The sequence below is a fragment of the Phalangium opilio genome, unplaced genomic scaffold (genome assembly GCF_054372755.1).
Source record: "Phalangium opilio isolate 3A_F unplaced genomic scaffold, DU_Popi_V2 ptg000106l_1, whole genome shotgun sequence".
Taxonomy (NCBI): Eukaryota; Metazoa; Arthropoda; class Arachnida; order Opiliones; family Phalangiidae; genus Phalangium; species Phalangium opilio.
Window position 1 is genome coordinate 800,005 of NW_028324208.1, and position 72,089 is coordinate 872,093.

The following is a 72,089-nucleotide window of genomic DNA, read 5'->3' on the forward strand; positions in this document are numbered from 1 at the left end:
GATGGAACCATATAGGCTTTGACACTAATTCAAAATCTAATAACTTATACACAAATGTCCCCAGATATAAGGTAGAAAGACGGTTTAGATCCCCACTTGTAAACCTGAAATTAGCTCAAAACTTAAGTGTTAAGCTAGAAATAGGACTGATTACTTAAATTTCATTCTGATAATCAATATTTAAACTATAAAATTAAAATATACATGAAATTAGAAAATGTGTGTTTAAAAGACCCCACTTGTCTGTTGAAATGACTGTGAAGGTCCCCACTTGTAAATTTATCGAGTGTGAAAAATGAAATTGAAATACCTGATGGAAATATATAGGCTTTGACACTAATTTAAAACCTAATAATTTATACACAAATGTCCCCAGATATAAGGTTGGAAGACGGTTTAGGTCCCCACTTGTAAACCTGAAATCAGCTCAAAACTTAAGTGTTAAGCCTTTCAAAGGTCCGATTACCTAAATTTCATTATAATAATCAATATTTAAACTATAAAATTAAAATATACATGAAATTAGAAAATGTGTGTTTAAAAGACCCCACTTGTCTGTTGAAATGACTGTGAAGGTCCCCACTTGTAAATTTATTGAGTGTGAAAAATGAAATTGAAATACCTGATGGAAATATATAGGCTTTGACACTAATTTAAAACCTAATAATTTATACACAAATGTCCCCAGATATAAGGTTGGAAGACGGTTTAGGTCCCCACTTGTAAACCTGAAATCAGCTCAAAACTTAAGTGTTAAGCCTTTAAAAGGTCCGATTACCTAAATTTCATTATAATAATCAATATTTAAATTATAAAATTAAAATAAACATGAAATTAGAAAATGTGTGTTTAAAAGACCCCACTTGTCTGTTGAAATGACGGTGAAGGTCCCCACTTGTAAATTTATCGAGTGTGAAAAATGAAATTGAAATACTTGATGGAACCATATATGCTTTGACACTAATTCAAAATCTAATAACTTATACACAAATGTCCCCAGATATAAGGTAGGAAGACGGTTTAGATCCCCACTTGTAAACCTGAAATTAGCTCAAAACTTAAGTGTTAAGCTAGAAATAGGACTGATTACTTAAATTTCATTCTGACAATCAATATTTAAACTATAAAATTAAAATATACATGAAATTAGAAAATGTGTGTTTAAAAGACCCCACTTGTCTGTTGAAATGACTGTGAAGGTCCCCACTTGTAAATTTATCGAGTGTGAAAAATGAAATTGAAATACCTGATGGAAATATATAGGCTTTGACACTAATTTAAAACCTAATAATTTATACACAAATGTCCCCAGATATAAGGTTGGAAGACGGTTTAGGTCCCCACTTGTAAACCTGACATCAGCTCAAAACTTAAGTGTTAAGCCTTTCAAAGGTCCGATTACCTAAATTTCATTATAATAATCAATATTTAAACTATAAAATTAAAATATACATGAAATTAGAAAATGTGTGTTTAAAAGACCCCACTTGTCTGTTGAAATGACGGTGAAGGTCCCCACTTGTAAATTTATCGAGTGTGAAAAATGAAATTGAAATACTTGATTGAACCATATAGGCTTTGACACTAATTTAAAACATAATAATTTATACACAAATGTCCCCAGATATAAGGTTGGAAGACTGTTTAGGTCCCCACTTGTAAACCTGAAATCAGCTGAAAACTTAAGTGTTAAGCCTTTAAAAGGTCTTATTACCTAAATTTCATTATAATAATCAATATTAAAACTATAAAATTAAAATATACCTGAAATTAGAAAATGTGTGTTTAAAAGACCCCACTTGTCTGTTGAAATGACGGTGAAGGTCCCCACTTGTAAATTTATCGAGTGTGAAAAATGAAATTGAAATACCTGATGGAACCATATAGGCTTCGACACTAGTACAAAATCTAATAATTTATACACAAATGTCCCCAGATATAAGGTTGGAAGACTGTTTAGGTCCCCACTTGTAAACCTGAAATTAGCTCAAAACTTAAGTGTTAAGCTAGAAATAGGACTGATTACCTAAATTTCATTCTGATAATCAATATTTAAACTATAAAATTAAAATATACATGAAATTAGAAAATGTGTGTTTAAAAGACCCCACTTGTCTGTTGAAATGACTGTGAAGGTCCCCACTTGTAAATTTATCGAGTGTGAAAAATGAAATTGAAATACTTGATTGAACCATATAGGCTTTGACACTAATATAAAACATAATAATTTATACACAAATGTCCCCAGATATAAGGTTGGAAGACTGTTTAGGTCCCCACTTGTAAACCTGAAATCAGCTCAAAAATTAAGTGTTAAGCCTTTAAAAGGTCCGATTACCTAAATTTCATTATAATAATCAATATTAAAACTATAAAATTAAAATATACCTGAAATTAAAAAATGTGTGTTTAAAAGACCCCACTTGTCTGTTGAAATGACGGTGAAGGTCCCCACTTGTAAATTTATCGAGTGTGAAAAATGAAATTGAAATACTTGATGGAACCATATAGGCTTTGACACTAATTCAAAATCTAATAACTTATACACAAATGTCCCCAGATATAAGGTAGGAAGACGGTTTAGGTCCCCACTTGTAAACCTGAAATTAGCTCAAAACTTAAGTGTTAAGCTAGAAATAGGACTGATTACTTAAATTTCATTCTGATAATCAATATTTAAACTATGAAATTAAAATATACATGAAATTAGAAAATGTGTGTTTAAAAGACCCCACTTGTCTGTTGAAATGACTGTGAAGGTCCCCACTTGTAAATTTATCGAGTGTGAAAAATGAAATTGAAATACTTGATTGAACCATATAGGCTTTGACACTAATATAAAACATAATAATTTATACACAAATGTCCCCAGATATAAGGTTGGAAGACTGTTTAGGTCCCCACTTGTAAACCTGAAATCAGCTCAAAACTTAATTGGTAAGCTAGAAATAGGACTGATTACTTAAATTTCATTCTGATAATCAGTATTTTAACTATAACAGAAAAAGTTTCTTGTATTAGAGTGAGTTATTAAAGTCTTTGTGAGAGGAGGATTTATTTTGTTGTTTTTTTTCCTGTGGATTTATAGACTTATATACTTTTTTCCAGTATTGGTTATCAGCAGTGGCTTTCAGCACAAGCAAAACTAGGTCTCTATGTAACGACGAACAAATATTTTGTTTCATTATACAGAATATCGCGTTTTAAAATCCTAAATATCAGTATTGCTTTCTTCTGTTGGCAGTACGCAAAAACCTACCTCCCATAGAGACCTAGCATTGCTCGAACTGACCACCGAAGCTGGAACAGTGTATATATCGCGTCAGCTGCCGTCGGAGGTAAGGAGTAGAGCGAGGGGTTGGATATTTTGGATAAAATGTAGGGGATTTCGAAATCCAATTTGATTTCTTCGTGTATCGTTTGATTTCGTCGGATTTTGATTCATTTCAAGATTCGATAAATTCCCACGGATTTCGTCGGATTATATTTCCACGGATTTTGAGGTATTTCCTGTGATTTCCTCGTATTTTCAGATTTTTCTGTTGATTTCGTTGGATTCTGAGATTTTTTCTTGGATTTTGTGATTGTTTTAATGAATTTCGCGATGTCTTTACTGATTTTGTGATTTTTTAATGATTTTTTTATTTTGTGTTTTCTTTACTGATTTTCTGATTTCGTTATTTCGTTACTGATTTCGGATTTTTGTAAAATTTCGAAATCAGCGAAATAAGTTTGATTTCATTCCGGATTTCTGATTTTGTTATTGATTTCTTATTTCTTAAGTTGGATTTCGTGAATGACCGACCCCTCGGAGTCGCCTATCCTATAGCGAGAAAAAAATTTCCTCACGCGTTTATGATTTCACAACAAAACGAGAGGAGAGGAGAATCTCGTCTGGTTGCCATCCATTATGACAGTGCAGAGAATGTAGGGGAGAATTATACACCTTCTGTTTTGTTCTGCCATTTACTGTTGGTTCTTTACATGTACATGAAAGAAACAGATGAAAATCGGGTTCGGGGTAGGAGTGTTGTTCAAAGACTGGTAAAAAGGAGACAGAAGTAGATTACCGTGGCGCGAAAAGTTTATTTTTGAATTTTGCCTCTGATTTCCAGAAATCTTATGGTTGAAATGTATTTATTATTATCTGGGAGGGTTTCTAATTGTGTTTGATAAGGCTAAATATGTTTAAAATTATATTAACGGCTTGTTGAAAATAAAATTTAACATAGAATCGTAGCTTTAAGTTCATTTACTTCTGACAAGAAAATCTACGTGACGAATTGTAGGCGGATTTATATATAATGATAATGCATGAAAGGGATAAAATAGATCGGATAACAGAGACAGATAGCATCACTTGACGTGGGGCCTTTGGGACTTGGGCTAAATATATTTTTAAAAGTGGACAAGAAAATTTCACTCTTCGTTTCTCTTTGGGTACATTATGGGTTACTATACCGAAGGTTTACGAATAACTAAAAACGTGGACGTGGTCATGTGGTACACTGCAGGCTTGTGTTATGTGACTTAAAGGGATACTTTCTTTTAATTTCATTGCAATAAATCCCTATAAGGTTAATTTATTTCGATAGATAGACAAATAAGGATTCTGAAAATATATATGTTTTTATATTTTTGTTTAATTAATGATTTTTAAATTACGATTAAAAGATCCAAAATGCTATTGTTTTGCGATCATGAGGGCACCTGGTGATACAGAGTCGAACCACCGAAAAACGTTACTAGTTCGACCATGGTTCGACTCTACCACTTTCGACGTCATAAGTCTCTTAGGCTCCGTAGTGTTTTTTCCTACTGGTAGGGGGATTCATTCTGTGACCGCAGTATTATACATATTGACGGGAGTTCTGTCACTTCAGTGTTTATGTTTTTGTATTTGGCTTCAAAACCTTACTCGTCAATCTTCTTCGGTCGTGATAAAGATAATTAATGATTAAACTACGTTGTTAGCATGGTATATTTTCTTTCTTAGTCGGAATTAGTCTAAGTATCAAGCTAAACAAAAATGGATAGTGCTAAGCCTTTGCCTCCGATTGGTGGTAAAGTAGTAAAAGTAAAACGAAAGTGCGTAGTACCAGAATGTTTAGGTAATGATCAAGATAGTTCGCTGTCATTTCACAACTTTCCAAGTGATCCTGATGTGAAAGAAGAATGGATTAAGTTCATTAAAACCCTTAAGCCAAACTTTATGTTTAAAAAATACATGACTGTGTGTTCGAGACATTTTACCAGCGAATGTTTTGAAAGAGTACCAGAAGCCATAGAGAAAATAAAAGAGTCTTGTGCCTCAATTTCACTACTGAGACCAAATTTATTAGTAAAAGGGTCAATACCCTCAATTTTAACCCCATTATTAAGTGAAAAATCTGGTGCGTGTTTATCACAAGAGAATCCACTTACAAATATATCGCTCGGAGAATCCAGTGAATATTCAAATGTAAACCCCGCAAAGAAACGTCGAATTACAGTACGGATATTGTTTATTCATGTCTTATTTGAAAATAAATTATTATAATTTTAACAGAGTACTGCTGTTGTTCGTAGCCAGTTCATACAAACGCTACCACCTAAAATAATGGGTTTCGTCAAAGATTCTCAAACACAAACTTTTCTTGAAAAATTTGTTACTGATAAAGGTAATTGGTTTTCTAATTTGCTTCTAATGTAAAAAAAATTAATTTCCTCAAATTAAAGAAGAAATACCAGCTTTAAGGGATGTAGCTTGCCAGACAAACATAATATCAACTGAAACTGAGGATTTTGAAGTGAGTGCTAGCCAAGAGGCAAAACGTTTCTTGGATAGTGAATTAGACGAAGGAGAGACTCTTAATCCACTTGACATCAGTTATACACCCTCAGAATTACCCAAAGATGACATAGAAAAGTAAGTTCAGTTTTTGAACATTGCATATAGCTTTAACTTGAAATTTTTTTTAGTATTCGTCAATTCAATTTGGACTCAAAAACTGCTATGAAGGAGAAAAAATACATTGTTTTGAGAGTGCCCTTCTACAACTTTTTAACTTTTGTTTCTGCTGTTTATTGCCATGCACTATAAAAACCAGTACCTTAGGCTCTATGGTCACTGTGGAAGCGATTTGTGAAAAGGGACATAACCTTTTATGGAAAAGTCAACCATTAGTTGGTAGAAAGCCGATTGGCAATATCTTGATTGCGGCTTCAATTTTATTTTCTGGCTTAAATCCTACGCAAGCCTTAAGAATGTTTGACTTTTCTCGTATTGAATCGATTAGTCGTTCAACTTTCTTTCGTATCCAACGAAGTTATTTACTTCAGGCTACTCAAGAAGTAAGTGTTGCTAGTTAGAAAATTTTTCTAGTGACAATATTTTATAATATTTGATAAACTAGGTTTGGCAAGAGGAACAAAAACGATTATTGGCTTCGTTGAAAAAAAAAGAAGCTAAAGCTAGGTGGGGATGCTAGGTCTGATTCCCCTGGTTTTTGTGCGAAATATGGATCATATGTCTTTTATGAAAGCCAAATTAAAAAGGTTATTCATTTAGTTCTTGTTCAAGTATGTAAAGCTTTGTAATATTGCGTAAGTGATTATAATCATAATTCCTTTATAAGCAAATTATTTAAATTATTCTAGTGTACTGAAGTTAAAAATAGCGTGGCGATGGAGCTCGAAGGCTTGACACGTGGATTAAAATTTTTAACTGATTGCCGCCTCAAAATAGCTTCATTAGTAACTGGCAGACACGTTCAAGTTCGTAGTTTTTTGAAAAAGGTTTATCCAAGTATCAAACACTGATTTGATTGTTGGCACATGGTCAAATGTAAGTTCTTTGATATTTGTAAATTATAAGCGCATCTGGACTATATTATATTTATAGTATATTTTTCACTCAGCTTTAAAGAAAAAGATTAACGCTGCCGCAGCAATTAAGAACTGTAATGTTTTGAATGATTGGAATAAAAGTATTCAAAATCATCTTTACTGGTCTGCCACGTCCAGTAATGGAAAGAGTAACATAATTGTAGCGAAATTCATGTCAGTTCTTCGCCATGTTGCTAACATACATAAAGGGCATGGAAAACCATACACAAAATGCAAGCACGGAGATCTGACTTTAGATGAAAAAAAACGAGACTGGCTCGAACCAGGTATAAATATAAATAAATGCTTTCCCTCAATTTTATATAATTTTAGTTTCAAAACTTGACTCAATTGCCAAGCCTAACTCTCATTTCATTTGACAAAACAATGTATATCGCAGGAACTCCACCCTTTGAAAAGTTGAGTAAAATCATTAAAGGGTTTGAAAAAGATGTTAAACAAATATCGCCAGAAACCCAAACCTCAAGCGTGGAAGGGTACAATTCTGTGCTTATACATTTTGCACCAAAAAATACGCACTATTCCTATCATGGAATGGAAGCCAGGTTTGACAACATTGAATAAAATATAGCTAAACAAAAGTGATCAATAAATAATAAATATATACACTCTAAGAAATGGAAGTGTTAAAAAGGTGTTAAAACGGTGTAAACCTTATTACCTTGAGTTTTTAGAGGCCAATTTAAAGTGTAAATTCGGTGTAAAATAACACTATTAAAGCACCGTTCGAAATTAAACATGAAAAATTATAATACTGCTGGTTTCTTAAATAAGGTCTTTCATTTATTTTCCATTAATGTTTTAATATTAAAGTCAATACAAACAGTAAAAAATTATTGATAAACGTACTTGTTAAACCTTTTTTTTAAGATGATATTCATGAAAGAAAACAGTTTTATCCTTTAAATAAAATTAACAAAGAAATTGGTAATCTGGCGGTGTTGTACATACCTTCATAAAACTATGCTAAACGTGTTAGGCGACACTCTTACAGGTGTTAAGCGATACTCTTAAAAAACGAGACTAGGTTAGATACTGGCCTCGCAGTAGGGACAGCTTGAGAATCCAAAGTGGGGCACTTGCTTTTGTGACATGTTTTATCATTATTTTGAGAAAAATTAGAGTACTAAATGGATTATTTTTGTAAAATCTGTAGTGCAAATTAGATCAAACACGTTTCTGGTGCTCGAAAAACTCTAAGTGAAAAGACATTATTAAATTTAACAAGAACGTCTATATCTACTGCTTGAATATTATAGCCTCCAAAACTAATTTAATACCCTATGCATTTGTACGAATTGAAAACTTTCTGCCCTTTTCAGAAGTTTATCAACCCGTAAAAATGACTTTATACGCAACAACCCTCGCTTAAAGAGGTATAGTTCTGCATGTGAGAACTTTCCTCCCTATAGGTGATGAAGTTCTCTCAAGATGGAACCCTGCTATGAATATAGCATTGATTGCTAATAATACTGCGGAATGGCGGATAATCAAAGTTTAATTAAACAGGAAAACCATACTCTATATTTGAGTTATACCTCATGAGTGGTCAAAATGAAGCTACTATAGTGTTTTTTACGTCATCGGTTTTTGCTTTTAAATCTAGGAAAAGTACTAGAATTTCTACTACTATCCTACCAAATAATCTCCCACTCTTAAAGGTGTTACGCGACACTCCTAAAGGTGTGAAGCTACACTCTTAAAGGTGTGAAGCTACCCTCTTAAAGGTGTGAAGCGACACTCTTAAAGGTGTGAAGCGACACTCTGAAAGGTGCTATGCCGCACCCTTTAAGGAGTTGCACAACACTAATATGAGAGTAAAAATTCACTTTTAGTGCGATATAAGAGTTAAAAAGGTGTAAAACTGCACCTCTGTTGCACAATTTTATACTTATCTTTGCCACCAATTGCTCAAAGAAGTGTTATTAAACCCTTTCAGGGGTGTAAATGAACACCTGTAACGGTGTCAAATTTGGACCCATATAAACTACTTATAAAGGTGTTAAATCACACTCCAATTTCTTAGAGAAAACTCCGAAAAAATACAGGCGAAAACTAAGGATGGAAAACCAAGATGGAATTTTTTTTTCCCTAAAGCCAAAAATGGGGAGTACTCCGTTAAACCAATTATGCAAGCTTCGACTTTTGGTAAATAAATTAATGTAAAAAGTATGTCTGTTTAATTTGGAAACTTTTTCTAGGATATGTTGACATATTATTAGACAAGGTACTTTTAAAATCAGAACAAACCTATGAGGAAGCATGAAGCGGTAGTGAAAGAAGCAGGTCAGCCACCCCTAGACCTATGTCTGCCCAATTTGACCATCCAGAAAAAGACGAAGCAGTAGAACTGTACCTCACAAAGAGAAGATTCACACACTAGTGATAATGTGATACTTTTAAAATTTAAATTGCAATAAATATAAAAGGATGTTATCCTTCCATTTTGAAATCAATTGTTTGCATTTTTAAATAATTTTATGGTTTACACTAGAGACGAGTCGGGTCGACTTTCTTTTCGACCCGACCCGGCCCGAGTCCAACTTTAAAATTATAAACTTAACCCGACCCGAAAAAAAAATTTAAATAAAAACCCGACCCGACCCTATTAAATTTGTAAATGAACACGACCCGACCCGACCCTATTAAATTTGTAAATGAGCCCGACCCAACCCGACCCTATTAAATTTGAAAATGAATTCGACCAGGGTTGCCAAGCTGTACATTTTTTTGTCAACTGTTACTGTTTTTCTACCCTCTTTTATGGAACGGAGTATTCCCTTATTTTGAGCTTAGCATCTAGCGCGTTGCGCCCTCCTCCCACTTTCTCGCCCAAAACTTGTGAGACTTGAGTTGTACTTTTTCCAACCTTAAATTGTCGGGTTGGACCGCTGATCTATAAAAAGCCCGACCAGGGTCCGACCCAATAGAAAGTGAACCCGACCCGATCCGGCCCGATTTTAATTTTAGGACACGAAAACCCTACCCGACCCGACACGGAAAAATTTTGAAATTAATTTTGCCCGACCCGAACCCGTTTCGGGTCGGGTCGAAAAAGCCCGATTAAATCGGGAGCCCGACTCGTCTCTAGTTTAAACCTCCATTAACATAAAGACTGAATTTAAGAAAGTAAAATTTATTTCAAGACTAAGTATATTTCAAACAAAACATTTTTTTTTAAATTTACATCTCAGTGGCCATTTACCTGGGCCCTGGTTCCAGGTAACCCGTATAATTGTCAGATGGAAATTCCCTCCTTATTTTACTGACCACACAGCTGGGGATTGGCCTCCTTCTTCTCCTTCCCAACACTCTGTGTATCCATCGCGTGTATAACCGATAAACTAAGTATAAGTACACACTATAATATTTGATCACATTAATATTATAATTTACAATTAATATTTTAAACGTGTAAATACATACGGGTTCATTTCATCTGCTGCTGGCATAAAATTGTCCTCCCTAAATTCATCAAAAAGAATATCTAATATATTTCGCCGCATGATGTCGTTGAACGTTTCCGTTTCTATCACACAATTAAATTGTCCAATCTTCTCAATTAATGAATTATTGGCGAGTTCAGTGTCTCTGCAGCAGAAGCTTTCTTCAATCGTCGGCATAACAAAACAACAGCCACAATTGCACCTGTAGAAATAAGTGAAACTTATTTTCCCTAATTTTCTCTACGTTGAAATAGAGTAATGTCCATAGAGCTTAATACAGTCAAAGGCAGGGAATTTATGTTACTCCATTATACTAGAAACTTACCAATCAGTATTATTCAACCGATGATGAACTTGGTGGATTGGCTGTGCAGCGGCAGCCCCTTGTTCAGCCTCTGGTAACAGAGGCTCGAATTGGTATGGCTGCACACCAAATTCTTCTACTTCAGAAGAACTACCCTCGGATTCGTTAATTATAAACTGTTCAGAATTTTCTGAATCCAAAGAATCAGAGTTTTAAGAGTTAGAACTTTCATCCTCAGATTCAGGACCGGAATGATCAGAAATACTTTCTTCGTCTGACATTCTTAAGCATATCAGCAGACGACGATTCACCAGGCAAGCTGACCTAGATTCTCGTTCCTACTACCTTTTACTCCTAAAACGACAGTTTTCATTCCAACTACTAGCATCCAATCAGAGGCCGAACTTTACCTACGTAGGTAATGGGTTGAAAATGGTGGCCGATTTTAAATCTGGCGTTCAAAATTTTAATTTTTATTCACGTTTATTTTAATTAATAAATTTTTCTCGCGATTTCTACTGACCCCCATGTTTTTAGGGGTGGTTAATTTATAGAAAACCGATGTTAGTTTGACCAACTCAGATAAATCCGATTCTATCCCTTTAAGAGTCGCGTACAAGTGTCTTCATCGTTATCGGCGTTAATCTCTGTTGAAAAGGAGAATTAATTGTTGCAACTAATTGGAAGAATAGGAACTTGGCAATTCGGGCTTAACTCCGCCCCCAGCGCCATTATGGTATGTTTTTTAACAGAATGAAAGCTATATAAGCCCCTCCTCCTGGTAGGTTTTTTAGCACTACTGAAGGTAGACTGACGTTGCATGATGTAGTACTGCCAAGTCCCTATTATGGGTTTGATATAGCTTCTGGAAGGCTTCTGGTTTGTTCGCATTTATTTTGCAATTCCTTCACAACATGTTAATTTTGGACTAATTACACAAATTTAAAATAATCCTAATTAAAGTGTCGTTTAAATGGAAACTGGTTCCAAGCGTAATTTGAATTACCGCAGACATTTGTGAGATATCAAGGTTAGATTAATTACTTTTAGATGAAAACAGTGGGGAAGTTATTTTGTCTCGGTTATGACAGCTAATCCACCTTAATCCCAATCGTCTTAAGTTGGGGCTATCTCGGGATTCTTGGAGGGGATTAACTGGAAGAAAATTAAGAAATTTGTCTGTGGTATGTTACAGTAGCAGCCGACAGACGAATTTCTTCCCGTGCCTCTCCTCCAAGGCGGGCGTATTCGGTGTTGGGATTTTACGGTTTACCGTTCTAGCTACCTCTCTCGTCTAGCTCTTTCCATTGACGTCATACGTGGGCGCCAAAGAAAACGCGAGCTGTCTTATATGAGATATAAAGTTTGTATGTCCGGAAAATGGTGAACGACATTAAAGACCGCTATATACGTGTAAACACGAAGGTTTTTTTCCATTCAAAATTGCTAATGTTCACCGTTATTTAGGATAATTATAATGTACCCATAGTAGACCTATATTTAAAATGAAAAGACCAAGTATTTTGTAACAAATTTTATTTCAAGTAGTAACTTTTTTCATTTTAATTTTATCATCGTCAGCTTTGGTTTGTTTTGAAAGGTGATGGCAATAATTCATTCTTATAATAGTTCGTAGATTTGTAAAACCTTACATTAAATTAAAAGTTCATGAAGTAAATAATATTTACCTTTCAGAAAGAATTAGTCTGAAAGCAACTAAAGGCGAAGCGCAACGCGCCGTTACCAGAGAGAATTTAGAAGGGGAGTGGAAGGGGTGGTTTGGAATGTAGCGCAACGTCGTATGCTAAACGATATCTAGGCAGGTCAATTTCCGGTATGATGCGTTTGTAACAGAGATATTTTAGAACACGTGACCGGAAACTCGCCTACCCCAAAAAGCTCAACGCGACATCTTGTTTGGGCGTCATCACGTTTAATAGAGTCAAGGGGGGGCCTTCCACTCCCCTTCTAAATTCTCTCTGCCGTTACCGCCTAAGATTTGAATTTATAACGGATAATCGGCCTCGCCCTAAACCATTGAAAGTTAGGTAGGGGTGAAGAAGAAAGGGGGTATACAATTTTCGAAGTAGAGAGACGTTTTCTCTCTCTGTCTCTGGACGCAGCTAACGCGGATACTTGTTTCTCGCCCACGTAAGACGTCATAGTAAGGGAAAAAATTACTAGAGCCCCCCTACTACAAAAAGGAGAATCTCCCGCTTACCACCCCTGAAGGATGCTCCGACCTAATAATGCGAAGCGTAGACCTTGTACAGACCTTGCCTCTCCTCCACGAATCACAAGATAAGCCTATTTTCTGGCGATAGGGAATAAGGTGGATCATAAGTTAATAAGTTATTTTCCGTAAGTATGAAACTTATGCTAGAGACTTACTGAGAGCTATCGAGATGGACGCTAGAATTGAGTACACTCGGTTTTCCAGTCCATCTTTCTATTTAGTCTGTGTTAAGCCTTTGTCAACGTCACTTCAACACAAGCTCTCAGTAACCAGTGACAAACTTATGGAACATATCTTATGACCTTATGGTGGATTGAAAATATTAATTAGTAATAATTAGTAATAAATTAGGAAAATTGAAGCGTTTAAATAGTTTTTAAAGCCATAATTAATTACTTGAGACTCAATCGCAATCAGTGCCTACAGATGGAAAGTTCAAACAGAGAGCTTCGAACGGTATGAGTCGTAGGATTTAAAAGTATTGTAATAAATGCCGGCGCGATTTATCTATTATGAATAATTGAGGATCCTACCTTTATTTTCTACTATATTTTCACTCTGGAAAATCTAGATGTATGAATAGACAAAAAGGGTAGAAACACTTTGTTTCAATCGTATTTAGAAACTGTGGGTTAAATATTTAATAGGCTTCTTTTTACGTAATTGTTCAAATTACAAGGGAGGTAAATTAAAAGAACTAAGGCAATTTTAAAGCAAAATATTTAGTGGTTACAAATAATTTTCTTTTCAAGCCATTTTTTATTTTGAAATGTCGATAAATTTGGGAATGAAAACACCGTTATAAAGAAATTTGTTATAAATAAGTAAAACAACGTTAATAAAATACAATGCCAAACCAATTCTTCTCGAAATTTTTTGCAATATTATTCGCATTTAGCTTCTTTAAAATCTCTAGTCTTAAATTGATATGTTCTAGCATCACAGAATTAATTAAGGTTTCTCTTATTAGCCTGTAATAATGAAAAGCTTCAATAGTAGGAAGATTTTTAGGGTAATCGCGCTAGTTAAAATTGTTTGTATCTTTCAAAATCTCAAAAAAACATGAATACCTTTAATATGTTAATTTCTTGCTGAGCTGTGCTAATTAACTGGCAACTAAATAATTATAAATAGCAATTAGAAAAATGGTTTTGAACTAATTAATTAGCCAATTAGCAATAAGACATAAAATAGTTAAATTCAATGATAAATTAGTCATCTATTTTTCAAGTAATAAATTACAATTTCAAATTTCTAATTATTTACCTGTATAATTAAGGTCAAAAAACTGCAAGTAACAAATAACGCCTTAAAAGTGCCCATAGACTTCCTATTCCGCCTTTGGTAATGCATTTACCTTATTTTTAACAGTTTAAAGAACATAATAATTACATTCATAATCTTTATCCTTTAATTATAGCATATACTTAAGACTTTGCTCTCTCCGTTGCTTTAAATGAAGATTGAAAACTATAGCATTTCCAGTTCAAATATTCTTCATATTTAATTTAAATTTCCTCAAATTTGACGAACTAGACCCTTATTTTACTTACCAAAATGTTTTAAAGGTTCAAATAAGTATTCTTTTATGTTCAACATACCAAATAATGCTTATATTCAAGTAGTTATATTTGTCTGTTTAAATGAATCAAACAATTTTATTTCTACCTAAAGAAAACCAATACCTTAACATCAGATTGCACTTTATTACCACCGATGAATTATTAATTTTATATATATTTAACTGTGATAACTATAACCAACTGTATTTTTTATATATATATATATGCATTTATTACTCTTATATACAATTACTGTGAAAATTATAACCATTTGTAGTACAAGGCGGTAAACTCTGACTTTATGTAGCAAACAACAAATAAATAAAACATATGAATAATTCTTGGTGGCGTCAATGAATAACTTTAACGGTTGCATATGTCAAGCTTAAAATTCAATGCTAATATCTGCAGGCAGTCTTGGATTTGCATGTTTTGCCAAGATTGTTTTTTTCCAAGAGCTTTCCATATTACATAAACTGATTATCTTCAGGAATCTGAAAGATTTCAACGATATTTTCGAAGCCTTCTCGTAGATTATTTTTTACATCGATAACTGACAAGCGTAATCAATCTTGTTCCTACTAAATTAAGGAAAATTGTAATCATTTTAGTGGTTTAAAAAGCCAAATTTTGTAGCTTACTTCCTAAGCCTCGTTCCTTAACTTTAAGCGGACGTCCAGAATGCCAGAACACAGCCCACCCGATAACTTCTCTTCCTCGACCTGAGCAGGCTAGGAAATAAGACAAGTTTACTGGTCAAAAACCACTTTATTAATAGCTCAGACCATCTTTAATTCCTACTTTTATTAAAAAAATAATGTATGGGAACCACTATAATTATTTTCATATTAACACAAATTTCGACTCCAGGAGTCCAGTTGTACATTTTTGTAAACAGTGCTAGGCTGAGAGAATAGAGAGAGGTTTGGAATGGAGACCAGCCCACCAGATCACGCTTCTACCCCGTCTGCACTTCATGGTGTCCAGGGGCAAGAGTGGGAAATATGGCTGTTGCACAAGTTAAAAAATTGCCTGGTCCAGTTTAAAGATTAAATTGGAGTGGGATCAGTGATCCACGGTTCCACTAAGAAAATTCCTGGGTAACCAGAATGCACACATTAACTCAATTTTATTAATCCACTTCTATATCTTAGCAGACGACGTGCTCTTTTCAATGGTCGATAAATTTACAAGTGGGGACCTTCACCGTCATTTCAACAGACAAGTGGGGTCTTTTAAACACACATTTTCTAATTTCATGTATATTTTAATTTTATAGTTTAAATATTGATTATCAGAATGAAATTTAAGTAATCAGTCCTATTTCTAGCTTAACACTTAAGTTTTGAGCTAATTTCAGGTTTACAAGTGGGGACCTAAACAGTCTTCGAACCTTATATCTGGGGACATTTGTGTATAAATTATTAGGTTTTAAATTAGTGTCAAAGCCTATATGGTTCCATCAAGTATTTCAATTTCATTTTTCACACTCGATAAATTTACAAGTGGGGACCTTCACAGTCATTTCAACAGACAAGTGGGGTCTTTTAAACACACATTTTCTAATTTCATGTATATTTTAATTTTATAGTTTAAATATTGATTATCAGAATGAAATTTAAGTAATCAGTCCTATTTCTAGCTTAACACTTAAGTTTTGAGCTAATTTCAGGTTTACAAGTGGGATCTAAACCGTCTTCCTACCTTATATCTGGGGACATTTGTGTATAAGTTATTAGATTTTGAATTAGTGTCAAAGCCTATATGGTTCCATCAAGTATTTCAATTTCATTTTTCACACTCGATAAATTTACAAGTGGGGACCTTCACCGTCATTTCAACAGACAAGTGGGGTCTTTTAAACACACATTTTCTAATTTCATGTTTATTTTAATTTTATAATTTAAATATTGATTATTATAATGAAATTTAGGTAATCGGACCTTTTAAAGGCTTAACACTTAAGTTTTGAGCTGATTTCAGGTTTACAAGTGGGGACCTAAACCGTCTTCCAACCTTATATCTGGGGACATTTGTGTATAAATTATTATGTTTTAAATTAGTGTCAAAGCCTATATAATTCCATCAGATATTTCAATTTCATTTTTCACACTCGATAAATTTACAAGTGGGGACCTTCACAGTCATTTCAACAGACAAGTGGGGTCTTTTAAACACACATTTTCTAATTTCATGTATATTTTAATATTATAGTTTTAATATTGATTATTATAATGAAATTTAGGTAATCGGACCTTTTAAAGGCTTAACACTTAAGTTTTGAGCTGATTTCAGGTTTACAAGTGGGGACCTAAACAGTCTTCCAACCTTATATCTGGGGACATTTGTGTATAAATTATTATGTTTTAAATTAGTGTCAAAGCCTATATGGTTCAATCAAGTATTTCAATTTCATTTTTCACACTCGATAAATTTACAAGTGGGGACCTTCACAGTCATTTCAACAGACAAGTGGGGTCTTTTAAACACACATTTTCTAATTTCATGTATATTTTAATTTTATAGTTTTAATATTGATTATTATAATGAAATTTAGGTAATCGGACCTTTTAAAGGCTTAACACTTAAGTTTTGAGCTGATTTCAGGTTTACAAGTGGGGACCTAAACAGTCTTCCAACCTTATATCTGGGGACATTTGTGTATAAATTATTATGTTTTAAATTAGTGTCAAAGCCTATATGGTTCAATCAAGTATTTCAATTTCATTTTTCACACTCGATAAATTTACAAGTGGGGACCTTAACCGTCATTTCAACAGACAAGTGGGGTCTTTTAAACACACATTTTCTAATTTCATGTATATTTTAATTTTATAGTTTTAATTTTGATTATTATAATGAAATTTAGGTAATCGGACCTTTTAAAGGCTTAACACTTAAGTTTTGAGCTGATTTCAGGTTTACAAGTGGGGACCTAAACCGTCTTCCAACCTTATATCTGGGGACATTTGTGTATAAATTATTAGGTTTTAAATTAGTGTCAAAGCCTATATATTTCCATCAGGTATTTCAATTTTATTTTTCACACTCGATAAATTTACAAGTGGGGACCTTCACAGTCATTCCAACAGACAAGTGGGGTCTTTTAAACACACATTTTCTAATTTCATGTATATTTTAATTTTATAGTTTATATATTGATTATCAGAATGAAATTTAAGTAATCAGTCCTATTTCTAGCTTAACACTTAAGTTTTGAGCTAATTTCAGGTTTACAAGTGGGGACCTAAACAGTCTTCCAACCTTATATCTGGGGACATTTGTGTATAAATTATTAGGTTTTAAATTAGTGTCAAAGCCTATATATTTCCATCAGGTATTTCAATTTTATTTTTCACACTCGATAAATTTACAAGTGGGGACCTTCACAGTCATTTCAACAGACAAGTGGGGTCTTTTAAACACACATTTTCTAATTTCATGTATATTTTAATTTTATAGTTTAAATATTGATTATCAGAATGAAATTTAAGTAATCAGTCCTATTTCTAGCTTAACACTTAAGTTTTGAGCTAATTTCAGGTTTACAAGTGGGGACCTAAACAGTCTTCCAACCTTATATCTGGGGACATTTGTGTATAAATTATTAGATTTTGTACTAGTGTCGAAGCCTATATGGTTCAATCAAGTATTTCAATTTCATTTTTCACACTCGATAAATTTACAAGTGGGGACCTTCACCGTCATTTCAACAGACAAGTGGGGTCTTTTAAACACACATTTTCTAATTTCATGTATATTTTAATTTTATAGTTTAAATATTGATTATTATAATGAAATTTAGGTAATCGGACCTTTTAAAGGCTTAACACTTAAGTTTTGAGCTGATTTCAGGTTTACAAGTGGGGACCTAAACCGTCTTCCAACCTTATATCTGGGGACATTTGTGTATAAGTTATTAGATTTTGAATTAGTGTCAAAGCCTATATGGTTCCATCAAGTATTTCAATTTCATTTTTCACACTCGATAAATTTACAAGTGGGGACCTTCACCGTCATTTCAACAGACAAGTGGGGTCTTTTAAACACACATTTTCTAATTTCATGTTTATTTTAATTTTATAATTTAAATATTGATTATTATAATGAAATTTAGGTAATCGGACCTTTTAAAGGCTTAACACTTAAGTTTTGAGCTGATTTCAGGTTTACAAGTGGGGACCTAAACCGTCTTCCAACCTTATATCTGGGGACATTTGTGTATAAATTATTATGTTTTAAATTAGTGTCAAAGCCTATATAATTCCATCAGATATTTCAATTTCATTTTTCACACTCGATAAATTTACAAGTGGGGACCTTCACAGTCATTTCAACAGACAAGTGGGGTCTTTTAAACACACATTTTCTAATTTCATGTATATTTTAATTTTATAGTTTTAATATTGATTATTATAATGAAATTTAGGTAATCGGACCTTTTAAAGGCTTAACACTTAAGTTTTGAGCTGATTTCAGGTTTACAAGTGGGGACCTAAACAGTCTTCCAACCTTATATCTGGGGACATTTGTGTATAAATTATTATGTTTTAAATTAGTGTCAAAGCCTATATGGTTCAATCAAGTATTTAAATTTCATTTTTCACACTCGATAAATTTACAAGTGGGGACCTTAACCGTCATTTCAACAGACAAGTGGGGTCTTTTAAACACACATTTTCTAATTTCATGTATATTTTAATTTTATAGTTTTAATTTTGATTATTATAATGAAATTTAGGTAATCGGACCTTTTAAAGGCTTAACACTTAAGTTTTGAGCTGATTTCAGGTTTACAAGTGGGGACCTAAACAGTCTTCCAACCTTATATCTGGGGACATTTGTGTATAAATTATTAGGTTTTAAATTAGTGTCAAAGCCTATATATTTCCATCAGGTATTTCAATTTTATTTTTCACACTCGATAAATTTACAAGTGGGGACCTTCACAGTCATTTCAACAGACAAGTGGGGTCTTTTAAACACACATTTTCTAATTTCATGTATATTTTAATTTTATAGTTTAAATATTGATTATCAGAATGAAATTTAAGTAATCAGTCCTATTTCTAGCTTAACACTTAAGTTTTTAGCTAATTTCAGGTTTACAAGTGGGGACCTAAACAGTCTTCCAACCTTATATCTGGGGACATTTGTGTATAAATTATTAGGTTTTAAATTAGTGTCAAAGCCTATATATTTCCATCAGGTATTTCAATTTTATTTTTCACACTCGATAAATTTACAAGTGGGGACCTTCACAGTCATTTCAACAGACAAGTGGGGTCTTTTAAACACACATTTTCTAATTTCATGTATATTTTAATTTTATAGTTTAAATATTGATTATCAGAATGAAATTTAAGTAATCAGTCCTATTTCTAGCTTAACACTTAAGTTTTGAGCTGATTTCAGGTTTACAAGTGGGGACCTAAACCGTCTTCCAACCTTATATCTGGGGACATTTGTGTATAAATTATTATGTTTTAAATTAGTGTCAAAGCCTATATAATTCCATCAGATATTTCAATTTCATTTTTCACACTCGATAAATTTACAAGTGGGGACCTTCACAGTCATTTCAACAGACAAGTGGGGTCTTTTAAACACACATTTTCTAATTTCATGTATATTTTAATTTTATAGTTTTAATATTGATTATTATAATGAAATTTAGGTAATCGGACCTTTTAAAGGCTTAACACTTAAGTTTTGAGCTGATTTCAAGTTTACAAGTGGGGACCTAAACAGTCTTCCAACCTTATATCTGGGGGCATTTGTGTATAAATTATTATGTTTTAAATTAGTGTCAAAGCCTATATGGTTCAATCAAGTATTTCAATTTCATTTTTCACACTCGATAAATTTACAAGTGGGGACCTTCACCGTCATTTCAACAGACAAGTGGGGTCTTTTAAACACACATTTTCTAATTTCATGTATATTTTAATTTTATAGTTTAAATATTGATTATTATAATGAAATTTAGGTAATCGGACCTTTGAAAGGCTTAACACTTAAGTTTTGAGCTGATTTCAGGTTTACAAGTGGGGACCTAAACCGTCTTCCAACCTTATATCTGGGGACATTTGTGTATAAATTATTAGGTTTTAAATTAGTGTCAAAGCCTATATATTTCCATCAGGTATTTCAATTTCATTTTTCACACTCGATAAATTTACAAGTGGGGACCTTCACAGTCATTTCAACAGACAAGAGGGGTCTTTTAAACACACATTTTCTAATTTCATGTATATTTTAATTTTATAGTTTAAATATTGATTATCAGAATGAAATTTAAGTAATCAGTCCTATTTCTAGCTTAACACTTAAGTTTTGAGCTAATTTCAGGTTTACAAGTGGGGACCTAAACAGTCTTCCAACCTTATATCTGGGGACATTTGTGTATAATTTATTAGATTTTGTACTAGTGTCGAAGCCTATATGGTTCAATCAAGTATTTCAATTTCATTTTTCACACTCGATAAATTTACAAGTGGGGACCTTCACCGTCATTTCAACAGACAAGTGGGGTCTTTTAAACACACATTTTCTAATTTCATGTATATTTTAATTTTATAGTTTAAATATTGATTATTATAATGAAATTTAGGTAATCGGACCTTTTAAAGGCTTAACACTTAAGTTTTGAGCTGATTTCAGGTTTACAAGTGGGGACCTAAACCGTCTTCCAACCTTATATCTGGGGACATTTGTGTATAAATTATTATGTTTTAAATTAGTGTCAAAGCCTATATGGTTCAATCAAGTATTTCAATTTCATTTTTCACACTCGATAAATTTACAAGTGGGGACCTTCACCGTCATTTCAACAGACAAGTGGGGTCTTTTAAACACACATTTTCTAATTTCATGTATATTTTAATTTTATAGTTTAAATATTGATTATTATAATGTAATTTAGGTAATCGGACCTTTTAAAGGCTTAACACTTAAGTTTTGAGCTGATTTCAGGTTTACAAGTGGGGACCTAAACCGTCTTCCAACCTTATATCTGGGGACATTTGTGTATAAATTATTATGTTTTAAATTAGTGTCAAAGCCTATATAATTCCATCAGATATTTCAATTTCATTTTTCACACTCGATAAATTTACAAGTGGGGACCTTCACAGTCATTTCAACAGACAAGTGGGGTCTTTTAAACACACATTTTCTAATTTCATGTATATTTTAATTTTATAGTTTTAATATTGATTATTATAATGAAATTTAGGTAATCGGACCTTTTAAAGGCTTAACACTTAAGTTTTGAGCTGATTTCAAGTTTACAAGTGGGGACCTAAACAGTCTTCCAACCTTATATCTGGGGACATTTGTGTATAAATTATTATGTTTTAAATTAGTGTCAAAGCCTATATGGTTCAATCAAGTATTTCAATTTCATTTTTCACACTCGATAAATTTACAAGTGGGGACCTTCACCGTCATTTCAACAGTCAAGTGGGGTCTTTTAAACACACATTTTCTAATTTCATGTATATTTTAATTTTATAGTTTAAATATTGATTATTATAATGAAATTTAGGTAATCGGACCTTTGAAAGGCTTAACACTTAAGTTTTGAGCTGATTTCAGGTTTACAAGTGGGGACCTAAACCGTCTTCCAACCTTATATCTGGGGACATTTGTGTATAAATTATTAGGTTTTAAATTAGTGTCAAAGCCTATATATTTCCATCAGGTATTTCAATTTCATTTTTCACACTCGATAAATTTACAAGTGGGGACCTTCACAGTCATTTCAACAGACAAGAGGGGTCTTTAAACACACATTTTCTAATTTCATGTATATTTTAATTTTATAGTTTAAATATTGATTATCAGAATGAAATTTAAGTAATCAGTCCTATTTCTAGCTTAACAATTAAGTTTTGAGCTAATTTCAGGTTTACAAGTGGGGACCTAAACAGTCTTCCAACCTTATATCTGGGGACATTTGTGTATAATTTATTAGATTTTGTACTAGTGTCGAAGCCTATATGGTTCAATCAAGTATTTCAATTTCATCTTTCACACTCGATAAATTTACAAGTGGGGACCTTCACCGTCATTTCAACAGACAAGTGGGGTCTTTTAAACACACATTTTCTAATTTCATGTATATTTTAATTTTATAGTTTAAATATTGATTATTATAATGAAATTTAGGTAATCGGACCTTTAAAAGGCTTAACACTTAAGTTTTGAGCTGATTTCAGGTTTACAAGTGGGGACCTAAACCTTCTTCCAACCTTATATCTGGGGACATTTGTGTATAAATTATTATGTTTTAAATTAGTGTCAAAGCCTATATGGTTCAATCAAGTATTTCAATTTCATTTTTCACACTCGATAAATTTACAAGTGGGGACCTTCACAGTCATTTCAACAGACAAGTGGGGTCTTTTAAACACACATTTTCTAATTTCATGTATATTTTAATTTTATAGTTTTAATATTGATTATTATAATGAAATTTAGGTAATCGGACCTTTTAAAGGCTTAACACTTAAGTTTTGAGCTGATTTCAAGTTTACAAGTGGGGACCTAAACAGTCTTCCAACCTTATATCTGGGGACATTTGTGTATAAATTATTATGTTTTAAATTAGTGTCAAAGCCTATATGGTTCAATCAAGTATTTCAATTTCATTTTTCACACTCGATAAATTTACAAGTGGGGACCTTCACCGTCATTTCAACAGACAAGTGGGGTCTTTTAAACACACATTTTCTAATTTCATGTATATTTTAATTTTATAGTTTAAATATTGATTATCAGAATGAAATTTAAGTAATCAGTCCTATTTCTAGCTTAACACTTAAGTTTTGAGCTAATTTCAGGTTTACAAGTGGGGACCTAAACAGTCTTCCAACCTTATATCTGGGGACATTTGTGTATAAATTATTAGATTTTGTACTAGTGTCGAAGCCTATATGGTTCCATCAGGTATTTCAATTTCATTTTTCACACTCGATAAATTTACAAGTGGGGACCTTCACCGTCATTTCAACAGACAAGTGGGGTCTTTTAAACACACATTTTCTAATTTCAGGTATATTTTAATTTTATAGTTTAAATATTGATTATCAGAATGAAATTTAAGTAATCAGTCCTATTTCTAGCTTAACACTTAAGTTTTGAGCTAATTTCAGGTTTACAAGTGGGGATCTAAACCGTCTTCCTACCTTATATCTGGGGACATTTGTGTATAAGTTATTAGATTTTGAATTAGTGTCAAAGCCTATATGGTTCCATCAAGTATTTCAATTTCATTTTTCACACTCGATAAATTTACAAGTGGGGACCTTCACCGTCATTTCAACAGACAAGTGGGGTCTTTTAAACACACATTTTCTAATTTCATGTATATTTTAATTTTATAGTTTTAATATTGATTATTATAATGAAATTTAGGTAATCGGACCTTTTAAAGGCTTAACACTTAAGTTTTGAGCTGATTTCAGGTTTACAAGTGGGGACCTAAACAGTCTTCCAACCTTATATCTGGGGACATTTGTGTATAAATTATTATGTTTTAAATTAGTGTCAAAGCCTATATGGTTCAATCAAGTATTTCAATTTCATTTTTCACACTCGATAAATTTACAAGTGGGGACCTTAACCGTCATTTCAACAGACAAGTGGGGTCTTTTAAACACACATTTTCTAATTTCATGTATATTTTAATTTTATAGTTTTAATTTTGATTATTATAATGAAATTTAGGTAATCGGACCTTTTAAAGGCTTAACACTTAAGTTTTGAGCTGATTTCAGGTTTACAAGTGGGGACCTAAACCGTCTTCCAACCTTATATCTGGGGACATTTGTGTATAAATTATTAGGTTTTAAATTAGTGTCAAAGCCTATATATTTCCATCAGGTATTTCAATTTTATTTTTCACACTCGATAAATTTACAAGTGGGGACCTTCACAGTCATTTCAACAGACAAGTGGGGTCTTTTAAACACACATTTTCTAATTTCATGTATATTTTAATTTTATAGTTTAAATATTGATTATCAGAATGAAATTTAAGTAATCAGTCCTATTTCTAGCTTAACACTTAAGTTTTGAGCTAATTTCAGGTTTACAAGTGGGGACCTAAACAGTCTTCCAACCTTATATCTGGGGACATTTGTGTATAAATTATTAGGTTTTAAATTAGTGTCAAAGCCTATATATTTCCATCAGGTATTTCAATTTTATTTTTCACACTCGATAAATTTACAAGTGGGGACCTTCACAGTCATTTCAACAGACAAGTGGGGTCTTTTAAACACACATTTTCTAATTTCATGTATATTTTAATTTTATAGTTTAAATATTGATTATCAGAATGAAATTTAAGTAATCAGTCCTATTTCTAGCTTAACACTTAAGTTTTGAGCTAATTTCAGGTTTACAAGTGGGGACCTAAACAGTCTTCCAACCTTATATCTGGGGACATTTGTGTATAAATTATTAGATTTTGTACTAGTGTCGAAGCCTATATGGTTCAATCAAGTATTTCAATTTCATTTTTCACACTCGATAAATTTACAAGTGGGGACCTTCACCGTCATTTCAACAGACAAGTGGGGTCTTTTAAACACACATTTTCTAATTTCATGTATATTTTAATTTTATAGTTTAAATATTGATTATTATAATGAAATTTAGGTAATCGGACCTTTTAAAGGCTTAACACTTAAGTTTTGAGCTGATTTCAGGTTTACAAGTGGGGACCTAAACCGTCTTCCAACCTTATATCTGGGGACATTTGTGTATAAATTATTATGTTTTAAATTAGTGTCAAAGCCTATATAATTCCATCAGATATTTCAATTTCATTTTTCACACTCGATAAATTTACAAGTGGGGACCTTCACAGTCATTTCAACAGACAAGTGGGGTCTTTTAAACACACATTTTCTAATTTCATGTATATTTTAATTTTATAGTTTTAATATTGATTATTATAATGAAATTTAGGTAATCGGACCTTTTAAAGGCTTAACACTTAAGTTTTGAGCTGATTTCAAGTTTACAAGTGGGGACCTAAACAGTCTTCCAACCTTATATCTGGGGACATTTGTGTATAAATTATTATGTTTTAAATTAGTGTCAAAGCCTATATGGTTCAATCAAGTATTTCAATTTCATTTTTCACACTCGATAAATTTACAAGTGGGGACCTTCACCGTCATTTCAACAGACAAGTGGGGTCTTTTAAACACACATTTTCTAATTTCATGTATATTTTAATTTTATAGTTTAAATATTGATTATTATAATGAAATTTAGGTAATCGGACCTTTGAAAGGCTTAACACTTAAGTTTTGAGCTGATTTCAGGTTTACAAGTGGGGACCTAAACCGTCTTCCAACCTTATATCTGGGGACATTTGTGTATAAATTATTAGGTTTTAAATTAGTGTCAAAGCCTATATATTTCCATCAGGTATTTCAATTTCATTTTTCACACTCGATAAATTTACAAGTGGGGACCTTCACAGTCATTTCAACAGACAAGAGGGGTCTTTTAAACACACATTTTCTAATTTCATGTATATTTTAATTTTATAGTTTAAATATTGATTATCAGAATGAAATTTAAGTAATCAGTCCTATTTCTAGCTTAACACTTAAGTTTTGAGCTAATTTCAGGTTTACAAGTGGGGACCTAAACAGTCTTCCAACCTTATATCTGGGGACATTTGTGTATAATTTATTAGATTTTGTACTAGTGTCGAAGCCTATATGGTTCAATCAAGTATTTCAATTTCATTTTTCACACTCGATAAATTTACAAGTGGGGACCTTCACCGTCATTTCAACAGACAAGTGGGGTCTTTTAAACACACATTTTCTAATTTCATGTATATTTTAATTTTATAGTTTAAATATTGATTATTATAATGAAATTTAGGTAATCGGACCTTTTAAAGGCTTAACACTTAAGTTTTGAGCTGATTTCAGGTTTACAAGTGGGGACCTAAACCGTCTTCCAACCTTATATCTGGGGACATTTGTGTATAAATTATTATGTTTTAAATTAGTGTCAAAGCCTATATAATTCCATCAGATATTTCAATTTCATTTTTCACACTCGATAAATTTACAAGTGGGGACCTTCACAGTCATTTCAACAGACAAGTGGGGTCTTTTAAACACACATTTTCTAATTTCATGTATATTTTAATTTTATAGTTTTAATATTGATTATTATAATGAAATTTAGGTAATCGGACCTTTTAAAGGCTTAACACTTAAGTTTTGAGCTGATTTCAAGTTTACAAGTGGGGACCTAAACAGTCTTCCAACCTTATATCTGGGGACATTTTGTGTATAAATTATTATGTTTTAAATTAGTGTCAAAGCCTATATGGTTCAATCAAGTATTTCAATTTCATTTTTCACACTCGATAAATTTACAAGTGGGGACCTTCACCGTCATTTCAACAGACAAGTGGGGTCTTTTAAACACACATTTTCTAATTTCATGTATATTTTAATTTTATAGTTTAAATATTGATTATTATAATGAAATTTAGGTAATCGGACCTTTGAAAGGCTTAACACTTAAGTTTTGAGCTGATTTCAGGTTTACAAGTGGGGACCTAAACCGTCTTCCAACCTTATATCTGGGGACATTTGTGTATAAATTATTAGGTTTTAAATTAGTGTCAAAGCCTATATATTTCCATCAGGTATTTCAATTTCATTTTTCACACTCGATAAATTTACAAGTGGGGACCTTCACAGTCATTTCCACAGACAAGAGGGGTCTTTAAACACACATTTTCTAATTTCATGTATATTTTAATTTTATAGTTTAAATATTGATTATCAGAATGAAATTTAAGTAATCAGTCCTATTTCTAGCTTAACACTTAAGTTTTGAGCTAATTTCAGGTTTACAAGTGGGGACCTAAACAGTCTTCCAACCTTATATCTGGGGACATTTGTGTATAATTTATTAGATTTTGTACTAGTGTCGAAGCCTATATGGTTCAATCAAGTATTTCAATTTCATCTTTCACACTCGATAAATTTACAAGTGGGGACCTTCACCGTCATTTCAACAGACAAGTGGGGTCTTTTAAACACACATTTTCTAATTTCATGTATATTTTAATTTTATAGTTTAAATATTGATTATTATAATGAAATTTAGGTAATCGGACCTTTAAAAGGCTTAACACTTAAGTTTTGAGCTGATTTCAGGTTTACAAGTGGGGACCTAAACCTTCTTCCAACCTTATATCTGGGGACATTTGTGTATAAATTATTATGTTTTAAATTAGTGTCAAAGCCTATATAATTCGATATTTCAATTTCATTTTTCACACTCGATAAATTTACAAGTGGGGACCTTCACAGTCATTTCAACAGACAAGTGGGGTCTTTTAAACACACATTTTCTAATTTCATGTATATTTTAATTTTATAGTTTTAATATTGATTATTATAATGAAATTTAGGTAATCGGACCTTTTAAAGGCTTAACACTCAAGTTTTGAGCTGATTTCAAGTTTACAAGTGGGGACCTAAACAGTCTTCCAACCTTATATCTGGGGACATTTGTGTATAAATTATTATGTTTTAAATTAGTGTCAAAGCCTATATGGTTCAATCAAGTATTTCAATTTCATTTTTCACACTCGATAAATTTACAAGTGGGGACCTTCACCGTCATTTCAACAGACAAGTGGGGTCTTTTAAACACACATTTTCTAATTTCATGTATATTTTAATTTTATAGTTTAAATATTGATTATCAGAATGAAATTTAAGTAATCAGTCCTATTTCTAGCTTAACACTTAAGTTTTGAGCTAATTTCAGGTTTACAAGTGGGGACCTAAACAGTCTTCCAACCTTATATCTGGGGACATTTGTGTATAAATTATTAGATTTTGTACTAGTGTCGAAGCCTATATGGTTCCATCAGGTATTTCAATTTCATTTTTCACACTCGATAAATTTACAAGTGGGGACCTTCACCGTCATTTCAACAGACAAGTGGGGTCTTTTAAACACACATTTTCTAATTTTAGGTATATTTTAATTTTATAGTTTAAATATTGATTATCAGAATGAAATTTAAGTAATCAGTCCTATTTCTAGCTTAACACTTAAGTTTTGAGCTAATTTCAGGTTTACAAGTGGGGACCTAAACTGTCTTCCAACCTTATATCTGGGGACATTTGTGTATAAATTATTAGATTTTGTACTAGTGTCGAAGCCTATATGGTTCCATCAGGTATTTCAATTTCATTTTTCACACTCGATAAATTTACAAGTGGGGACCTTCACCGTCATTTCAACAGACAAGTGGGGTCTTTTAAACACACATTTTCTAATTTCAGGTATATTTTAATTTTATAGTTTAAATATTGATTATCAGAATGAAATTTAAGTAATCAGTCCTATTTCTAGCTTAACACTTAAGTTTTGAGCTAATTTCAGGTTTACAAGTGGGGACCTAAACAGTCTTCCAACCTTATATCTGGGGACATTTGTGTATAAATTATTAGATTTTGTACTAGTGTCGAAGCCTATATGGTTCCATCAGGTATTTCAATTTCATTTTTCACACTCGATAAATTTACAAGTGGGGACCTTCACCGTCATTTCAACAGACAAGTGGGGTCTTTTAAACACACATTTTCTAATTTCATGTATATTTTAATTTTATAGTTTAAATATTGATTATTATAATGAAATTTAGGTAATCGGACCTTTTTAAGGCTTAACACTTAAGTTTTGAGCTGATTTCAGGTTTACAAGTGGGGACCTAAACCGTCTTCCAACCTTATATCTGGGGACATTTGTGTATAAATTATTAGGTTTTAAATTAGTGTCAAAGCCTATATATTTCCATCAGGTATTTCAATTTTATTTTTCACACTCGATAAATTTACAAGTGGGGACCTTCACAGTCATTTCAACAGACAAGTGGGGTCTTTTAAACACACATTTTCTAATTTCATGTATATTTTAATTTTATAGTTTAAATATTGATTATCAGAATGAAATTTAAGTAATCAGTCCTATTTCTAGCTTAACACTTAAGTTTTGAGCTAATTTCAGGTTTACAAGTGGGGACCTAAACAGTCTTCCAACCTTATATCTGGGGACATTTGTGTATAAATTATTAGATTTTGTACTAGTGTCGAAGCCTATATGGTTCCATCAGGTATTTCAATTTCATTTTTCACACTCGATAAATTTACAAGTGGGGACCTTCACCGTCATTTCAACAGACAAGTGGGGTCTTTTAAACACACATTTTCTAATTTCAGGTATATTTTAATTTTATAGTTTTAATATTGATTATTATAATGAAATTTAGGTAATCGGACCTTTTAAAGGCTTAACACTTAAGTTTTGAGCTGATTTCAGGTTTACAAGTGGGGACCTAAACAGTCTTCCAACCTTATATCTGGGGACATTTGTGTATAAATTATTATGTTTTAAATTAGTGTCAAAGCCTATATTGTTCAATCAAGTATTTCAATTTCATTTTTCACACTCGATAAATTTTACAAGTGGGGACCTTCACCGTCATTTCAACAGACAAGTGGGGTCTTTTAAACACACATTTTCTAATTTCATGTATATTTTAATTTTATATTTTAAATATTGATTATTATAATGAAATTTAGGTAATCGGACCTTTTAAAGGCTTAACACTTAAGTTTTGAGCTGATTTCAGGTTTACAAGTGGGGACCTAAACAGTCTTCCAACCTTATATCTGGGGACATTTTTTGATTATACACTTTCAAGATCCACGCAGTGACTTCATTGACAAGTGGAAACTTTCACCTAGCGACATCTATATCTGAAATTTGAAAGTAATCTGGAATTAAGGTCCCCATTTATGCGGTGAAAATATCGTGTGTTTTCAGGTCCCTACATATAAATGTCTTGGGTTCTTTTTCCACAGCGAGTGTTTAATTATATGCTTTACGGCGCTCAACTAATTATGAAATCCTCTTTTTAATGAACTATAGTTAATTGGGTCCTCAGATGTCAATCACTTCTTACCGGTCCCCAAGTGTCAATCGTGTGCCCGTATGTGTGTGTCTGTGTGTGTGTGTCTGTTGTTACACCCACGTGACCGCGTTCGCAGTTTCCAAATCGGAGCAAACGTGTTCGCCATTTCCGAACTGCTTTCACAGTCACGGAAATGGCTCCTCTACTTGAGTTCTCACACCACCATCTTCTGGTCTTTGTCCATCCCACACGGACACCAGTCTGTACTTACTGGCATCTAATCACCACCATCTTTTGATCTTCGTCCATCCCACATGGACACCAGTCTGTACATACTGGCTTCTAATCACCACCATCTTCTGGTCTTTGTCCATCCCACTTGGACACCAGTCTGTACATTCTGGCTTCTAAACACCACCATCTACTGGTCTTCCGTCTATTCCACATAGACACCAATCTGTCTCATTGGCTTCTACTCCATTATCATCGTTTGATTTTAGGATATACGCGGCGATCAGCTAGGGTTACGAGAAACGTCTAGCCTCCCTAAGGTGGGATCGCCACCAAAGGTTTTCGCAATTGCGCTTTTTCCTTACTATTATAATGGAAACGAATCGTATATATACCCCAAAATTTGAAGAAAGCGGGCAAGAGGGGTACCCTTCACTTTAAACGTCAATATTAGCAAAGTTTGAGATGATAATAGGTATAACTTTATTTTAAACGATTTAACTATTATTAATGTTAATTATTGAAGATTAAAATAATTAAAAATTATTATATTTATTTAAATATTAAAGATAATCTTGTTTCTCAACTCAAAATTAATACGGAAAGAGTTAAAAAGCAGTCAATGTTTTGTCTGTGTGTGTCCGTCCATTGTTACACTAGTGCGTCGCGTTAGCAGTTAGCCTTGTGTTGATGTGTTAAGAAATCATACAGAACCTTAATATTCCCTTTTTTCATAATATAAAGTGAATATGTGGAAGTATTTTTCGTAATTATGATGCATTTAGTACTTTTGTAGCTTTAAAGCTCTGTTTCATTTTGATATTCCAAAGATTTTTTTAATATTGTTATTTGAAATGGCTGTTTATATATTACTTAAGCTATACTACATCTGTATACAGAATAATACTTGGTTTAGTGATTTCATGAAGAAAACTAAGACCTAGACTCCGGCGGGTATATTAAGGATCATCCGTAATAGGCTTAGTGAAACAAAGAGTAAATAATTGAGGCCTGAGGTGAAGTAAACTTTGGGCTTTGATTTTCGTGTCTGAAATGAAGAGACATCAACGGTTCAGAGTGAGCCGAAAGTTAAATACACTATTAAATAATCAGGTTAAGATTTTATAATAGAAGAAAAGATCATGGTGGCAATTCGAATAGTAAAAGGGCTAATGGTAAACGGGTAGTAGCTACAGACTTTTTATTCTTTTTATGGTATGCATTGACTATTAGTGCGTCTAGCTACAATTTAACTTTGGTATTATTTAACGTTAAAGGGCTCCTTCGGACCCTTAGACACATGGCCCCGCGGATTTCCATCCCCTCTTCATAGACGATCTTCCTCAGTACTCTCCCTCTCTCTGGCTAGGTAGGGGGGCTCGGAAATCCGCGGGGCCATGTGTCTAAGGGTCCGAAGGAGCCCTTTAACATTCATGTTGGCAAACTAAGAATATTGTTGAGGTGAGACGAGACGATAGTGTTTACACTGCAAACCAGTTGTGAATGTAGCTATCAGAATATACGGTAAACAGCTGAAGCGTAGACTTCATTTCCTGATCTTTTCCCCATTGACTGATTTCCATGTGTGCAAGATTTATCCTTATTGGATGTATAATGTCGTCTGCTTTACTGTATTATTCGCTATGCTTGGAATACTGCTTCAATATTTCGTAAATTTTTACTTCAAAAAAGAGAAATAATTCCATATCTAGGTAAATAAGTTAGTAGTAGTAGACCTCTTGACTCGGAGAGGTAATATTTTGGTTTTCCCAACTTGTTATAGCTAACAACATAACATCACTTTTTCTTTTTAACAAATGTAATTTTGCTTTATTGGCCTAACCTATCTACTGGTTTGCGTGATCGTGTTGAACGTCTAATGATTGAAGCTTCCGCATTGTCGTGATTAGTCTTTTCTTGGTTTGTCGTAGTTGAGGTTCTATCTGCGTTCGTCGGTGGTGTTACTGAGGCAGATGATGACCGTGTGTTGCTGGTGTTGTTAGTTGTCGGTGTGGGAATCGATATAGATTCGGTCGATGTCGCAGATGAATGATCAAGTGTCGCCGAGTCAGTTTTAGGGTTGACCAATCTCCTCCTTATTTGATTTTGGTGTCTTCATAGCGACTGATGTCCAAACTTTATCTCGTACATCATTTTGCCGATGTTCTTGCTAACGAGACCTGGAATCCATTTAGGTCCTCGAGAGTAGTTTCTGACGTAGACCGGTTCTGATTCTCGGTACTTGGCTGGTGTCATGAAGTCGTACTTAGGTTCCTCCGGCTGTTTTTGTGCATTGACTAGGTCGAGGCATGTTGTGATGTTTCTTCCTAACATCAGTTCTGCAGGTGCTTTTCCTGATGCTAGTGGAGTTCGTCTATGTCGTATGAGAATGCGATTCAGTTTTTCGTCCAACGTGCCTATGTTTTTGCACTGAGGTCCTTCCATAACGATGTCTTCCGCCGTCTTGTTTCCAATAGATAGTTTTGCAAGTGTAGTCTTCACCGTGCGAACATTTCTTTCTGCAAGTCCATTGGTGACGTTACGTGATTAATACCATTTTTAGAGGTGAAGTCATTGAACTGTTCGCTTGTGAAACATGACGCGTTATCCGTTACGAGTGTCGTTATGATCCCGAATCGAGCCATTTTATCACGAAGAGATCTAATGACGTTGTCTGATGAAGTTGTTGTTACGACGTTTACTTCTATCCATTTCGTGTACGCGTCGACTGTTATTAACAGGTACTTGTTTTCGATGGGACCCGCGAAGTCGCAATGTACTCGGTTCCAGGGTTTCGGTACGATAGGCCATGGAGAGAATTCTTTGTGTGGTTCAGGTGCATTTGCTTGGCAGATTCTACATCGTTTTGTGAATCGTACGATATCGTCATCTATTTTGGGCCACCATATTGTGGATCTCGCTAGGGATTTCATCCGGACGATGCCTTGGTGTGTGTCGTGGAGCTGTTCCAGCATACGTGATCTGAGGCTCTCGGGAACGATTACTCTTTGTCCCAGAATCAGTATCCCTCGCATCGTCGATAGCTCGTCATGACGATTGAAGTATTGTTTCGCTTCTTCGTCTGCATGGTTCCATCCTCCGTTTATGGTCTTGAACATGACTCTTGATAGGATCTGGTGTTTTTCAGTTTCGCGCCGAATATCTTCCGTAGTTGTCGGACTGTTGTCGATCTTTTCAATGAGAAGAACATACTCTGTGGGCAATGGTGGTTCTTGAGGCTGTACCGGAAGTGGAAGTCGGCTCAGGAAATCGGCGTTTGAGTGCGTGCTGCCTTTCTTGTATTCTATCTGGTAATCGTACGCAGACAGTGCCAGTGACCATCTTTGTAACCTCGCGGCCGCCATTTGTGGAGTTGGTTTGTTTTCAGACAGTAGACTGATCAAAGGTTGATGGTCCGTGATCAGTTTGAATCGACGTCCAAGCAGGTAGTCTCGGAACTTTGTGACGCCGTAGATGAGAGATAGGGCTTCTTTTTCGATTTGGGAGTAATTCTTTTCCGCTTGAGATATTGTCCGGGATGCGAAGGATATAGGTCGTTCTTCTCCGTAGGTGAAGTGTGATATTACGGCTCCTATGCCGGCTGGTGACGCATCACAGGCTAGTCTGATCTCAAGTTCTGGATCGAAATGTACCAATAGGTTAGATGTGGTGAGGAACTCCTTGGCTCTTTGAAACGTTTCCTTCTGCAGTTTGCCCCATTTCCAATCTGTCGTCTTCTTGGGAAGCTCGAAAAACGGTGCAAGTTGCATGGCGTAGTTTGGCACGAACTTTGAATAGTAATTAATAAGGCCTAGGAAGGACCTTAATTCTTCCACGTTCTGTGGCTCTGGCGCTTCAGAAATGGCTGTCATTTTGTTTGACATAGGCTGCAGGCCTCTACTGTCCAGGTGGTGTCCCAAGAAATCGAGCGATGTCTTGGCAAACTGGCACTTCACTCGTCGTAATTTGAGTCCTGCTTCTTTAATTGTTCGCAAAATCAAGTCCAATTTCCGTAAGTGATCCGCTTCGTCTTTGCCGCCAATTGCAATGTCATCTTGCATGGGTGCTACGTTTTCTTGATTGCTGAGTAACGCTTCCATGTGCTTCTGGAAGATGGCCGAATCTGAGGATATGCCATACGGTAAGTAGTTATACCGGAACAATCCTTTCTGCGTGTTGATCACAACAAGATCTTTGGACTCATCATCTAGTTCTAGTTGGCTGTAAGCGTCTCGCATGTCCAGCTTCGAGAATACTTTGCATCCGGAAAGTTTCGTGAAAATTTCCTCGGCTTTTGGTAATGGATATTTCTCAGTCAGAATTTGACGATTGGCGGTGACCTTGAAGTCGCCGCAAATTCTGACGTTCCCATTAGGCTTCAATATTGGGACGCCGCCGATGTTGCAAATGGTACAGGAGAGATGATGTTTGCATCTTGCAGTCTTCTCAGTTCTTCATCGACCTTGTCTTTGTACGCGTAAGGCACTGATCTTGCTTTGAATGATCGTGGTTCAATTTCTGGTTTGCGATACAAGTGGACTTTAACTACCTTGAGACATCCGTATGAACTTGTGTCAAAGATCTCAGCATGCTTGTCCAGTACGGCCTGTAGTGCTTCGTCCTTGCTTGATACATTCATGATCAGGCTCGCTTGATTTAATACACCCTTTTCTAGGATCGGAAGTGAGGATGAAAGCCAGGTTCTACCGCAAAGGGTAGGTCCTTTTCCTCGGTATATCACGATGGGTAGTATGTCTTCGTGCTCTAGATACGTGACGTTGACTTTTGCGACGCCGATAGTCTCGCTGCAATGGCCCGAAAATGATCTGAGTCCTTTGTCAAACTTTTGTATGGATCCTTCGTCGATGATAGCGTTGGCGTTCTCTCTAGACATGAGGGTAAACGCTGAACCCGTGTCGACTTCCATTGTTAAGTTTTTCTTGTTGACAAGGCATTCTATCTTGTATGGTCCTCCAGGTCGCACTTCATGTTTTTCTGGTACACGATAGATCCCGTACTCGTTTTGTTCCATAGGTACTTCCTCGGATACAATGTTATGAACGTCGAAGGCTTCATATTCTTCCTCCTGGATGTCAATGTGATTCGCTTGAGCATTGAATTTGGATCGATTGTTTCGATTTCTGCACGCTCTTGACAAGTGACCTCTCTTTCGGCAATTGTGGCAAGTAGAATCTTTGTATTGGCAGTTGGCAGGTTCGTGTCCATGTGAATTACATCTGTAGCATTCTTTGCTGTCACTGCTGTATGACTTCATGGCATTATTGAACCTCGCTGAATTCCCATCTTGACTTCTTGTCTGTGGTCTTCTTGTCTTCTGAGGACGTTTCTTCTTGGATAAGATGGATACGGCGTTTACTTCATCGTTTTTCTCTGTTCTTCTGTGATTCTTCATGGCACTGATGTTTTGCGTTGCCTGTTCCATAGCTTGAGCAATAGCAATAGCTTTAGCGAGCGTCAATTTATCTTCAGCTAAGAGTCGTTTTTGCAGTGAGTCTTCTCGGCATCCGCATACTAATCGGTCTCTAAGCATGTCATCCAGCGATCCACCAAAGTTGCAAAATTCACTCATACGTCTGAGTTCGGAGATATATTTAGCGATAGTTTCTCCATGTTGACGATCTCTCGAGTTGAACTTGAACCTTTCTATTATTTCGGATGGTATCGGGTTGAAGTAATCATTCAAGGCTTTGAAAATTTCTGTATAGGTTTTATCCGTTGGCTTGGCTGGTCCCACTATGTTGCGCAGTGTGGCGTATGTCGAAGCTCCGATGACCGTAAGCAACATCGCCTTCTTTTTACCTTCAGCGTCTATATCGTTAGCAACGAAGTATTGCCCCAGTCTTTTGGCATATAGGGTCCATGATTCCGTTTGTTCATTGAACGTACCAAAATGAGCAGTGACTGACATGTTTGAGGATTCGATGATTGTCTCTCGTTGTCTTGATGTCCTTCTCTTGTACTGGTGGTGATCTTCGTTGTGGATGCTGATAGTCGTCGAAGTGGAACCGTCAACGCGATCCTTATTTTCCAATTTCAAATTACTATTATATAAATTTAAAAAAAAAATTTCAATGGAGAAACCGATAGCCATTTCGGGCCGGAAATAAGCACAGGACAATAATTTAACAGGAATAAATAATTTATATAATTTAAAATAATATTTTGTAAATGAATTAAATAGCTTAAAATAAATATAAATTTTTAAGGAAAATTTCAAGGTTGGCTCGAACGCGCGAGCCTCGGTTTTAAAACAATCCACGAGGAAAAAATTGTCGAGCGTTTTACCACTGGGCTACGACTAGCTCTGCGATTTCCCTTCTGTTTGCGTACTGTATACATATTCTAAAAATAGAGTTGACTGACAGCTGAGGGTGAAAACTAAGGTTGGGTGTTCGACGCCGTCCAATAAGCGGTGTGACGAAGACGAAACGAAGGAGGAGTTAAACTCTCATAGTATGCTTCCCAATATTTTTACGCCATCTAGCGATGGGCGCAAAAATAAAAAGATTACTGGGTACATTAGAAAGAGGAGCAGCCAATCATTTGACAGATATATCCAGAGAAAGGAAAGTTCAAATGTTAAGCAAAGCCGACTCGGTGAAAAAATTAGATGAACATTCTGACTTGAGCGAATCTTATTACAATGATTATTTTTAAAGTGACAGTTCACATAGCATAACATTAACCTTAAAAGAACGGCCTTTTTCTAAATATTAAAAAGTTAAATATAAAATGCAAAAAAATTACGTCTTATTACAAAATAATTAGCATTTAGTCTTAAAAACGAACACTAGTGCGCCGTTATTGCTTTAGTGGCGTCTGCTAGCCCGAACCCTTACCTTTACGGGATTGGTTGAATTCTCACAGGCTAAAAGGCAAGTGGTTCTGGCTAGCAGACGCCAATAAAGCAATGTCGGCACAGTAGTCCTCGTCTTTAAGACAAATTAAATGCTAATTATTTTCTAATAATAGATCATTTATTTCTTTTTAATATTTAATTCCTTTTATATTTTAAAAAGGCCGTTCTTTTATGGTGATGTTATTTTCCCTAAACGTTTCCTTTGAGGTAGTTATGTGGTATTCTTAAATCAGATTGAAAGGAAGCGTTTTCATTTCGATCTAAAGCGTTTTTCTAACTGATATTTATGTATACCATAGGCCGAAGTATTTTTTTATCTTTTATAAGTTATGAAAATCTTAATAATTATTTTTTTTGGTTTAAAATTAAGAAACGATAGGAAATAGTTCAGTGGCTCTTTGACATTAATCTTAAAGAAGCATATACACATTTTCACGTATAGCCTAAAAATTATATTTTCACTTAGAAAACTTAAAAAGGTCCTTAAAAAAAGCTTAAAAAGGTCTTATAAAAACTTAAAAGGTCCTTAAAAACAATTGTAGACACTTTAAAAGAAAGTATTATTGTTCTAACTGTATATATTTTCTAATTTTTCGTTAAGTTCCATTTCTAGGTTAGAATTGCTTTACTGAATGACATAAAATTCAATTACTTTAACGATCTCAATAAGTCCATTTTTATTTAAAGATTTTTGGTTGTGAAAATGATACTGAATTCCAAAATTGATCGCAAAAAAAATCGCAGATACCCTCTATAGTGCCCACTTGGCACACCCGTCCAATTGTTTTGCATTCCTTTGCCCAACATGTGTATCATCTGGGCCGAAACTCTTATCGGCAGTCTCATCTGCGCTCATTATAATCTCCCAACTTCAGATTCAATTAAACTCCCTCACAAGTTCACACGACGGCTCTGCCAAAGGACTTCGCGACAACGAATCTCGCCTTAATCTCATTGATTCTAGGCTCGCAGCTCTTGAGTCCGTTCAACCCCTGGAACCATGTAGTCACGATAACCTCGCAGCTCAACCTAGTCTGCTCAAGGACCCCAAGCTCCTTGACGCCGTCACCACCCTAACGGAAAAAGTGAATGATCTCTCGTCCTTTCGCGACAGTATAAACTTGAAACTATCCAGCTTAGACACCTTAACATCTTCCCTGTCTGACTCTCGCAGTTCTCCATCTAGCTTAAAGCAAGATTCCGTTCACAGAGATGCACATCGACGACTCGAAGATACCTCCAGTATAGCCTTTCGCAAGTATAACGCCATACTTTTTAATGTCTATGATGATCAACAAGCTGACAACGATCGTGCCTTTATCTACGATACGCTCCAAACCCTTGATTTCTCGTACTCTGATTGTGCCAAAGTTACTATTGAACGCATAGGTGCCTTTAAACCGGGGAGCCTATCCCATAGGCCATTACGCTTGCGATTCCAATCAGTCTCCGATCGCCAATATTTTGTAAAAGGAGCTAATGACCTGCGTCGTCAACACGCCCATCCCTTTAATTATCCAGTAATCCCTGACCGTTCCCCATCACAGCGACAATCCCACCGCTCACTTGTTCAAGAACTAAAACGGCGTAAGCTGGCTGGTGAACATTACATATTTATAAATCAAGGGAAAAAGTCCAAGCCTCCGATAACTCCTCCACGCTCCCCGACTCATCTCCAACAATCCCCAAGACTGTCTCCACCTCCTTCGTTTCTTCTCCATCCACCGCTCTTCTTCCCCTCCCGTGTCCCCCACCTATTCCCAACACCTCAACCAATAAATTTCATTTCGCAGCGTTTCCCCCACGCAATCAGTCTTTCCCCACTCCTTGTCCCTTTCCGTTTAACCCCCCCCCCCTTCCCCCTTCCCCACTTTAACCAACCCTACCAAACAAACTACTAACCTTATCCTCACTCAACGGTACAACCCCACCCACTATACACCTTCACCAACAACTCAATCCTGAAGCCCCTCCTTATTTCCCCCCACACTCTTCCTATTTACTCCTACTAAACTCTCTACCTCCCCAACCGCGGCCTCCCTCCATTCCCCGCCCCTCACCTACCTCGCACCTAGCAATTCTAGCTAATTCCCGTAGCCTCAAAGGCTCTCGCAAATTGTCAGACCTCTCCCTTACCTCCAATCTACATAGACCCTTACTTATCGCCATCACCGAAACTTGGTGGTCAAGTGACCAGTCCTCCAGTGAGTACAATATGCCAGGCTATGTCCTATACCGCAACGATCGCCCATTAACTTCAGGAGGCGGTGTGTGGCCCTCTATCTCCAAGACACCTATCCGTCAAGGTTTTTGATTCCCACCGAATTAAACCATCTCCCAGACACTCCATACGTTGGCCTCGAAACCCTTATTGTATTGCTAACTCTCCCAAATGAAAAACTCTTAGTCGGTTTAGTCTACCGCTCACCTTCCTACGAAAACCATCTTGACACCATTCGCTACATCACAGCACTTGCAAGCCACTGCACCAAGAACAATTTGGTTCATTTACTACTTGGCGACTTCAATTACCCCAAAATCTCCTGGGATCATCTATCCCTACTCAAAGGAGCAACTCCACATACGGGCTCGTTCCTACAAACGATTGAACTCAATGCTCTAACTCAATTCGTTGCTATCAATACCCGAAGTGGTGGTCTCAATACAGATGACAGTGTACTCGACTTAATTTTTAGTTCCGAACCTAATCTTTTGCAAGATATCCAACAAACAGCTCCTATAGGAACGAGTGACCACATCACCATATTATTCAAGTTAAACTTAATGCCAGTGCCAAATCAATTTCAACCTAAGCTAAACTATTTCAAATGCGATCTCGACTCCTTTAACCAACACCTGGCGCACACTAATTGGGACATTATCATACACACCTCATCCAATAACATCAATAAGTCATGGAGTTCATTTCACTCGGTTTTAACCGCCTATCTCCAGGCCTTCACACCTTACCGACCACCCCCAAGACCACCGAAATTATGTTTGCGAACACGTCGGTCTCGTACTGAGAAAAACAGGTCTTGATCTCTATACCTACGCTCCAAAAAGAATCATGATTCGACCTTAGTAGTCTCTGCCAATTATGATCACTATAGGAAAAAGCGTAATGCTTACAACAACCACCTACCAACAACGTCTGCGCGAACGCGCTTTACTCTCACAGATTAAGAGCAACTCCAAATAGGCCAGGACAGATAGGCCAAAAAAGGGCTTGAACTAGAACATTTGAACATAAAGATGAAAATTGGTACATGTGTTGTTTTTGACCCAACAAAAAATATACTAAAAGTCCCCTGCTGTAGAGCGCGAGCTTTCGCCGCCATCTTGGAAAATGGCCGCCGGGAATCCCAGCCACAATGTATTCCACGTTCTTATTCAAAAGTTATGAAAATTGGTACGCATAATGATCGTAACCAAATGAACATTATGGCAAAATTTTACAGCTCTGTGTTCAATAGTGTGGTCGCCATATTGGAAAATGGCCGCAGTGAGTGCTAGGTACAGTATATTTCACCATGTTGTTGGAAAATTATGAAAATTGATAGGTATTATCATCAGAGCTGTGTGAACCTCATAGTAAAATATTGAAGCCATTAGTCTGATAGTTTGGCCACCATGTTGGAAAATGGCCGCCATCAATGCCATTTAGATACAGTATATGGTTCAAAAATTATGAAAATTGATAATTATTATGTTGAAGACCGTTTAAAAATCATACTTGAATATTGAAGACGTGCTACTGATAGTTTGGGCGCCATCTTCGAAAATGACTGCTCGAAGTGCCAAATATATTACCGATATATAATTTTTTCGATATTTTTTTTATTGAGTAGATGATTTTCTTGAACCTATAAAACGACATAAAAATAACTATTTTCGAGTCTAAATTATCGACCCATCTTCAAAAATGCTCGCTAAAATATTACTATCCTAAAATCTGGAAAAAAAGAAAAGGAAAGCCATATTACTCGGATTTTGGTTAGGAAAAACCGTTTTATATGGGGTATATACATTCTAGTATCGTTAAGGATTAGATTTAAGACACATTTTTAAAATTTCGTTCATATTCCTCGTCATTCTGAAGATTTTTTATTACGGCTAATACCTTGACAATGACCACACATTGCCCAGCAAGCTAATCCAGATCGTCTACATTCACAGTTCTTTATACAAGATGTTCTGCAGACTGCAGGTACAATTAATGAGTTGTATAAGATCATCTTATGCCGGAAGGAGAATGGTGTGAATGGGTCTTCGACTTTCGTGATCGCGAACCAATCCCCACTGTTCGGGATTTAATCGTTTCCTAGCTATTGTTGGACTTGAAGATACGCTCCGAAAAAATGTAGTTTAGCAGCGTCGGTTGTTGGATGAAGCTTAGCAAGATCAAATGAGGAGTTCACAGTATGTGTGGCAACGGTTCCATTACACGTGTAATATCTACATAGTTGAAGCGTGACTTGTCAATTATCACTATAAAAAAAGCAAAAAGAAATCTCTCTTCGGCAGCAGCTATGGCTTCGTTAGATGCAATATGGTCATTAAAAAAGCGCAACAAATTTGTAAGATGTTGATTATGTGTCATTACTTTAAGCCACGCCTTATCATAACCACACCCAGTTACAGCACGTAAATGAAACAAATGTTCTCTTAACCTTTTTAACTCAAAGGTCTTATCGTGGCGGAGGGGCCCGAGTTCGGTGTGACGGTTCTGGAGTTTCTTGGGTTCGCCCTTGGTTCAGACCGTTCCTTGACCCATTCCGTGAAGGTTTTGCTGGGCCGCTTCACCCCCGCTCAGGTGTTAATATGGCTCGCCTCCGCTATTGACAACCCTCTAGGTGTCGCGGATAGCCTATTTGTTTGGGCCGTATGGCACTGTTGTGCTTGGAGAGAACTTCCCCGTCCCCTCGAGTCTTCTGCTGCCTTAATCCTTCCCTGTCACCGACCACCTCCTGACTGGGCTCGCCGCTGACGGTGTCCAGCTACTGTCACCTGCTCAAGTGGCGTTTGTCGGGCCCACTGGCCGATCTCGTGTGCCATGACGGCGGTTCCGCAGGTTCAATTTGGAATATGATGGGGAGGGGCGCTGATTAGGCCCCCAGCTATGTGTAGCGCCTAATCAAGGGTTGTGGCATGCAATTATTATCTTCAGGATGACGATGAGTATGAATGAAATGCTAGTGATGTCTAAATTCTAATCTTAAACATCAGTAGAATGTATAAACCCCATATTAAATCATATTCTCTAATCAACATGTTGAGAATAACAGCTTAGAATAACTTTTCTTTCTTTCAGAATTTAGGGCTATGATTTTCATGTGGCCATTTTTAAAGATGGTGTCGATAATTTCGACTTCGAGATATCCATTTTTTGTTGTTTATTACGTTAATGAAAATAATCCATTCAAAAAATGAATTTCAAAAAGATTTATATATTTGAAATACATTTAGCATTTCCAGCAGTCATTTTCGAAGATGGCGCCCAAACTATCAGTAGCACGTCTTCAATATTCAAGTATGATGCTTAGACGGTCTTCAACATAATTATTTTCAATTTTCATAATTTTTGAACCATATACTGTATCTATATGACATTGATGGCGGCCATTTTCCATAATGGTGGCCAAACTATCTGATTAATGGGTTCATAATTTTACTATGAGGTTCACAAAGCTTTGATTGTAATACCTATCAATTTTCATAATTTTCCAACAAAATGGTGAAATATATTGTACCTAGCATTAACGGCGGCCATTTTCAAATATGGCGGCCAAACTATTGAACACAGAGCTATAAAATTTTGCCATGATGTTCAAGTGGTTACAATACTAATGTGTACCAATTTTCATATTTTTTGAAGAAGAACGTGGAATACATTGTAGCTGGCATTCCCGGCGGCCATTTTCCAAGATGGCGGCGAAAGCTCGCGCTCTACAGCAGGGGACTTTTAATATATTTTTTGTTGGGTCAAAAACAACACATGTACCAATTTTCATCTTCATGTTCAAATGTTCTAGGTCAAACCCTAAAAGTCCTGGGCTAAAAGCTTTCTTTGCTTATGTAAACAAACGCCGAAAAAGCCATCCACCCGTACTTCAATTGCAAAATGCCGACGGTACCTACACTAGCTCGGCTCTAGAAAACGCGACTATCCTAAATAACTACTTCGCTACGACTGTCGCCGACCCCCTGGCTGAAACTTTCCAACCAAAACCTAATTCTGGTCTCACCAAATTTCATTGCGACTCCCTAGAGGTTTTTAACATATCAATGCATATCCCGACAAACAAGTCTCCGGGATCAGACGGCCTCCACCCCTATTTTTAAAAAAGTCTGGCGCCCAGCCTATGTAGCCCGATTACCGATTTTCTCGCCCTATCCTTCAACTCAGGCGTAATCCCTTCACAATGGAAAGAAGCAAATATAACACCTATACACAAAAAGGGACCCAAAACCAATCCATCGAACTACAGGCCTATCAGCTCCTTAAACCAAATCTCGAAAGTAGCGGAGACTATTTTTCATCGCCAAATACACCATCATCTACAATATACCAACTTCTTCACTTCCGCCCAACACGGGTTTCTCCCAAAACGTTCTTGCGTAACCAACCTACTGACCGCTACAAACCTATGGACACGTTGGCTCGATGAAGGACATAATGCCGACGTTATATATCTCGACCTCTCCAAGGCCTTTGATTCAATCCCCCATGCTAAGCTGCTCGCAGCGGTTAACAATGCGGGCATATCGGGCCTTGCACTAGATTGGCTCCAAAACTACTTGCAAGACCGCAAGCATCGTGTGATCCTCAGCGGAGTTCACTCCGAATGGGTCCCTATCGAACGTGGAGTTCCCCAAGGCTCAGTTCTAGGTCCCCTACTATTCAACATCCTTATTAACTCCATGCCGGACACGATCAAATATTCGCAAATATTACTTTTTAAAAACGTTTTAAGCATTTCTAATTTATGTGGGTAAGGCTGCCAAGAAACGTGTTAATTTTGACTTTTAAACACATGTTGAACGATGATCCAGGCGGTTGCCCGAGAAACACCACTTGGAGTTGGCCACACATTTATCAAATTCCCAAAATATTTCACGGAATTTCCCAAAATTTCAACGATTTACCCAAAACATTGCAGTTTTTCTCGCATTATATTTCCGTCCTTTTATCAGAAATGAACGGTTTCCGTAAGCTTAAAAAATTCCATAGCTATAACTCCGGCGCGAGAACGTCAATTTTTCACAGTAACCCCGGCTTATTTTCAAAGATTTTTCTGAATGATTTTAAAATTCAAATTAGGTTCAGATTTTAAGGATAATTTTAAACAAGGACTTGCGACCAATCGCGTAACGCCCTGCCTTTTTATTAACAAAATTCTCGTGGCATGCTCCATGTCTCGCGCCACGATTGTCACGTCGCGTGCCTAATTTTATCAAATCTCGTGCTAAATTTCATTCGACACGGAACGTGCCACGAGAATTTTGTTAAAAAAAGGCAGGGTGTTACGCGATTTGTCGGAAGTCCTTCTTTAAAATTATCCTTAAAATCTGAACCTAACATACAGAAGTATTTCCTGAATGTTTCACTATGCAGACTGGTCTTATAATTAGTAGAAGAATCGATAAAAAATCACTTTATTTTCCACTTCACACTCCCTTTAAGCGGATAGCGATCGTAATGCTAAAAAAGTGCATGGATTTTAAAATTTTCAAAAAAATGTTTGGCCAACTTGCGGCGGCCAAATAGTTTTTTAACCATTTTTTTCGGACCCCCCACGGTTTAATTAATTAGAAACCATTGTTAGTTGGGTGGGTCACGTAAAGTGCAATGCTACCGAAATGCGTTATAGAAATTTCATTTATTCTCCAACTTTCGAATTGGTAAGCACAACCTTTCTTTGAAACAATATTTTATAATCTGAATTAGGGTAATTTTTGTATTTAATTTGAATTTAAACTATGATTTTGGTAAACGTATTTAGATTATTAGTTGATAAAATACGGAATTCCTAAGGTTTCATTTATATTTATTATGGGAAGGGTTCTATCGAAATTGGGCAATTTTTGAATTTTCTAAGTATTTAAACCATTGTTAAAACCATTATTTAGGTAAACTTGTCTTGGCTATTAGGTCTATTTTTCCTTTGCCCCCCTGGCGGACGAAACCTACAACTCGTAAGGAATACGTTATTCAAACTTCATTCTTTCTGCAACGTCCAAGGTCTGCGCAAGGGTTTTCTCCATCAATATTTTATAATCGTAAGTAGGGTAATTTTTGTATTTAATTTGAATTTAAACCATGATTTAGGCAAACTTAATTAGTTTATTAGTTGATAAAATACGGAATTCCCGAGGTTTTATTTGTAATAATTATGGGAAGGATTCTAAGTAGTAGTGGTAAGTGGTGAATTGCCGCGTAATGTAAGGTTAGCTGCTTGGCCCATTGTGTATCGCGATTAGCGCAAGTTGGTCAAAGGTTTTTTGATAATTACATGTACTTACCGCCATTAAGACCGTTGCTCAATCTTGAAAAATTACCAGGGGGTAAACATAATAACAAGGACTCGCGACGGAAATATAGCTATGAAATTTTAAACGCCCGCTGAAAGATATACAATTCTCATACCAGGAATGAAAAATATTTGAAGAAAGGTCGATATTTTGAAAGTAAACAACGATATTTTGCTAAAATGCGCTTGTTATTTCGGAAGTAAATGAAGATAAACAACAACATTTTGGAAAAAGCGTAATATTTCGGGACATAATGATAATAACATTATTTTGGAAAAGGCGTAAATTATTTGGGAAACAAAATAAATGTAAACATCAGTAGAGGAATTTTGACAGTTCTGGCGCACTGCAGGCGTGCAGCCTGCAGCCTGCAGCTCTTACGTCACCTATTTACAAACACTTATAACCTACGTCACTTATCTACAAACACTTATAAACTTAGCTACCTATTTACAAACACTTATAACCTACGTCAACTATCTACAAACACTTATAACCTACATCGCGTATATACAAACACTTATTATTATTGTTGTTGAGGAGGGTACGCACCCTAGCACCGATGCCAAAGGCATATTGTGCATCCTCGTATTCAGGCCTTGAATAGGCCCGTAGCTGCAGCGTAGCGAAGAATTCGCTCCACCGTGATAGAGGAGACCCTTGAGGGCTCCACAGTGTGTGAATCAAAATGTTCTAGTCTAAGCGAGGCGAAGCGTTCACACTCGCAAAGTACGTGAGCGGATGTTTCTTCCTTCTCCCTGACACGACCTGCAGAGAGGGTCGTCGGCAAAACCCATCAGATGGAGGTGCCTATTAAGCCGACAGTGTCCGGTTAGAAGAGCGGTAGCCAGCCTAATATCCCATTTGCTGAGCGAAGTTAGGTCTCTGGTACGAGACCTGCAGGGACCATTGACTAACAGTTTTGTCTGTCTCTGGCCCTCCATGTTATACCAGAGCTGGTTTTGTATGACAGTCAACCTGTCATGCAAACACCGTTTAACGTGCCTGTAGGGGACGGGGACGGCCGGCTCCGGTCCCAAGAGCTTGGCCTCCGCACCCCTTTTCGCAAAACTATCGGCTTGCTCATTGCCATAATATCTCCGCTATGCCCTGGCACCCAGGACAACAGAACCCTGTTGCAGGACGCCAGTCGCGCTAGCAGATCAAGGCAGCTGAGCACCAGTTTAGAGGTAATCTCGCACTGGTTCAGCGCATTCAAGGCGGCCTGACTGTCAGAGTAAATTCTCACAGTCCTTCCGGTATACACTTTGTTAATACAGTAATCTGCGCAATAACAGATCGCGGCAATTGCCGCCTGGAACACACTAGCAATGGTGCCCAGGGAAGCAGAAAAGCCGACCTTTGTGGTTTGGCAGTAATAGCCGGCGCCAGCGCCGGAATCAGTCTTGGAACCATCGGTGAACCAAATAGTTTCAACCCCAGTGCCAAGAGGCAGCAGGTTAGTCCACTCTGCCCGACTGGGAAAGTGGATGCTGAATGGCTTAGTGAAGTCAAAACTGGTAACGGTTCTGTCAGAGCACATCGTTAACGACGACTCAAGTGCGACGTACTCCCGAAAGAGCTTCGTATGGCTGTAATCCCAGAGTCTTGGAACCCAGCAGCCACTAATGTTGAGCCTGTAGGCCCCCATGACAGCCTCCTCCTCAATGAAGAGATGAAGAGGAAGCATGTCAAGGAGCACCTCCAGGGAAGCAGTTGGGGTCGATCTCATGGCCCCCGTAACACCAAAGCAGGCAAGCCTTTTGAAGTTTGCGCAGGGCGGCCGGCACCGTCTTAAGCCGGACCCTTGTCCACCGGACAAGTGCCCCGTAAGATAGTATGGGTCTGATGATCCCAGTATAGAGCCAGTGTACAGCCTTGGGGTTGAAGCCCAAGTCTGGCCGACAGAGCTCCTGGTCCTCCAGAAGAGCATCTTGGCCTTCTTAATACACCGATCAAGATGCGGCTTCCATGTGAGTCTGCAATCAAAGGTCACCCCCAGGTATTTCAACTCGGAGGACTTTGTCAGGACCTGGCCAAAGAAAGAGATATCATTGAACAGATCCTTAGTATTCTTCCTCGTAAAAATAAGGACAGTTTTATCAGGATTAACGGTGAGGTTAGCCGCCTGACACCATTGCTCCACGCTAGAGAGAGCAGATCTAATAAGTGCGGTAACAGTATCCGGGAACTTCCCGGTAAAGACTATCGCTATATCGTCCGCATACCCGAAGCAGCTGCAGCCCCCAGCACCCCCGAGCTTCCCCAAGAGTTCATCCACCACCAGGCACCACAACAGGGGGAAGAGCACTCCACCCTGAGGGCAGCCCCTGCTGGTAGTCACCCCTAGAGAGTCCCCAAGGAGGGAGGCCGACACCTCGCGATCGGTGAGCTTGGACTTGATCCAGCGGCCAAGAGTGTCGCTGATGCCAAATCTCTTGACAGCTTCAGTAATAACCGAGCTAGAGACCTTGTCAAAGGCCCCTCAATATCGAGGAAGACGGCCAGTGAAATTTCCTGAAACTCAAATGCCCTATCCAGGCAATTTGTAAGGCCGTGAAGGGCCGTCTCAGTGGATTTGCCTTTTTGGTAAGCGAATTGTGAAGAAGAGAGAGAAGTTACCGAAAGTACCTCGTCTCTAATGTACCTGTCCACCAGCTTCTCCAGAATTTTGAGGAAGGACGTCAGGCATATGGGCCTAAATTCCTTCGCCTCGAGATAGGAAGCCTTACCGGGCTTGGGAATAAGATAACCCTAGAGCGCTTCCAGACACGAGGTATGTGACCGAGAGCAATGCAAAGTCTGAAGATCTTGCAAAGCGGAGAGGCGATGGGTTCTAACCCCTCCTGCAAAAGCAGAGGGAAGACCCCATCGGGTCCCGGAGACTTGTAGGGCTCAAAAAAGTTGACAGCCCACCAAAGCTTGGGAATCGTGACAACCCGTCTGGTTACAAGCCAGTCTTCCCTCTTAGCCCTGTGCAGGACAGGGTAGAGAGAGTCGGGGTTTGTTGGATTGATTAAAGTAGAGTCAGGAAAATGGACCTCCAGCATGTGCTTGAGAGTCTCAACCCCAGACTTAGTATACATACCCCAGGGCCGTCGTCAGGGGGAGGGCCGGGTGGGCCCGGCCCTACCTACAATGTGTTTGGCCCTACCTGAAATATTTCCAAAATTCTTGGAAACTGCTTGTGGCCCTACCAGTAGTTTCATTGGCCCTACGCTCCTACCCCTAACCCCACCAGACTACGTTCATGATATTATGATAAGCCTATAAATCCCATATAATTAGAACAAAATTTAAAAAATTGTCATGGCATAAAAAAACTTTTCGCCAAGCTTTGGCAAATTGGCACACTCTTCGTAGACGGTAGAGCAGATGATTCCAGTGTTGCCAATGTTTGAAAGTGGATTTTCCACATCCATTTGAAAAATTTCCCACATTTCCCACACGCCCTATTTAGCCCCGCCCCAGCTAAAATATGGAAGAAAAGTTACAGTCACATTTATCTGGACTATGTTTCCCTACTAGGTTTTAAATGGAATATCACTCCGCATGGCTTTGACAATATGAACAAATGCGCCAAAACGCTATAGAGCTTTAAAATTCTCAAAATATGCTACTCGTTTTCCAGTGTCAAATTTAAAATCACTGAATTTATTTCAAAATGTCACTTGCAACTATATAACCGGGAAAATTTTTCGAAAATGCACTAATTTTAACTGCATAGTCTGCACTGTTAACACTTAAACAGGGAAATTCCAACATTTAACCGATTTCGGAAAAAAATACGTTTTTTCCACAGAGCCTAAAAGCTTACCAAAATTTCCCACACATTGGCAACACTGGATGATTCTAAACTCTAGGGAGGACTAGAGCTTCGTGAAATCAGGCATGCTGACAAAGAGAATGGAAAGAGGAGTGGAAGGAATGCCTCAACTTGTTGCCCCTTTCTCCTGGTACAGGGCGACTTCCGCTAAGCAAAATTAAACGGGCCGGAAGCTCTCATGTACCAATTTAGAAGCAACATCATTATTTGCGCTTGTAGAGCGGGGGACCTGCCACTCCTTGGGGTTTAATAGTCTCTATGATGCTTACAAAAAAGTTTTTTCCTATACTCTGGAATAGGGACCCCTGCCTGGTGTGGTTGTTGCGTTCATGGCAACTAATTATTAGGGCCAATATTTTGGAAAAGGTGAAAACTGGTTATCTAATTTGGAAAACGTTTCAATTATCTATTCATATATTTTGGAAAAGGTAAAAACAAATCTTACTAAGTATCAGGGCCCTTTTTTGCAAGATGGGATCTTATTTTTAAAAGATCTACGCGAATGCGAGTTGATATATTTATTTTTAATTCGCAAACGTAACCTCACCCAACCACTTCTGTCAATGTTAAATAAATCATTTTTAATATACATACTAAATTGAAGAACGTAAAATATTAATATTGTATTTAAATTACACTTGGAAGTGAACATTTCGTCATTTGGCATATTTATTATCGTTTACAAACCTTACCACACCTGTCTTAATGTTAGTTGAGTCTTTATTGTTATTGATACACATTTCAGCTTATTATTTTTTTATCAATTTTCAAGAGTTCATATTTCATAGTCTTTTCACAAAAAAATAAAAATAAAACGGAAATTAGCTATGATTAAAGGATTTAGCCATGAGTCGGGGGAAATATGTTTCTTTTACGGTTTCATTGGTTCGAGTCTTCTGAAATATTAGTGAGAAGTATATTGAAGGGCTTTAAATTATCATGCAAAGGTTCAGAATTTTAAAATTAATAGTTTTTACAAAAATCATTTAAACTTTGTACTTATCACAGTAACATAGACTTTTTAGCAAAAGAACCATTATGTACAGAGTGACTAGTCTTTTAGTGTTAATCGGTTAGACGCACTAGTGCTTAATTTTTAAACCACGTATTAGAGATATATGTTTAACCAGATCAAACAATCAATGAACAAGTTTCATACATATTTTTGGTAATTTATTTTCTTCTTTTACATGTTATTGTTATGACTTGCGTAATTTTAAATTATAGTTGTTAAACCCTTCTATTAATTGGTTTTGAGACCCCGTTGACATTGTCTCTTCCCTCGCTTAATTTTTAATAAATAGTACAAAGTTTTTAAATTTCTTGTATAGACACGATTTTAATACTAATCTATCCTATTCCCGATGAGTATACCAAGGCTTATAGCACGATTTTAATTCAACAATCTGAGGCAAAATAATTCGACGTGTTCTTCACAGTAGGAACTTTTAAGTTATTTTCTAATATACATCATCTTGAACCAGACTTTTGAGTTAAAAATCTAGCGTTAAGACTTGGAACACGCTTCAATAATAAGGTGCATTCGTCCAAAAATGTGCCCTACCGCGGCCCTACCTAAAATTTGACCCTGGCGACGGCCCTGACATACCCTCCTGCAGCTTAATAGTATTAAGCCGATGTGTGTTGTCGTGCGCTAGGATCTTCATGACCCTAGCCGTGGCAGGGACATTGGAGACTTCCTCACAGAAGGTCCGCCAGGAGTCCTTCTTAGCAGCTCTAATGGCCCTGTTGTAGGTGTTAAGGGACTGCCGGTATCCAGCCCAGTCACCCGTGCGCTTGGCTTTGTTAAAGAGCCTGCGCGGGCGTATTTACGAAGCCGGCTGAGATCCGCGTTCCACCAAGGGACAAGCCTCGAGCGGTTAACGGTCTTAAGTGGGCAGTTCCGGTGGAATGACTCCATGATGGAGCACTGTAAGTCACCAGCAGCCCTATCAAGATCCTTAGGTGAAGTAAGTTTAGGAGTGTGACCCCCTCCGTAGCGTAGGATTAGGTCTTCCCTATAGCCGGCCCAATTGGTCCGTTTTGGATTGCGTATCTCCGTCCCGGCGGGGACGGAGATACGCAATCCAAAACGGACCAATATAGCAGATGTGCTTATGATCCGACAGACACGGCTCATTAGACACATGCCAGTTAGACACGGAAGACACGAGGTTTTCCGTGGCTAGCGTGAGGTCAATGACCTCCCTTTTATTAGAAGTAACAAAAGTAGGTTAATTGTTTTGATTAAGAATATGGCGTTTACAGCCAACTAAATATTCTAGTAAATCATCACCTCTCCTGTTGCAGTCAGAACTGCCCCACGTGATGTGATGAGCATTGGCGTCGCAGCCAATGATTAATTTGTCCCCTCTCTTTTCACATTGATTGACCAAATTGATCACCTCAATTGTCGGGAGAGAGTCCGCGTCGTGGGCAAAGTATGCAGAGTAGGCCGTGATAGTCAACTTGGCATGCCCAGTGGCCGGGACTAGCTTCACGGCCGCCGTGTCCTAGAACGTGTGCAGCGGTAGAGAGATACAGCAAAGATCCCTCCGAACCAGAATACACGCCCTAGGTCTAGCAGCAGTATGGTCATAAAATAGTGACCCCGCCGCGTCAAGACCGAGGATTTTGCCATGGCAAATCCACAAACACTTATAACCTACATCGCATATTTACAGTGTAATAGATAGACTTTTCTTTTCTTTATTGTTACAGTTAGACTTCTCCTTTGCTCTCCCTTTTTCTCGTTTATATGTTACTTTTTCTTTCGTGTAGTTTTTCAATACATAGCGTTCCCATGCTAAAAGAGCCTTCTTAGAACTTTGTACTGTGAAGCCCTTTTATTACCCTAATGCCCGGGGATATTATTGCCTCGATTGTTAGCTATTAGCTCGAGAGTTGGAATTTGGATGCCTATCCAAGAGGTCGTGCTCGCCTTTTTTGTTTCTAGTTTTCGTAAATATTATTTTGAATTTAATAAAGTGTTTTAAAATAAGAAATGTTGACTGACTTTTCTCTAATGACCCGAGCTCGGAGTGTCACCCCCGAACGGGCCATTACAATGGCGCCCAACGTGCTTATTCTTGTGCCGTTTTTTGTTTAATTTTGTCCGTTTGCCATGTTTCGGACGCCCGTCACCCGTGTTCCGACCCCGCGTCTTCGTCTCGTGGTGGGGATGGTGTCGCGGTCGCTCTCGCAAGTAACCTGCCAAAACCGTCGATGCCGGTACTAGACATTAATACCGTGAAAAAGACTAAACGCGAACGCTCGCGCTCTATGGATAATCTGACTCGTATTTCATCGCTGAGTGTTTCGAACGTTGTGCAAACGCCGAACACAACGCGTAGCAAACTGGCTGCAAACTTCTCAGGGGTAAACCCACAACATTCCAGTACACCAAATCCACCTGTACTTTCATTAATCAATCCACGCGTTTAACACTTTTGCCTCTCAAATGGCATCTAACATAACTTTATTACGTTCGGACATTGTTAAAATACGCGATGACATTCAGAAAGACATATCGGTCCAAACAAAACAATTAAATACGCTAGCCCTAGATTCGCATACCAGATTTACCCAAATAGAACAGCGCCTCGCTGCGCTAGAAACAGTACCGCATGTTGTTACAAAGCCAGGGTCCGTCCAGAGTAACCCGAGTCCACTCGCTGCTATGACGGGTCCAACTAATTGTAATCAATCGACTATATCGACTACGCCTACGTTAGAAAGCAAGATGGGATCTCGTTTGTGCTATAACTGGTTAGCCACAGCCACGTTTAGCGGGAAAAAGAATGAAAATGCTTTTCATTTCTTACGGGATGCCACAAAGGTTTTCACCATGAGTGGGGCGCCGTCCACTCAATGGTTGGGCCTTATAAATAGTGCCTTTAAAGGAAACGCATCGAGATGGTTTGAGAACCGCCGACCAACTTTCGCGGAGTGGTCTGACTTTGCTACAGCTTTTCTCTGTGACTTTCGCCATAAAACTCCTATGGAACTGCTAAAAGTTGTCCTCAGCAGAGAGCAAAAGGTTAGTGAAAATTTTGAACGATTTGAATGGGAAATTCAAGACGCCTATGAACAATATGACCCCTCTACCGCCGAAGACGTAATTTTCGATACAGTCGTTAACAATGCCTTGCCCGAATTTCGTCGCGATCTTCGCTCTATCACGAAAAAGACTATTCAGGAGTTACTACGTGTCGGCCGATTAGTAACAGCTGATTTGGAGAAAGCCACGATTTTATACGGTTCATCGACTAACACGTCCAAGATGAGGACAGAGCTAAAAGAGCCCGAAAATACCATTTCGGAAAAGCCTAGAGAAAATAACGCTTCCGCACGCCCGCGCCTAAACGAAATAGAAAAACAATTGGTGAAAGACCAGAAATGTTTCGCCTGTCATGCTGTTGGGCACAAAAGAGTAGACTGTCCCAACAAAGCATCTATTAATTCGTTGCACACTACTAATGCCAAAGATTGCCCTCACGTCGTTTTGGTCATAAACCAGTACGAAAAGATAGCTTTTGTAGATTCAGGTGCAACTTATTCTGCCATAGATCTTAGCGAATTATCCAGTTACGGCAAAACAATAGAAGATGTTAAGCCTTGGGTTAAAGAACACATGACTCCTGCCACAGGACCACAATTAGAAACTGTCGGTTCCTGCCCTATGGATGTTGAGATACAGGGAACAATCATCACAATCGACTTTTCCGTCTTAGGACATTTTAACCTGCCAATAGTATTGGGTCAAGACTTTATCAAGGGAGTAGGTTTTGTAATATTGCCAAATAGTCACGCCTACGCCTTTGAGACAAATTTGCATTGCCGATGGCCTTTACACTCCTTTGAGCGTGAACCTAAAGACATTGGGAAAACTAACCTGACGCCAAATAATGTCAAGGACCATTTACAAGAGAATATTTCTGATTTTAATCAAAAATGCGAAGAATGTCAAGTAGCCTTATCAACGCTCTTAAAGGCTTACGAAGATGTGGTCTCCTCGAACACGCTTGGAAACACGTCGCTGGTCAAACACAAAATTGAAACTGGAACAGCGAAGCCACAACAAGAACCGATCACAACAGGAATCTGATCCAAATATTACATCTGGCTCGTCAGAATGGTCTTACCTTCAGTTCGTCGAAGATGCAGCTGGCAGTCAACAAAATCACCTACTTGGGCCTAACAGTAACGCCCAAAGGCTTGGAAATAGCGCCGTCAAAAATACGAGCAATCGACGTGATTCCATCCCCGGCAGACCGAACCGTATTGCAGCGATTTTTAGGAATGGTTAATTTCCTTGCCAAGTTTGTGCCTCAACATTCGGCAGAAGCGGCACCCCTCCGTGCTCTCTTGAAGAACATATCTTTTGCATGGGACGCAAACGCGGAAGCAGTATTCAACCGCCTTAAACGACGAATCACCACTGCACCAGTTCTGTCATTTTTCAACCCTAAAGACGCAATCACTATTTCCGTGTACAGCAGCAAGATAGGCGTGGGAGCAGTACTGTTGCAGCACAATACGCCAGTCGAATACGCGTCAACATCATTCACGCCAACGCAACAAAACTATGCGCCAATTGAACGGGAACTCCTAGGCATAGTATATGCGTGTGAGAGATACCATTACTATGTGATAGGAAGGAACTTCACCATAGAGACAGATCATCGTCCGCGGGTAGCTATCGTTAAAAAACCCCTTCGACTAATGTCACCCAGAATCCAGCGCCTCGTCTTAAAACTAACAAGATATAATCTACAAGTAAAATATGTTCCCGGATCACAATTCCACGTTCCCGATGCGCTGTCACGAGCTCCCCGACAAGAAATGGACATAAATACAACGAACCTAGAAGGACCATGCGTAATGGTACATTCCACAACGACAGTTCTTACAGACGAAAAAGCGGCGTCAATCAGGAACGCCATTACCTTGGACACAACCTCTCAAACACTACTCGGGTACAGAACGGTTGGCCTACGGCGATCAACAAGATACAGCCCCAGCTGCGAATCTTTTGGCCTATCCAAGAGGAATTGCACGAGAACGATGGTCTCATCTATAGGTGTGATCGACTCTTCATTCCCCCAAGTCAGCGCTTAAAGATACTGCACGAAATCCACTCAGTGCACCAAGGCATTACGGCAAGCCTAGCCAAGGCCCGATTACCGTCTACTGGCCGCAGATGACCAATGATATCACGAATCACGTAAAAGGATGCAAGACATGCCAGAGACGAGAGAGGGCCAACATTCCAATGCCAATAACACCACAACCAATTCCGCTACGGCCTTGGGAAGTCACAGCCACCGACATTTTTCAACTACCCGACAAAAAGACAATAATCCTCGTCGATTATTTTTCCAAGTTCGTTGAGGCCCAGGAAATGAAATCCACAAACACTGAGGTCGTAATTAAATTCTTGAATCCACATTTCGCTCGTCACGGATCTCCCCTGGTTCTGGTGTCTGACAACGGGCCCCCCTACAACGGGAACACCTTTAACCACTTCCTGGAACAGTGGGGAGTACGTCATGTAACATCCAGTCCACATCACCCACAATCAAACGGGATGGCGGAACGGACGGTCCAAACATTGAAAAATATGCTCATCAAGGCACAAAAAGACGGCAAAGGTCTCCAGCAAGTACTGATGGAACACAGAGCGACCCCCATAGGAGGCCTCCCATCCCCAGCGGAAATGCTTATGGGCCGACGCATTCGTACACCGTTAACGGCACCAACAAAAACGCTGCAACCCAAATTCCCCATCAAGGATATCCAGGCATCTCTAAAGGAGCGGCAAACAAGAATGATCCAAGGCCTACGAACAGCACTCGACCCACAGCCGTTGCACTTCAATCCAGGAGCGAAGGTTTACCATTACATAGGACCACGCCACCATCGAATCCAATACCGCCGAACCACATTCGTACATCATTCGGACTGAGAATAATTCAATCCTACGTCGCACTCGACATCACCTCCGTCCACAGTATGCCCCACCAAAACTAAAACCATTCGACTCTCAAAACGCCGAGCGTCAAGTACCAGAAACTAAGGACGCAGAAAGAGCAAGACAGTTTATACACCACGCAGTGACAACGCGGCAAAGCAGGCCAAACGCTGCACCAGAAACAACGGCAATCCCGCTACAAACTCGTCAGATCACCATCATGTCCCCAACGCAATTCATACCACCATCGCCTATCCCAAGCAATACACCGCCGTTTCCAGTGAGACCCAAGCGAAGCACTCACCCACCGCAAAGATATAAAGCCGGGTTTAATTAAAAAAAAACTGTAATGTAAGAGACTTGTAATTAGAATTGCATGATGTTTAATTTTAAACATTTAACAAAATTTTAAAGGTGTAAAGGAATGATGTTATAGTATAACATGTAGATAAAAAGAGATAGACCTAAAATAGACAATCAACATAAAAGATAACGTTAGACCTTTATAAGTAAAGCTGTTATCTCACTCCAGTCAGTCTCGTTTGGACGATGAATAAATTTAAGCCAGTCGACAGACTGGCTGATATATACGGGTCGTTCGAGTTTCCTGCCTTTGTACGGGCAAATTTTTGGAACGGGAGAGTAGATAATTTTGACGCCAGAAATGGCAGGCCTATGGCTTCAAGCGAATAACCGCCAATTGGATTTTAACCGTTTTTGCTGCAAACAGGACCCCTTCGCGTAAGGATTTTTGAGGTGCAGAAATGGCAACCCAACGGCTTCACGCGAATAAACGACAATTCGTTTTTAACCCTTGTGCTGCCACGAGCGTATAGGTTGCGTAGGTCATTCTCGAGGGTTGGCTCTATCTAGCTCTTATCATGGTGGGGGATCTTTTAACGACGTACTCGAGTTCAAAATTCTTGTAACTCCAAGGCATTGAGGTTAATATGCACGTATCTCCGTACTCTCTAGCGTATGTCACGGTGGGTGGTCAGAGGCTCGGTTGCCCCTCTTTTGAACGGGAGAGTAGATAAATGGCAACCCTACGGCTTCACGCGAATAAACGACAATTCGTTTTTAACCCTTGTGCTGCTAAAAGCAGCCACGAAAGTATTTCTGGGGTGCAGAAATGGCAACCCTACGGCTTCACGCGGATAAACGACAATTAGTTTTTAACCCTTGTGCTGGTGGGGGATCAGAGGTTCGGTTAAGTCAGAAGAAAAAAAAACGTCTTGGATAGTTTACAACGATTCAAAAATAACTTATCGCGATAGGCTTTACCCAAATCTCAAGGATGTTTACCTTCTACTATTGAAAAAAAAATAAAACCTACTGTTTAAATAAAAACTTGCTTCCCATACATTATAAAAGTATTTTTAAATATCCATTCTGTTTGAAATTAATCATTTCATATTTCATTATCAGTAAGACCAAGCCTTTCAAGGAAGGGACACATATTATAAAAAAACCGTTTTTACAAACGGAAAAAACCTGATATATACTACATCGTTGATTTTGTGTCGCCACTCACTGTTCTTGTCACGGCTTCTAAGGGACAGATATTATAATTTATTCTAACCGTTTCATATAACACCACCATTTATTAAAGCGGTAACATTACGTCATGACAATTAATATCGCATGTCAGGACAGCATCAACTCTTAAAGCGGTAATATTACGTCATGACGATCAATTTCACATGTCACAGCTAAAATTGTTGATTCTTATCAGGGGCGTCAACTTCATTATCTTAACACATTTTCTTTACTTTTTATTTCGGCTGACATTTTTACCATAACTTCGTTGTTATGGCAAAAATTATTTATTTTTGGCTTCAAAAAATGTCAGCCGAAATAAAAAGTAAAGAAAATGTGTTAAGATAATGAAGTTGACGCCCCTGATAAGAATCAACAATTTTAGCTGTGACATGTGAAATTGATCGTCATGACGTAATATTACCGCTTTAAGAGTTGATGCTGTCCTGACATGCGATATTAATTGTCATGACGTAATGTTACCGCTTTAATAAATGGTGGTGTTATATGAAACGGTTAGAATAAATTATAATATCTGTCCCTTAGAAGCCGTGACAAGAACAGTGAGTGGCGACACAAAATCAACGATGTAGTATATATCAGGTTTTTTCCGTTTGTAAAAACGGTTTTTTTATAATAAACTTATTATAACTAAACAAGTCGTTATTACTTGGTGACCGGCCTACACAATATTGACTACGCCTAAACCATTTCTATGAAAATTGCAGAGTTTCAATCAATAACTATTGATCATAAGTACGCACGCGTAAATAATGACATTCCTTCTTTCAAAACTACAGACGAAGGTGAATTGATTACTAATATAATTTATTTCAATTTACCGAAGTAAAATGTATACAATTTATTAGGAGAGATCTATTACTTCAAAGAGGATGACATGGACGTTTCTACTTATGGAGTGGCTAATACTTTTTTTGAGGCAATCATTTGTCAGAAGGAAACCGCTAATAAATCGCAAGCAGAAAGAGCTACTACTGCACATAAGCGGAAGCGAAAGCATATAGAATTACCACCATTTTTAAAAATTAAAGTTAGCTTGGTTATTTAGCCAAAGTGTTGCTGATGGAATATTTGAAGCGTGTGCAACTGGAATCCTTTCACAGGCAGCCGTATATACAGCAGAGTACTTAGAAAAATCAGTAACTTGTTGGACTGTTGCAATTCTAGAAGAATTGTCGAAATACCCGATGACTGAGTATCTCCAAATCATGAGATTTTTACAAAAGCCATAGAAATGTTTAGGAAATTTAAATTCAAAGATTGTAAATTTCGATCTACCTCATGCATTGAAGGCTGGAAATTATCAATGACTTCATTAATGAGCCTTTGGAAAGATTTAAAAAAAACTCTAACTTCAAGTAACTGTTAACTGGGCGGATAAATCAAGATTTTGTAGAAAACGTTTTTGGGTCTATTAGACTAGGTGACAAAGCGAGAGATCACAACACCCCTCATCACTTTGGAGGGATGCTTCTGTAAACTGCCTCTTTAAACCTTCCAATTCAAACTGTTGCGATGAAATGAATCAATTTTTACTTGACATTGACACATTTAAAAGCGCAGTCGATCCGGAATTCTTAAACCTGCAAAGGGTTCTCGATGATGAACCTTACCCTCCAACTTTATGCAAAGATGAAGAGATTCAAGTTTATCAGAAAACATTAGTAGGTCAGGAAACAAAAAGAGACAACTTTCATGCGTTTGTAGCAGGATATGTACTTTTCAAAGTTTAAAAAAAAACACGTATTCCAACCATGTTTGGAGCAACTAATTGTGAAAAATAACAAGGAGTCTAGTTCTAACATTCCTATCCAGTTCAAATCTTATAAGAAAAAACTAATAACACCCACTGTAAACTTCCTTAATTATATTCAAGCAATAAACAAAGAGTTTGATGAAGTCTTTCCATCATTGATTTACATTTCCAAAATACGCCTTACTAGAGTCATAATGAAAAAAGTATCTGACAATATTTAAAATTATCCAAATGTAGGTTACAAGTGGTTTAAGGCTGAAAATTCTAGTTGCAAATCTTTTTAAGAGATCTTTTGCGATTTTTTATTCAGCTTTCAATTCACAGTGCTTTAGAAAAAAAAATTGTACAACCAATACCAGAAAGTAGAAAAACAACTAAACATTAAACTTCTTAAAACTCAACACTAAAAAGAAAACATTCACCTATTTAAACTAAGTTTAATATTAATTAACTGCTCCACACTGAAATAACTTAAAATTTCATAAAATCATAAAAATAAATACACTTCTTTTAGTTTTCTTTCAAGTTTTAATTAGGAACATAACTCTCTTCATCGTAATTTTTAACTTTTATAGGCGTTACTAGCAAACAAATCATCATATACCTACGATTCTCAAGCAATTCAGATGGCACTGTCGGCCTCAAAAACTAGCCCTTTTTTAACATTACGGGTATACGAAGAGGCCGAACCCTATAGAGTGTCGATAAATCAAAGATCTCTGGCTTCTTAGGTAAATGAATAGAAAGCTAGGCTTGATTCACTTGTTGAAATGCGGTTGAAATGTAACCAAATCGTCACGCGCAACGCTCTAAGTCATAGTTGATACGTCACTAGATACTTTACAGAGAAGCTACTTCAGGGTTTTAGGGGCCACGAGCATTTTTTTTTATCAATAAGCCTTGGTTCAAGTTGGTTGGGATTTGGGAATATTTTCAAACTGAATTTCAAAGGCTCGGCATTATTATCTGATCTCTAGTCTAAATCTAATCAGTCATTATGGAAAATGGAGTGTTGGAAAGGTATTTAAATCTCTTATAAATTAGATTGTACATGTGACTTTGTTTATTAAATTATTAAACTCTGATTAACTCTCTCTCTCTAGCGGTGGTAAAAGGTTAAATAAAGTCAAAAAAGCAATAAACCGTAAGATTTTGCTACCAAAAGGAAACTGGACAAAGCAGTTAAGGCTAATTCCTCCTATATTCAAAGAAAATACCATAATTTAATAGCATTATGCTTCAAAAGCTAAGGAACAATTGACATTAGGATATTGCATGTTCGAAGCGAGCAAAGTTTCGCAAGTATTCTTGAGCGCAGGTTCGACATCATTTTATCCATCCAATGGATTTATTTATATAAAGAGTGAAGTGGGGGGATCCTTCACATTAAATTCCAACAAGTTGGGAAACCGAAATGAACCTCTACGAGCCGAGACGAATTTACTTTCTAAACACAGGTCCAACAGCCAATGAGAAAAACCGGAAATACATAATTCAAATTGGCGAAATATTGCCAAGGTCTTTTGTAAAGGCTTAAGCGTTTAACAATTTCCTGTTATTCTAAAGAGAACCTAATATCAATCACTGAAATGTGTATTTAACTTTCGGCTCACTCTGAACCGTTAACACCTCCTATAAGAGGACGCGAAACAAGGTCAATTCAAGTTTAAATCTAGGGTATCTTATTTCACAGACCCAATGGTTTCAACACTTGTAGATAGATGAAGAATTAACACCCATATTATCTAATGAATATAAAAAATGCGATTACACTATATTTAAATGTAGTAAAGCTGAATTAAAAAGTAAACACCAAATTTGAAATATTAATATCAAAATATGTTCTTGGAATATTAAGATGAAACAGAGCTTTATAGCTACACAACTACTTAAAGAATCGTAATGCCGAAAAATATTTAAAATATTTCCATTTAATATTCTGCAAAAAGGAAATGTTATCGTTTTGTAAGAGATCTTATCATCCTACTCGCTTTATATTAACTTTGATGTGCGTGTAGTGTTTTGATTCGGATGCAATCTTCATTACTCGTTCTAAATAAACTCTTACTTGTGTCAGTACATAGAAATAAGTTTATCTTCAATAATTAATTAAATATAAATGATATTAATTATTTTAATCGCCAGTAAATAGATTTAAAAATAGTTAAATCGTTTAAAATAAAGTTGTTCCTATTGTCTTTCGAAACTTTGTAATATTGACGTTTAAAGTGAAGGGTACCCCTCTTGCCCGCTTTCTTCAAATTTTGGGGTATATATACGATTCGTTTCCATTATAATAATAGATAAGAACGCATTCGCGTGAACCGATGGTGGAAGCCCTGCCATTGGGAGGCTAGACGTTTCTCGTAACCCTAGCCGATCGCCGCGTATATCTTAAAACCAAACGATAACGATGGAGAAGAAGCCGGAGTGGACAAAGACCTGAAGATGGTGGTGCATAGAAGCTGGTGTCAATGTGGGATTGACGAAGAACAGAAGATGGTGGTGCTTACGAGCCAGCAACTACAGGCTAGTGTCCATGTGGGATGGACAAAAACTAGCAGATTGTGGTCCTTAGAAGCCAGTTAGTAAAGACTGGTGTTGGTAGATGAATAGCCAAATTTCCGTGAGCCGCGAACGCGTTCCGGAAATCGGGTATTTGTTGCTCCGATTTGTAAACTGCGAACGCGGTCACGTGGGGTCTGACAGACAGACACGGCCGGTATAATACCTCTCCGTGACATACGTCACTCGGAGAGGTAAAAAGTATCGATAAGACAAAGGTTATCACTTGACTGAAGGATCAGATATTAATTTTTATTTTAAATTGAAACTTAAAGGCGTGCTTATGAAAAAACATGGTTATATTACCGTATTCCGTTGAAATATCTTATTTTACTGGTAATCAATTTCAAAAATTTACTTATCTCGGCTTTTCGACCACAATTCCATTCCTCGAAAACATTTTACCATTACATCAATTACTTTTGTGAGAGTTCGTGTATGACATTACGTTTTATAAGGTTCCTAAAGACGTTACATCCCCATTCGTGCCAGGACGGTTCGAAGTGGAACTTTTTAATTATTCTAAAAACGATCGCGAAAATTGAATAGGGACAGTAAGATTTTTACTCTTGGTTATGCACAATGATCAATTGCATCTGTCATTATGTTCTTTCTCAAAGCTCAGGGCATGATTAGGGTTACTCCTCTTTTTCTGTCTAGTTTCAATCAATGTTTAGATACTATATGATTTCGCATGATACAACCTTATATACATTTGTAAATTCTTCGTACCACAAACAGAAAAAAGAAATCCAATTTTTTGATATTTAGGTTTGAATTAAATAAACTCATGATAGTAGTTATGGCGAATGGAAAATCTGGAGAATGACCCCGGTATAGAGCAGTAAAATGAGAAGGAAGGTTGCTTTAAGTTAGCAGAGGGGCATTGTAGTGAAAATAGTAATCCGCAATTTTGTTATCTCGGCTTTTCGACCACAATTTCATTCCCAGAAAACATTTTATCATTACATTAGTTACTTTTAAGATATAACGTGTCAAAATAAGCTTTAACACAATAAAAAAAACCGTAATGGCGGTATGTTTAGCAGCTATGACCAAAAAGTTACAAGCAACATATAACCATTTCGATACTAACAAACAATGAATGAACTAGAGCTTAACCCGCTACTAGTACGACCAGGGAGAAATGAGGTAACATAGAGTGGAAATAGTATCATGTAAAACCTGTGGCACTGAAACTCTCCCAGTGTACCTTGTGGCGCCTCTACCGAAAACTATTGTTAAGCGCCATTGTACTTGTATGAGAAGTACCTTCTATTTTTAAGACAAAGAGACCATCCTTTTCCATTCCGTACAGAAAAACCCTATCCAAAACCCTGAGAATGCTGGGAAGACTTCGGTTCCAGGCGTAGCCTACTCGATCATGCTCTAAAATATTTCATGAAAAATTAAGATTTGAACGAACAAAATTCCAGATCACTATTTTCACTACAATCCCCTTCTGCTAACTTTAAGCAACCTTCCTTCTCAATTTTCTGCTCTTTTTGCGGTTATTCCCTTGACTTTCCATTCGCTATAACTATTATTATGAGTTTATTCATTTCAAACCTAAATATCAAAAAATTCGATTTCCTTTTTCTTTTTGTGGTACGAAGAATTTACAAATGTGTGATTCAAAGTTTTTCCCCAAGAAACATTTATATTTCCCTTATTTAGTCCAAATCTAAGGTTAGGGGTGTTTTAATATTGGCCAACAATTATTGATATGATTTTTTACCGAAGGGTCGGTCATTCATGAAATCCCGTACGCTACCCGTGAAATCCAACTTAAGAAATCTGAAATCAATGCTGATTTCAAAATCAAATAAAAAATCCGAAATCAGCAACGAAATCACAAAATCGGCCAAGAAATCACAAAATCAGTAAACAAATCACAAAATCAAGAAAAAATCACGAAATCAACACAGAAATCACGAAATCAACAAAGAAATCACGAAATCAGAAGCGAAATCACAAAATCAGTAAAGAAATCATGAAATCCATACCAAAATTCACGAAATCCAAAATCCAAAGAAATCACAAAATCCGAGGAAATCACTGGGAAAATCTCAAAATCCAAGGAAATCACGGGAAAATTCTCAAAATCCATCGAAATCAGGGCAATATTTCAAAATCCGTCAAAATCACAGTAGAAGTATAAAAATTCGACGGAATCACGGGAAAAATCTCAAAATTCGAAGAAATCCATTGGATCCGAAGAAATCCAATTGGATTTCGAAATACCGAACACTTTTTCCAAAACGTCCGACCGATGTTTTTTCAGTATTTGTGCCTTATTAATAGGCGTAATGTTACAGTTGTTTCACTACAGACTTTGTATATCTAATGGAACACGCAATACCCGCAGAGTTGTGCCTAAAAACAAGGATGGCAAATGTTTGACCTATCGGGTCACGACATTAGAGGTCAAAACTTGCAGCGTAGTCACGTGTCGAATGTTAAAGCCCTTGTGTCCCATTCGACCGAACGCGTTTCCCATTCAACCGAAAAGAGCCCAAATGTGCGGTTTTGGGAAAATATATATCAAAATTTAAAAAGCAAACGTTTACACTTTTTTTAAGGATTTTTTTCCCTACAGTTTTCGTTGTATATATATATTGATGTTTGAAATGCAAAATTTAATTTTAAGGGTGATTGATAATGGAGAGAATTGCATTGTTTTGGAAAAGGTGGCAGCTAACTATTAGGAGAATATTTTAGAAACGGTGGCAGCTAACTATTAGGAGAATATTTTGGAAAAAGTGGCAGCTAATTAGTAGGAGAATGTTTTGAAAAAGGTGGCAGCTAATTAATAGGAGAATATTTTGGAAAAGGTAGCAGCTAATTAGTAGGAGAATGTTTAGGAAAAGGTAGCAGCTAATTAGTAGGAGAATGTTTAGGAAAAGGTGGCAGCTAATTAATAGGATAATAACCTAACCAAACTTACAATTTCCTTTTCTGGGTTTGAACCCGAGCCTCTGAATTAAAAGCCTGATATTCTACCATGCTGCTGCGGTGATTCAAAATACTCAGAGACATTTTATTAACTAACTCTTTCAAATAAATTCCCATTCAGCAGAAACCCGCCATTGGGCTGGAAATTTAAATATATTCTCCATAAAAAACCAAAAAGCGGTTTCGGTCCAATGGGACTATACCGTTATAGCGACCTTCACCACAATAAACCCCATGATTGTGGTATTTCCGGTCCTTTTCAATATATACTGGGTTTGAAGTGTTGCAGCTGAGTACTAGAATTACAGTAGTTAGTCTCGTTTCCTATCAAAATGTCAACCTATTCCAACCAGGACAAATTGGACTAAATGTTTATTTATGGTGACGGTCACGGTAACGTTCAACTAAGGGCAGTGCTTTATGCCGAACGCTTTCCACACCAACGATATCCGGTGCGAAACACCTTTATCGACATTGGCGAACACCAATTCGTGATTACGTTAGTGCAAGATCGTGGACCAAGAAGAGACTGTACTGTCTGCAATGATAGAGATTTTGACATCGTAGCACGTTTTGAATACATTCATGCTAATAGAAGAGTGGTGAATCAAGAAGTTGCACTAAACCATTCTACTGTTTTGCCAGTTTACAAGGGCATCACAAAAGAAATAATCATCAAGCCTTACCTAAGACGGCAAGACCTTTCTTACTAGCAGAGTTACTAGTACCAGAAGTATATAAAACTTCTCTTCGAGAGAAGTGTACCACAAAGCGGGGTAAGTGTAACGTCATTCTTCCCAAGATCGGAACATTTGGAGCAAGGTTACTAAACCAAATCACATACGCGATAAATAGTACCCTAATCATTAGTCTATTTGCGTTAAACTATTTGGCAAGACGCGCTAGTGGATTTTTGTTTGGAAGCTATTAATAAAGGGGGTTTATTCGTTGCCGATGTTGGTCTAATCCCGTATGTCAACAAAATATGTAAAATTTTTATCGAAACGTACCGAAAATTTAGATTTTCAACTGTTCCGGGCAAAGCAATAAGTAGGTTAACTTTTTAACAATTATTTTACATTTTATCTTAAATGCATTGCTTTTATATAGAAGAAACAACAAATTTAGTGCGGAATGATCAGGGTTTGAAAATGCAATTTCATCAAGCCGTGAAAAATGTTTCTACCATTATCGATCATGGCTTTGATGAGGATATCTTGGAAAAATGCAGTTATTTTTTAAAGGAAAAAAATGCATGCCAAAATAGCTGATTTGGTTCGGTCAGCAACAAGGAGAATAAACGAAACAAAATGGCAACGAGGACAAGGAGGTCAAAATCTTCGTTGCATGCTATACAGATTAAAAAAAAGAAGTCAAAGCTAAAACTGTGAAATTTTTTAAACGAAAAACCAAAGTTCCTAAGAATAAGAAACCCATAAAAACTACTAGTCATCCACTGAAGAAATTCAAAAAGGCAGAAAGTCTCGGCTCAGGGAATCAGTTGAAAGACCATTGCCGGTTCCTTTAGAAGAAAGCCAAAGATCTCCAAAGGCAAACAGTCCAGAAAAAAACCTAAGTCATTAACACAGCAGTTACCTAAATCTTTAAGACTCTCAAAAAGAGGAAGAGTTCTTAGAAAGAAACTTTGTGAAGGTTTTGAATAAAATTGATTGTGATATTTTAAATTTAAACTTTTTTAATTGTTATGAATAATAGTCAATAAAAAAGTAACTTCAACAATAAGAGACTTCAGTTTTAATTAATTACAGGGGAAGAATGGTAATAATCTGAATTGTTAATCAAAGAATTTGATTCGCAAATAATCGGTTTATATCGGTAAAAATAGGTCAATAACCGGCAAATAATCAGTATGTATCAGAATTTATTGATGTTGGTCCGGTGGAGATTTTCATAATTCAAACATCCAATCCAACTTTACGATATGATGTCTTGGCATTCTGCGCAGTTTAAGTACAACCTTCAATTAACAGAGTTATACCCTAGTTGTCCCAAACCGATTCTCTATAAAAACCCCATCACTCCACCGGATACAGCCCTCATTTCATCCCTTCAGTGTTGGAATGGCCGTCAACTTTCTCCCTTAAGCAGTAGAGCGGAACTCTGTGTCCATTGGCGCGGCACGCCGTTCATGGTTCTCTCCTTTATCCCACGCGTCTCTCCCACATTGTCCTCTCCATGAACAATAGGTTTTGCCCGTTCTGTCCCGGATCGTTTTTCCAGATGTACTATTTTTGCCCTTTAGTTACCTCCATTTTGACAGTCATTAATAACTGCCTTTTCCGATGGAAAGGCCACCGCCATTCTCCCGAAGATTTTTGGTTCTTGAGGGATCAAATAATACGCAATTTCACTTTTGTCTTAACCCTGGCAGTCTTAACAGAGATTATGCGGATCTTTCTACCATCGCGCTGTCGTCCAGTCCTTTTCCCCATTACGTTAACCGTGCTACTTCGCTAATTCTTAACCGATTTGTTGCTAGTTTTAAGGTGGAAAGATCTCGTGATTTAAAGTTCGTTGGGGATTGGAGGAGGAACCACTTTGGTTTTGATCCCTCTATTAAAAATGTTTTGTTTATAAATCTTTATAATATGTTTAGTTATCCCAGGGGTAAATAAGGATAGGAGTTAGAGACGCTAGTTTCCGTAGTGTACATACAGTGGGACTTTCAAACGTAGGCACAGAAAAGAGAAAACGCCTCGGTCGCGCCGCCTATAATTCAAAATAAGTATGATATTTTACAACCAATAGCGTGGCAGCAAAGCTTCGAAAGGCATGCTGGGATATCGATTTTCTCTTGTCTGCTAGTATTCGTCTGCTTACGACTGAGTGTCAATTAGGGTTAGAGTGAAGGTTATTCATTAAGGTGCACTTGAATTAGAAACATGCAACTTTAAAGTTGGTAAATTCCTTATTCGATAATGAAATGGAATTAAATGTCGTTTTTGCACCCTTCAATACAGTTTTAGTTGTTTTAATTTCTTTAGTCACAGATACAGTCGATGATCCTGATCCCACAGTTCCCACTAAGCCTTGGCTCACTGGGCCGACTCTGTAACCGCGCACTTACGGCAAAACAAGTTTGATCACATTTTGAGGATTTCCCAGCTTCAAATAGCAAATTGTTGACTTATCTTTCTTCTTTAAATCACTGTTTACTCACGATTGAATATAATATTTATATTAGGTTGATTTATGAGACGACTTCACAACATCGACACCCGCCATTTTACTTTACCCAGAATACATTGCGGCGCGAGATTTTAGGGCAAAATTTTTAGATTCTGGTCTTATTTACAATACAGTTCCAAAGATGGCACTACGTTTGTTACAAATTCTATGACGTTTCAAGGTCCCACTGTATTCTACACTACGGAAGCTAGCGTCTCTAACTCCTTTCGTTATTTACCCCTGGTTATCCTAGGACCAAACTTTTTACTAGTCTCCTTTTGTTTTTGTTCTTAGCCAGATTAGTTTAAATGTGCTTTTGATTCGCGTTAAGCGGTTTTGTTTCTGCGTAAAATAAGTCACACTGTGCTCGGGTTTTACTTTTCGAATTTTTGATTTTTTTGGTCCGCTAATGCTTCTCGTTTTGAATAGTTTTTTTATGTCATTTGCCTTAATGCTTTTTTCTAAATAACGTTATGTTATTTTGTTTTATATATGTATAGTGTAATTGACCAATAAATTAACCAGTTTGAAAAACAAAAACTCTCTCAATGGTTTGTAATTAAGCAAGATTAACGGTGACTTGTAATTAAGCTCGTTTACCGTTGGAAGGAACGAAGGCTGGTAATTACACTAGATTAACGATGGCTGGCAAATAAGCTAGATTAACGATGACTGACAAATAAGCTAGATTAACGATGACTGACAAATAAGCTAGATTAACGATGACTGACAAATAAGCTAGATTAACGATGACTGACAAATAAGCTAGAGTAACGATGACAGGTAAATAAGCTAGATTACCGATAGCTGGTAATTAAACTAGATTACCGATGGCTGGTAATTAAACTAGATTACCGATGACTGGTAATTAAACTAGATTACCGATGGCTGGTAATTAAACTAGATTACCGATGACTGGTAATTAAGCTAGATTACCGATGACTGGTAATTATGCTAGATTACCGATGACTGGTAATTAAGCTAGATTACTGATGATTGGTAATTAAGCTAGATTACCGATGGCTTGTAATTAAGCTAGATTACCGATGGCTTGTAATTAAGCTAGATTACTGATGATTGGTAATTAAGCTAGATTACCGATGGCTTGTAATTAAGCTAGATTACCGATGGCTTGTAATTAAGCTAGATTACCGATGGCAGGTAATTAAACTAGATAAGTATATGACATATGTTGGTGCACAGGTGCACGGAATCCATTTTTGGTATAACTAACTACAGCTTTCTCTGTGATTTGCATGTGAAAATGACGGGAAAGAAATTTGAGTTTGGTTGGGCGTTCATTGTCAAGTCAAGCAGTCAGGACTGACAGTTTTATAAGAGATGGTTGGTTAGTTAAAATGCGTTAACTATTGTTGCACAATGCCCTAAGACTTACACTCTCGTAAGGTTTCTGAACGAATTAATTGATCCTTAGAAAAACATTAACATGTACAAAAATGGGCCAAGCCTCGCCTCGTGCCCTTTCCGCCGTAAAACGATCTGAGATCCCATGTAGAGCCAAGACTGCCTTTTTGTTCTTATTCTATCGCCAATTGAACAATTATGTTATAAATTAAGTCCTTTTCCTAATTAATAACCAATATTCTTTGACACTATCATTATTATACATCTTTGTTCGTATCAAAAATATCGTGACTTGTCAATCGCAGGTAAGTAATATTAAAAGGGAGTCGAGGGGATATTCACTAAATCGTTGCCGATTTTAAAATAATCGAAGGGATATTCACTAAATCGTTTATGGTCGAGAGGATAAGGCGAGTTATGCATAAACTTATGTACACGTTTATAAGGTAATTACCTGCGCTTGCCAAGTCACGATATTTTTGATACGAACAAAGATGTATAATAATGATAGAGTCAAAGAATATTGGTTATTAATTAGGAAAAGGACTTAATTTATAACATAATTGTTCAATTGGCGATTGAATGAGAAAAAAAAGGCAGACTTGGCTCTACATGGGATCTCAGAACGTTTTACTGCGGACTCTGCGGAGAGGGCACGAGGTGAGGCTTGGCCCATTTTTGTACATGTTAATGTGTTTCATAGGATCTCACTTCTTTTTGTAGACCCTCTCGTTATACTTCGGTAGTTATATTAAAACAAGACCCTCTCGTGGTACTTCGTTTGCTAATATAATCGCTAACGTTTGTCCATATTTACGCTGAATTACCCCTTTCGACCCGCAGAGAATATGCAATAAGGATTGTACGCGATATCCTAATATAAGAATGTAGCATCAGTTACGACACATTTCTTTTAAAGTACTACTCCTATTACCTTTAATATATATTTAACTTTCGGTTAATTTTGGACCATTACGTCCTTTCATCAAGAACACAGACTATTTCTGTTGAAAAGACGGCAGCGCCATCTAGTTTTAAAATAAAGAACTAAAGAGAAATTTTATAAAAATTTCGGGATGTTTTAAATTTTCTGTGCTTTATAAAATAAATGAAACCTAAATCATGAATTTTAAGTTTCTATCTCCCCTAGAAGTACCTTAGAATTTTGATGATCGGTGAGTGAGTGAGTGAGTGACAAAATAAGGTAGATTTCACATACGATATTTCGAAAAGTATATAGGGTAGGAACTTGAAATTTGGAAACTATTGCTAGGATTGACAGTCCTCGCGGCAAGCAAAATTTCAGACTTTTACCTATAACCATCACGAAGTTACAGTGGACTTAAAAGTGCCGTGAGTTGCTTCGAGAAAAGGATGTCAGTGCTCGACTTGGCAGTGCTCCCAGAAAAGCCTTTTTTATCGTTTAACTTAAGATATATATATATATATATTAATATATATTAATATATTAAAAAATCTAAAGTTTACAATAACCAAAAACTGATAAAAAATCCAAAATTTAAGATTTTACGTACGTGAAATATAACAGCACTTGTGGAACTCTCCCGCCAAGACTTATTCTACTCCCCCCTCCCCATACCATTTTTTGTGGTAGAGACTTGTGGCAAGAGGAAACGATAGAGAAGGGAACGTTTTGATTGGACAACCCCGTTCGTGAAAAAAACAATCCTCTCCGAAATAATTTATTCGCGATGCCCGGCTAGAAGGGGGGGGGAATATTTCCCCAAAACTACTCGGAAAACACGGGGAGTTGGAATGAAATTTTCACACTGAAGACTGCCAAGGTATAAACCGTTGCATCTCAGTACT

General features: G+C 36.9%; 1 protein-coding gene and 1 long non-coding RNA gene across 3 annotated transcripts; both read left to right on the top strand.

Annotated features, from left to right (window-relative positions):
* The first annotated feature begins 5,582 nt into the window (after window positions 1-5,582).
* On the top strand, window positions 5,583-7,106 carry LOC149623860 (uncharacterized). Its single transcript, XM_089852221.1, has 6 exons — window positions 5,583-5,660; window positions 5,719-5,908; window positions 5,962-6,333; window positions 6,396-6,561; window positions 6,640-6,826; window positions 6,900-7,106. Exons 1-3 carry the CDS (start codon window positions 5,600-5,602, stop codon window positions 6,080-6,082), a joined length of 372 nt encoding a protein of 123 aa, XP_089708347.1. The 5' UTR covers window positions 5,583-5,599; the 3' UTR covers window positions 6,083-6,333; window positions 6,396-6,561; window positions 6,640-6,826; window positions 6,900-7,106.
* Window positions 7,107-11,252: 4,146 nt separating this feature from the next.
* LOC149623861 (uncharacterized) lies at window positions 11,253-14,779 on the top strand. 2 transcript variants are annotated; one of them, XR_016374621.1, is made up of 3 exons: window positions 11,253-11,374; window positions 14,154-14,218; window positions 14,295-14,779. It is a non-coding gene; the product is annotated as an uncharacterized LOC149623861 (long non-coding RNA). The 2 variants fall into 2 exon arrangements; XR_016374622.1 differs by lacking the exon at window positions 11,253-11,374 and adding an exon at window positions 13,228-13,330.
* The last annotated feature ends 57,310 nt before the right edge of the window (window positions 14,780-72,089 follow it).

Excerpts from the sequence above, each read along its gene's own strand:
- LOC149623860 (XM_089852221.1), top strand. The coding sequence starts at position 5,600 with ATGGGTTTCGTCAAAGATTCTCAAACACAAACTTTTCTTGAAAAATTT. Across the intron at positions 5,661-5,718 it reads AAAATTTGTTACTGATAAAG|AAGAAATACCAGCTTTAAGG; the intron begins GTAATTGGTTTT and ends CTCAAATTAAAG. Across the intron at positions 5,909-5,961 it reads CCCAAAGATGACATAGAAAA|TATTCGTCAATTCAATTTGG; the intron begins GTAAGTTCAGTT and ends AATTTTTTTTAG.